Raw genomic sequence first — 71129 nt, forward strand, 5'->3', positions numbered from 1 at the left:
ACTTAACAACTCTGGCAAGAAAGAAAGGTCGTAAAATGAGGCAAAATTCACATAATACCTGTCTCGTTTATCTAAAACCACAAAATTGTGGTCGTAAGTCGAGGAGTATCTGTACTAGAAATGGGGACAATGCAGAAGGAGATTTATATGCTCAAGATTTATACACTCAAGATAGCTTACAATGGGAACAGCCCTTCCAGATGTAAATTGGTAAATGAATGAATCTGCAAAACAGGAAGATGAAAAAAAAACATCTATTATATAATTATTTGTATTTCACTTTTCAGGAAGAAAATCCACCTCAAGCAGCTTTCCAGCGATTTAAGTCCAAATAAGAATAAACACTATTTTGAAACACAAAATTACAGTTTGTAAGCTGCCTGGAGTCACGTATGTGCAAGCTGGGTGTTTAGATAAATTTGTTTATTAAAGAAATAAAGAAAAATATTCCAAGATCCTTCTTTGATGGGAGAGAGGGAAAGAAGGGAAGGGATGCCAAGGGCTAGAGGGTGTGTGCAATGCCTTCATATCCAAGAGGAAAGCGAGGAGGTTGAATAAACTATGAGCCATAAACCACGGCCAGATTCTTAGCCAAGTCTAACCTTTGCAGGAGAGGATGTGAAATGGGAAGGTCGATTAATATCTTTTTATTTATGCATAAGTAAAAGATAGGCCCCATGCAGCTAACAAGGATAGAACAACCTGAGATAGGGAAGAAATCACTTTATATACATAAATACATATTTTGGGTTTGGAATGTGTCTCTCAGTTGGCCAGCTTCATCTGTGTCGAGGGGTCTTGGGTGCTCTCTGAGCTTGGTGATATTCTTGCAGATGTTTCATGAGCCAACTAGGTTACATCATCAGTGCGAGAAGGGAGTTGGGGTTGTGGGGAGGAAGAAGAGGAGGAGGAGGAGAGGGACAAGAGGGACTGTGGGGTTCTTGATGCTCTCTGAGGTTGTTCATATTTTTGCAGATGTCTCATGAGCCAACTAGGTTACATCATCAGTACGAGAAGAGAGTGGGGGTTATGGGGAGGAGGGGGAGAGAAGGAGAGGGAGGGAGGGAGGAGAGGAACTTGTAGGGTTCTTGATGCTCTCTGAGTTTGGTCATATTCTTGTAGATGTTTCATGAGCCAACTAGGTTACATCATCAGAGATAGTGGGGAGTGGGGTTTGCTCTGAATTATGTATTATTATTATTTAATCTTTAGTGAGATTCACAGTCTTTGAGGCTGGTTAATAGCTCAGCAGCTCGAGTCCTAACCAAGGACCTAGGAACTGTTAAGGTATCGTCGGAGGATGTAAGCTGTTCCGAGTAAGGTGGTTTTTTGTAGAGTCAAAATGTTCAAGTCCGGCAAATTTAGAATTTCTACATAGCGGGGTAGCCCTTTGGGTATTGCTCCAAGGGCTCCAATTACAATCGGGACAACACACGATTTCTTTTTCCCACAGTCGCTCAACTTCAATTTGCAAGTCCCGGTACTTTGTGATTTTTTTCTTGCTGCTTATCTTCAATCCGTGCATCACCAGGTATTGCAATGTCAATGAACCATCCTCTTTTCTTTTCAACTATTGTTATGTCAGGTGTGTTGTGGACCAAGTGCCTGTCAGTCTGAATCCTAAAGTCCCACAAGATCTTGAGTTTCTCATTCTCTAAAACTTTCTCAACCTGATGTTCCCAGTGGTTTTTGCTGTACTCAAATCCAAACTTCTGGCACAATTTCCAGTTAATTTATGATTATTTTCCGGTACTTTGTGTTGTTGTTGTTGTTGTTGTTGTTGTTGTTGTTGATGATGATAATAATAATAATAATAATAGTAATAATAATAATAATAATAATAATAATAATAATAATAATAATAATTCAATTTATATGCCGCCTTTCTCCGGAGACTCAGGGCGGCTTACAGTGCATTTAAAAAAACCATCATAAAAACATTTAAACATTAAAACATTAAAACCCATCCACACCATTCATGGCTGGATCTCACAAGATCGCAACAGCGAGATCAACGGCCCCAGGCCTGACGGAAGTGCCAGGTCTTTACCGCTTTTCGGAAGGCCAATAGGGTGGGGATGGTCCAGACCTCAGGAGGTAACTGGTTCCAGAGAGCCAGTTTTTCTAATATATAATATAATATATTTTCTAATGGTTTGGCCTTTCAGTTATAGGGTCATAAAACATCTGCAAGAAAACAACCAATCTCAGAGACCATCAAGGACCCCCCAGTCCTCCTCCTCCCCCTCCCTTTCGTCTCCTGCCTTCCTCCTCCTCCTCAGACTCCGCTCCCTTCTAGTACTGATGATGTTCCCTAGTTGGGTCATGAAACGTTTGCAAGAAAACAGCCAAGCTCAGAGAGCACCAAGGATCCCTCAATTCAACCTTGAGCTATAAATATTCTCCTTTATTGATCTCTGCTGTCTATTTTTGGAATTTTTGCTGTCTTATTTTTGGAGCAGTTTTATTCCCTGAAGATTTGGAAGGCGGCATCTTGCGAAGGACTAAACTGTGCACCCACAGAGGAGAGAGAAGCATCCTTGGTGCGGTGTCCGAAAAAGGAGAATATTTATAGCTTAGGGTTGAACTATTGGGTCCTTGGTGTTCTCTGAGCTTTGTTGTTTCCTTGCAGAGTTTCATTGCTCAACTAGGTAATATCATCCATGTTAGAAGGAAAGGGGGGGGGTCGTGGAGGAGAAGGAGAAGGGGGGAAGAGGAGGATGAAGAGGAGGAGGAGAAGGAGGAAGAGGAGGAGGAGGATTGTGGCTTCCTCTGGGCTCACTGAGCTTGATTGTTTTTTTGCAAACATTTCATGACCTGATTAAGTCATAGGGAGTGGCGTTTGCAGAGAGGAGGAGGAGGAGGAGGAGGAGGACTGTTGGGTCCTTGGTGCTCACTGAGCTTGTAGCACGGATGATGTTATCTAGTGTAGTAGTGAAATGTCTGCAAGAAAATAATCAAGCTCAGAGAACATCTCCTCTTCCTCCCTGCAAACCCCACTCTAACTTTTTTTTTTAAAATTTGATTTATATGCCGCCCTTCTCCGGAGACTCAGGGCGTCTTACAATGTGCTAAGCAATAGCCTTCATCCTTTTGTATATTTTTATACAAAGTCAGCTTATTGCCCCCACAAACTGGGTCCTCATTTCACCTACCTTAGAAAGGATGGAAGGCTGAGTCAACCTTGAGCCTGGTGAGATTCGAACTTACAGTAATTGCAGACAGCTGGTGTTAATCACAATGCTATCAGTCTGCTGAGCCACCAGGCCCTCCCTCTTTCCCTCCCTCCCTCCCTTTTTTTTTCTTTCTCTTTCTTTCCCTCCCTCCCTCCCTCCCTCCCTTCTTTCTTTCCTTCTTTCTTTTTCCTCCCTCCCTCCCTTCTTTTTCTTTCTTTCTTTCTTTCTTTCTCTCTCTCTTTCTTTTTTTTTTAAAATTTGATTTATATGCCGCCCTTCTCCGGAGACTCGGGGCGGCTTACAATGTGCTAAGCAATAGCCTTCATCCTTTTGTATATTTATACAAAGTCAGCTTATTGCCCCCACAAACCGGGTCCTCAATTTACCTACCTTAGAAAGGATAGAAGGCTGAGTCAACCTTGAGCCTGGTGAGATTCGAACTTACAGTAATTGCAGGCAGCTGGTGTTAATCACAATGCTATCAGTCTGCTGAGCCACCAGGCCCTCCCTCTTTCCCTCCCTCCCTCCCTTCTTTTTCTTTCTTTCTTTCCTTCTTTCTTTTTCCTCCCTCCCTCCCTTTTTTTCTTTTTCTTTTCCTTTCTTTCCCTCCCTCCCTTTCTTTCCCTCCTTCCTTCCCTCCCTTCTTTCTCTTTCCTTCTTTCTTTTTCCTCCCTCGCTCCCTTCTTTTTCTTTCTTTCTTTTTTTTTAAATTTGATTTATATGCCGCCCTTCTCCGGAGACTCAGGGCGGCTTACAATGCGTTAAGCAATAGCCTTCATACTTTTGTATATTTATACAAAGTCAGCTTATTGCCCCCACAAACTGGGTCCTCAATTTACCTACCTTAGAAAGGATGGAAGGCTAAGTCAACCATGTTCATTGATGACGTTACCTAGTTGGGTCATGAAACGTCTGTAAGAAAACAACCAAGCTCAGAGAACACCAAGGACCTCAGAGTTCTCCTCCTCAAACCACACTCCCTTTTAGCACTGATGACGTTACCTAGTTGGGTCATGAAATGTCTGCAAGAAAACAACAAAGCTCAGAGAGAACCAAAAACCCCACAATCATCCTCCTCCCCCTCCCCCTCCCCAAACTTCTCCCCATTCTCCTCCACTCTGCAATCCACACTCCTTTCTAGCACTGATGATGTTATCTAGTTGGGTCATGAAATGTCTGCAAGAAAACCAAGGTCAGTGAGCACCAAGGACCCCGCAGTCCTTGTCCCACTTCGCTTCCCTCAACACTGTCAAACTAGTTACTAAGTCTGCATTACTATTAAACTTCTCATTGTTCCTATCACCCATCTCCTCCCACTTACAACCATATGACTGTAACTTTGTTGCTGGTATCCTTAAGATTTATATTGATATTGTTTCCTAATGTGATTTGATTGCTTATTTGTCCCCTACGACTATCATTAAGTGTTGTACCTTATGATTCTTGACGAACGTATCTTGTCTTTTATGTACACTGAGAGCTTATGCACCAAGACAAATTCTTTGTGTGTCCAATCACACTTGGCCAATAAATAATTCTATTCTATTCTATTCTATTCTATTCTTATTTGTACCCTATGACTATCATTAAGTGTTGTACCTTATGATTCTTGACGAACGTATCTTCTCTTTTTATGTACATTGAGAGCGTATGCACCAAAGACAACCAATCACACTTGGCCAATAAAAAAATTCTATTCTTCCCTTCCACCTTCTCTCTGCAAACCCCCCTCACTTCTAGCACTGGTGATGTTCCCTAGAAGGGTCATGAAACGCCTGCAAGAACTCTCCCCACCTCACAGAGCACCAGGGACCCCTCAGATACTAGAGATTAAGGCGGTCAACGGTCTAAATGTACTAACAACGCATCTACCTCTCCGATCCCAGCCCCACCACCCCATCTCAAATCCCCAAGCCGGAACCTCCACGCACGGCTTTGGTTTCGATTCGGAGGAGGCCGAGTGTGACACTCCCCCTCCCCCGTGGAAGTAGCCGAGAGCCGGAAGTGGCCTTCAAAGGCGGGCGGAAGCGGCGAGAGGCGCTTTTGCGGGGCGGCGAGGCGCGGCCGGAGCGCTTTGGCGGTTGCACCGGGCAAGATGGCGGACCGCGAAGAAGCGTTGAGGGAGTTCGTGGCCGTGACCGGAGCCGAGGAGGAGCGGGCGCGCTTTTTCCTGGAGTCGGCGGGCGGGGACCTGCAGGCAAGGCCGGCGGGAAAGGGGAAAAGAGCTCCCGGAGTCTCCGTAGCTTCCCTGGGGAAAGGGGGGAGGCCGGGATCCCGCCGTTCTCTCCCCCTCCCCGGGCTCGGAAAGGGGTGGGGGGGCCCTTCCCCCTGAGGGGGGGGCTTTTCTACCCAGCTGCCCCCCCTTTGTTCACCCCCAGCACCCCTCTTTGTCAAGGGGGGGCTGGAAGGGGGTCTTCCCCGGGTCTCTCCCTCTCCCCTCCCCATGGACAAAGCCCCCCTTATTCTGCATTGAAATGGGGTGGGGGGCTTCACTGGAAGGCCCCCCTTTTCCACCCCACTCCCCTCCCTGTCAAGGGGGGGCTGGAAGGGGGGTCTTCCCCTGGCTAGTCCCCCCCTCCCCTCTTGGACAAAGCCCCCCACCCTTATTCTGCATTGAAATGGGGTGGGGGGCTTCACTGGAAGCTCCTCCTTTTCTACTCAACTCCCCTCCCTGTCAAGGGGGGGCTGGAAGGAGGTCTTCCCCTGGCTAGTTCTCCCCCTCCCCTCTTGGACAAAGCCCCCCCTTATCCTGTATTGGAAAGGGGCTCGGAAAGGGGTGGGGGGGCCCTTCCCCCTGAGGGGGGGGCTTTTCTACCCAGCTGCCCCCCCTTTGTTCACCTCCAGCACCCCTCTTTGTCAAGGGGGGCCTGGAAGGGGGTCTTCCCCGGGTCTCTCCCTCTCCCCTCCCCATGGACAAAGCCCCCCTTATTCTGCATTGAAATGGGGTGGGGGGCTTCACTGGAAGGCCCCCCTTTTCCACCCCACTCCCCTCCCTGTCAAGGGGGGCTGGAAGGGGGGGTCTTCCCCTGCCTAGTCCCTCCCCCTTCCCTCTTGGACAAAGCCCCCCCCACCCTTATTCTGCATTGAAATGGGGTGGGGGGCTTCATTGGAAACCCCTCCTTTTCCACCCCCCCTCCCTGTCAAGGGGGTGCTGGAAGGGGGGTCTTCCCCTGGCTAGTTTCCCCCCTCCCCTCTTGAACAAAGCCCCCCCTTATCCTGTATTGGAAAGGGGCTCGGAAAGGGGTGGGGGACCCTTCCCCCTGAGAGGGGGGGGCTTTTCTACCCAGCTGCCTCCCCTTTTCCACCCCACTCCCCTATCAAGGGGGGCCTGGAAGGGGGTCTTCCCTGGGTCTCTCCCTCTCCCCTCCCCATGGACAAAGCCCCCCTTATTCTGCATTGAAATGGGGTGGGGGGCTTCACTGGAAGGCCCCCCTTTTCCACCCCACTCCCCTCCCTGTCAAGGGGGGGCTGGAAGGGAGGTCTTCCCCTGGCTAGTCCCCCCTTCCCTCTTGGACAAAGCTCCCCACCCTTATTCTGCATTGAAATGGGGTGGGGGGCTTCACTGGAAGACCCCCCTTTTCTACCCCACTCCCCTCCCTTTCAAAGGGGGGCTGGAAGGGTGGGGTCTTCCCCTGGCTAGTCCCCCCCTTCCCTCTTCGACAAAGCCCCCCGCCCTTATTCTGCATTGAAATGGGGTGGGGGCTTCACTGGAAACCCCCCTTTTCCATCCAACTCCCCTCCCTGACAAGTGGGGCCTGGAAGAAGATCTTCCCCTGCCTAGTCCCCCCCTTCCCTCGTGGACAAAGCCCCCCACCCTTATTCTGCATTGAGGGGAGGGGGCCTTCACTGGGAAGGGGCCCTCCCCTCTATTCTGGCAGGGGGAGGCGATGGGATGGGTAAGATTACTGAACGGGGGAGGTAGGAGGAAGTGGAAGAGTTTCCTCTCTGCCCTGTCTGTGTACAACTGTGGATGATGGGGTATGTAGTACAGATTAGGTGACTGGGAGGGGGCTTTCTTCTCCCTCCCTCCCTCCATTCCTCCCAAGTCAGCCTCCTTTGGTAACTTCATTGGCTAAGGAGCTGCCCAGGGTCTCCCCAAGACTCTGCAAGATGGGGGGCGGTGGGGGGGGGTTACAGGCAGTCCTCGTATTACGACCTACAATTGAGCCCCAAATGTCTGTTGCTAAACGGGACAGCTGTTCAATGTGTTTTTGCCCCGTTTCACGACCTTGTTAGCCACCGTCGTTAAGTGAGTCACTGTGGTTATTAAACTGGTAACACGGTTGTTAAATGAGAATCCGGTTTCCCCATTGACTTGGCTGAAGGTCTGAAGGTCGCAAAAGAAGATCATATGGCCCCCGGGACACAGCAACGGTCATAAGTATGAGTCAGTTGCCGGGCATCCAAATTTTCATTACATGACCAGGGGGATGCTGCAACGATGAAAAACGGTCATAAGTTAGTTTTTTCCAGTGCTGTTGTAACTTTGAATGGTCACTAAACGGTTGTGAGTTGAGTACCACCTGTATATAAATTGAACAATAAATACATTTAATAATAAATAAAGGGTTCAGGGAGGTGAGGAAAGGCCACACATGCTTGTGCTCTACTGTTTTGTTAGCCTGTTTTCCCAAAAATAAGACATCCTCTGATAATAAGCCCAATTGGGCTTTTGAGCGCATGCGCTAAAATAAGCCTCCCCCCCCGAAAATAAGCCTCCCCCTGAAAATATTTAAACGCAGAGCTGGAAATCAGGTAAAACGGCAAGAGGATCCCCATATTGCTCCATGCACCCCAAAATAATATCTCCCCGAAAATAAGGCCAAGCGCTTATTTCGGGGTTCAAAAAAATATAAGACAGGGTCTTATTTTCGGGGAAACATGGTACGATGTGGGTCGTCTTGATTCTAATAGTAGAGGTAGTCCTCAGCTTACGACCACAACCGAGGCCCAAATTTCTGTTGCTAAGTGAGACAATTAAGTGACTTTTGCCTTATTTTACAACCTTGCTTGCCACAGTTGTTGTGAATCACAGCAGTTGTTAAATGAGTAACACTGTCGTTAAGTTTATCCGGCTTCCCCATTGCTTGTCAAAAGGTTGCAAAAGGGGATCTCGTGACCCCAGGATATCGTCATATACATATGTCAGTTGCCAAGGGTCTGAATTGTGATTAGGTGATCGTGGGGATGTTGCAGTAGTTACATGAAAAATGGTCATAAGTCACATTTTCCAGTGCCGTTGCTACTGTATAGTCACTAAACGAACTATCATAAGTCGAGGACTACCTGTATAGGTTCGGTTCCAAAAATTACTTCAATTTTCTCCGCCCAAAAAGAGCAGATAGCCACCTCATTAGAAAGGGATGGCAAGTGGCACATCCCTGAGAAACAAGCAGGGTGGATAAAAATCAATGATTTTTTTAAAAAAATCAAAAAAATCAGATTTTTTTGATTTAAATCGGATTTTTTTTATTTTTATCGAATTTATTTTAATAAAAAACTTTTGGGGTAAAAATCTATCGTAAGATAGTTTTCTATTTAAGATACCTAAATAATTTAGTTTATTCAGCATGAAATGGAGCTTAGTTATGTAGCAGGAGGCTGTATATTCTGCAACACTGGGACTATCGGTGAGTCAACGGTGGGTCAAAGGAGTAGCAGAGATGACAGTTGCTCTTTAAAAATTATGATTTAAATCGAGCTGATTTAAATCAAGCCTTTTTACTAGTGATTTAAATCATGACTTAAATTGTGATTTAAATCAACTCGATTTAAATCAAATCCACCCTGGAAACAAGCAAGTCATCCTGGCAGGTTTGGCATTGGGAAGAATTTGAGATGGAGAGGGAATCTGGCATCGGTGGATTCCCTCCAGATGCAACCCTTTGGATCCTCATGGCATCATCTGCAAGGAGTTGTAATTTGGCAACAGGCCTTTCAGGAAGGACTGGTTTGATTTCTCTTTGCCCTCCTGCCAGGGAGGTGAAAATTGTTCCAATTACGTCCGTGCCCACGGTGAGGGAGTTTAGCCGGTGGCACGCCACGAAAATCCTCTGAAAAAATGGGACAATTGGTTGTGAATTTCCAATGCAGGTTGTCCTCGACTTACAACAGCTCATTTAGTGACTGTTGAAAGTTACAACGGCACTGCGAAAAGTGAACTTGGGACCGTTTTTCACGGTTACGACCTTCACAGCACCCCCATAATCATGTGATCAAAATTCAGACGATTGGCAATGGGTTCGTGTTTATGACCGTTGCTTGCGTCCCAAGGTCATGTGATCAACTTCTGACAAGCAAAGTCCAGGAGGGGAAGCCAGATTCACTTAACAACCGGGTTACTAATTTAAGAACCGGAGTGATTCACTTAACAACCGTGGCAAGAAAGGTCGTAAAATGGGGGGGGGGCAAAACTCAGTGAACAGATGTCTCACTTTAAGAACAGCGATTTGGGGCTCAGTTTTGGTCGTGAGTCGAGGACTACCTGTATTTGTACCAAGGTGATAGCTTGGAATATAATAAGTAAAATGATAAGAGTTTGCGATTTTCTTTTTTTTTAATGTATGTGTATTTGATGTTCCTTCCAGCAAACCTCTACCATTTGAGGCCTATCAGTGACTTATCCCTGACAGAGGCTCTGGTTCCTTTGCAGCGTTGGAAAAAGTGTCTTATGGCCGTTTTTCACACTTATGACCATTGCAAGTCCTCACGATCAGTAGATCAGTACTCAAACCCTTGGCAATCGGTTCATATTTATGAGGGAAATCCCTATTTCGGGCCTTCTGACAAGGAAAATCGTTATTTTCCATCTCTTTTCCCCTTTTCTTATTTTCCCACTGTTAAACCCAGCGTAATCATTTTGTATTTCAAAGTCCTGGACTTTTCTATTTTGCCCTGTATTTCCTGTTTCCCACCCCCCCACCCCTTTTTCTCTCTTTCTTTTCTTTCCACTGTTAATCCCAGTGTAATCATTTAAGTTTTTTATATTCTTTTTATTCCACCCTTCTTTCCTCCTTTGTCTCTTTCCACCCTTTCTGTTTTTTTTCATTGTTAATCCCAATGTAATCTCTAAAAGCCTCCTTTTTATTGTTACTATCCACATAATCATTTAATTTTCAATAATCAATCTCATTGTCTTTATCTTCTTCTTTATTTTCAGTCTCTCTATCTTGCTTCTCCGTCGTTATTTCCTCTGACAAGGAAAATTGATGGGGAAGCCAGATTCACTTAACAAACGTGTGAATATCTGAACAACAGCAGTGATTCGCTTAACGACTGTGGCGGAAAAAAAAAAGTGGTAAAATGGGGCCAGACTCACTTCCCATGTCTCACTTAGCAACAGAAATTTTGGGCTCAATTGTGGCCGTAAATCAAAGAATGCCTGTATTTGGCATAGAAAAAATAATTCAACATAAAGTGCCTCTACAGTGCCTCTTACGTTCTACGGTTACTTAGTTGACCCAGTTTTCCGATTTCACCCAACATGTGGGCTGGTTTATAGTTATACAACATGGCTAAACTCTAATTTGCTAAATTGTGGCTCGGTGTATTATGAAAAGGACTAGGGGTGACATGATAGCATTGTTCCAGTATCTGAGGGGCTGCCCCAAAGAAGAGGGGATTTACTCATTTTCCGAAGCCCCTGAAGGCAGGACAAGAAACAATGGCAGGAAACTAATCAAGGACAGAAGCAACCTGGAAATAAGGAGAAATTTCCTAACAGTGAGGACAATTAGCCAGTGGAACTGCTTGCAACCAGAGGTTTTGAATGCTCCAACATTGGAAGCTTTTTAAGAAGAGATTGGACAACCATTTGTCTGAAATGGTATAGGGTTTCCTGCCTGAGCAGGGGGTTGGACTAGAAGACCTCCAAGGTCCCTTTCAACTCGTGTTGTTCTGTTCTGTTCTGTTCTGTTCTGTTCTATTCCTGTTCTGTTCTATTCTATTCTATTCCTGTTCTGTTCTGTTCCTGTCCTGTCCTGTCCTGTCCTGTTCTATTCCTGTTCTATTCCTGTTCTGTTCTATTCCTATTCCTATTCCTTTCTATTCTGTTCTGTTCTGTTCTATTCTATTCTATTCTATTCCTGTTCTGTTCTGTTCTGTTCTATTCCTATTCCTATTCCTATTCCATTCCATTCCATTCCATTCCATTCCATTCCATTCCATTCCATTCTATTCTTTATTCTAATTCTAATTCTAATTCTAATTCTAATTCTATTCTATTCTATTCTATTCTATTCTATTCTATTCTATTCTATTCTATTCTATTCTATTCTATTCTATTCTTTATTCTAATTCTAATTCTAATCTATTCTATTCTACTCTACTCTACTCTCTATTTTCTACTCTCTATATCAGTGATGACTAACCTTTTCTGGGATAAGTGCCTAAAGTGCATGTGTACTTGTGCGCCCGAACTCTTTCCAAACTGAACAATTCAATACCTCTTTGGCGCTTGTGACCTTTTTGTTCCACAATAGAGCTTTTATTTTTGTTTTTAAATTCTCTCTCTCTCTCTCTCTCTCTCTCCCCGTCTATTGGGGGTGACCTCTATCCAAGTGAAAAACGACTTTTGTGCCAATGAAAACAGTCCCATGCAGCCAGGACTGCAGGAAAAGAGCAAAATTGTGGTCCTTCTGGAGAAATCCACGCAACGGTGCTGCTATTCCTTGAGAGTTCGTTTAGTGACCGTTCATAGTTATAGCGGCACTGGAAAAAAATGACCGAGGACCATTTTTTTTACACTCATGCCCATGGCAGCATCCCCATGGTCACGAGATCAAAATTCAGGTGATTGGCAATGGGTTCATATTTATGACGGTCACAGGTTACTGTCTATGGCAGGGGTCAGCAGCCCGTGGCTCTGGAGCCGCATGTGGCTCTTCCATCCCTCTGCTGTGGCTCCCTGTTGCTGGTCGGCTCCACAATTGATAGGGCTTTCGGTTAGGACAGGTAGAGGGAAAAGGATGCCGCACTAGGAGGAGACTCTATGGTGGGGAAACTGGACTTCCGGTCGGCGAAGGAAAAAGGACGCCGTGCTAGGAGGAGACTCTATGGTGGGGGAACCGGACTTCCGGTCGGCTCCAGAATCGAATGGGGGGGCTTCCGGTTAGGACCTTTGTGGCTCTTTGAGTGTTTAAGGTTGCCGACCCCTGGTCTATGGAGATTCTCAGTCATCCCATTCATGTGCCCTTCGTGATATGTGCTACTGTCCTTTGGAAGTGGCGGAGAGAGCCAGGATGGATTTGATTTAAATCGAGTTGATTTAAATCACAATTTAAATCATGATTTAAATCACTAGTAAAAAGGCTTGATTTAAATCAACTCGATTTAAATCATAATTTTTAAAGAGCAACTGTCATCTCTGCTACTCCTTTGACCTACTGTTGACTCACCGATAGTCCCAGCGTTGCAGAATATACGGCCTCCTGCTACATAACTAAGCTCCATTTCATGCGGAATCAACTAAATTATTTATGTATCTTAAATAGAAAACTATCTTACGATATTTTTACCCCAAAAGTTTTTTATTAAAATAAATTCAATAAAAATCAAAAAAATCCGATTTAAATCAAAAAAATCCCATTTAAATAAAAAAAATGATTTTTTTTATTTTTTTAAAAAAAATCATTGATTTTTATCTACCCTGGAGAGAGCTGAATTCAGTAGAGGTAGTTCTTGACTTACGGCTACAGTTGAGCCCGAGACATCCGTTGTTAAGTGAGACATTTTTTAAATGTGCTTTGCCCCATTTTGCAACCTTTCTAGCCGCCGTTGTTAAGTGAATCCCTGCAGTCGTTAAGCTGATCGCATGGTTGTTAAGTGAATCCGGCATCCCCCCATGGACTTTGCTTGTCAAAATAAACCCGAGCATGATTTTTCAGGATGCTTGTAATATAAGCCTTACTCCAAAAATAAGCCCCAGTTAAAGATTGTCGGTCACAGGGATGCATTTAGTACCAGATTTTCCCTAAAAATAACACCTAGCCAGAAAATAAGCCCCTGATGCATCTTTTGGAGCAAAAGTTAATATAAGACCTGGTTTTATTTACGTGGAAACACGGGTATAAAACAGTTGCCAAAGATCCGAATTTTGATCATGTGACCACGGGGATGCTACAAAGGTAAGTGTGAAAAAATTGTCATAAGTCACTTTTTTCAATGCCGTCACTAAACAAATGGTTGTAAGTCGAAGAGTACCTATAGTATATATTAGCCCCGTGATGGCGAACCTTATAGCCATATCGGTTGGCACATGAGCTCAGTTCCGGCGTGTATGTGCGTGCCGGCCACCTGATTTTCGGGCCTTCTGGGCCCACCAGAAGTAGGGAAACAGGCTCTTTCCTGCCTCTGGAGGGCCTCGGGTGGGGGGGTGGTAGTGGGGAAAGGCCTGTTTTTTGCTGTCTCCAGGCTCTAGAGCCTTTCTAGGAGTCTGGGGAGGGCAAACTTTTTTTTTTCTTTTTTTTAATTTGATTTATATGCCGCCCTTCTCCGGAGACTCAGGGCGGCTTACAATGTGCTAAGCAATAGCCTTCATACTTTTGTATATTTATACAAAGTCAGCTTATTGCTTCCACAAACTGGGTCCTCAATTTACCTACCTTAGAAAGGATGGAAGGCTGAGTCAACCTTGAGCCTTGGCGAGATTCGATCTTACTTTAATTGCAGACAGCTGGTGTTAAATTACAAAGCTCTGTCTGTTGAGCTATCCAGGCACCCCCGGCGGCCCTCTGGAGGCTGAAAATGGCCCTTTTGCCAACTTCCTGTCCCAGAAAGACTCTGGAGCTTGGGGACAGCAAAAAACGGGCCTTCCAGTCCCACCAGAAGTTGGCAAACGGGCTGTTTCCGCCCTCCGGGGTGGGTGGGAAAGGCCATTTTCGTCCTCCCCAGACTCCTATAAAGGCTCTGGAGCCTGGTGGGAGAGAAAAACAGGCCTACCGGGCTATTGTGTGCCAGGAGCGAAGGGAGAGGGGTTCGCGCACGCATGCGCGGGAGCTGGGCGCAGAGAATTATGGGTGTGGGCACACGCACCCATGCCCCTTCTGCCCAGCTCCTGGCACGCGTTGGCAAAAAGGTTAGCCATCACTGGACAAGCCATTTCTATAACAGGAAACCTATCTCATTGGTAAAACCCAAAATCAAAGTTTCGTTATTTTTCCACCTCAAGCAGAAAGTCCGGAAGCGGTTTCCAAGGAGAAACAAAAGTAATTCTGATATTTCCTCCCCCCCGTCTTTTAATCAAAGCAGTCAATTTAGCCATCTCTGTGAGCTCCCATCAACTTTCGCAGCCATTCGTCCATTGAAGGAGTCCAAAGTGTTGGCTTGTGCCTGCGGCACAATTAATGGCTATTGTCATCCTTGCTGTCTCTCAATGATTTGCGTCTCTGCGGAAAGTTTTCCCAGGCCACAATGCAGGCAGAAGCACCACCAAAATTTTTATCTGGACCTAGTTTTTCCAAGGAACTTTCCTGTCCTGATGTTAATAGGGAATAATACAGGCAGTCCTTGACTTATGTCCAGAATTGAGGCCGAAATTTTCATTGCTAAGCAACACAGTTGTTAAGCGAATTTTGCCCTCTCCCAAAGGTGCTTTTCCAGGAGACAACTGCCCTTTTGGGACAACCATGACCTGGATGACTGAGAATCTCTATGATGTGATCTAGGCTTCCTGAGTCATTAAAACACACGAGTAGTCCCAAAAAAACCTCTTTTATTGCAACAGCTGTGAATTACGTTCATTCACAGCTGAGTCCCAATTAGTTGCAAAAAGTCCTTCGGGAGAAGTCCTTTGGGATAATCACCAACCTTTATCTCCCTTGACACGCTGCCAAAGACCTACTTGGCAAAGCCACACCGAGTGCTGAATCAAACAGAGATGCCGACTGGGAACAGAATTAACAGCGTTGCTTTCCTGCAAAGGGTCCATGTGCCTTTGCTCTTCTTTTTCCCAGATGTGCCAGTATACCTACTCAATTGAAAAAAACTTTGAAAAATGCTTGCTTCAGAGTTTTTAATTGGAGAGGGGTTGTTTCTGGAACGCTGACAGGAACTCCTTGCCTCCAGAAGTCGTGGGTGCTCCAAAACTGGAAGTTTTTAAGAAAAGACTGGACAGCTATTTGTCGGAAACGATCTAGGGTCTCCTGCTTAAAGCAAGGGGCTGGACTAGAAGACCTCATGAAGAATGGCTGCGGGATTTGGGCTTGGCTAGTCCAGAGTGGATAAAAATCAATGATTTTTTTTAAAAAAATCGGATTTTTTAATTTAAATCGGATTTTTTTGATTAAAATCGGATTTTTTTGATTTTTATCGAATTTATTTTAATAAACCTTTGGGATAAAAATCTATCGTAAGATAGTTTTCTATTTAAGATACATAAATCATTTAGTTTATTCAGCATGAAATGGAGCTTAGTTATGTAGCAGGAGGCTGTATATTCTGCAACACTGGGACTATCGGTGAGTCAACAGTGGGTCAAAGGAGTAGCAGAGATGACAGTTGCTCTTTAAAAATTGTGATTTAAATCAAGTTGATTTAAATCAAGCCTTTTTACTAGTGATTTAAATCATGATTTAAATTGTGATTTAAATCAACTCGATTTAAATCAAATCCACCCTGGGCTAGTCTAAAGAAAAAGAAGAATTAGGGGTGACATGATAGCAGTCATCCAGTATTTGAGGGGCTGCCCCAAAGAAGAGGGGGTCAAATTATTCTCCAAAGCAACCGAAGGCAGGACAAGAAACAATGGATGGAAACTAATCAAGGAGAGAAGCAACCTGGAATTGAGGAGAAACTTCCTAACAGGGAGGACAATTAACCAGTGGAACTGCTTGCCACCAGAAATCATGACTGCTCCATCACTGGAGGATTTTAAGAAGAGACTACACAGTCACTTAACTGAAATGGTATAGGTCCGTGATGGCAAACCTATGGCACACCTGCCACAAGTGGCACGCGTAGCCATATCAGTGGGCATGCGAGCTCAGCTCTGGTGCGCATGTGTGCGCCGGCCAGCTAATTTTCGGGTCTTCTGGGCCCACCAGAAGTAGGGAAGCAGGCTATTTCCTGCTTCCGGAGGGCCTGGGGGTGGGTGGGAAAGGCCCATTTTTCTTTCTTACCTGGCTCCAGAGCCTCTCTAGGAGTCTGGGGAGGGCGAAAACAGCCTTCCCCAACCCCCAAGAGATTCTCCGGAGTCCAAAAACGGCCAGTTTGACAACTTCCGGTCCCACTGGAAGTTGTCAAACAGGCCGTTTTCGGCCTCTGGAGGGGTGGGGAAGGCTGTTTTCACCCTCCCCAGACGCCCGAGAGAGGCCCTGGAGGCTGGGGACAGCAAAAAAACGGCCTTCCGGTCCCTCCGGAAGTTGTTAAACCGGCTGTTTTCACCCTCCGGAGGACCTCCCGGGGGGGGGAGGCCGTTTTTGCCCTCCCCAGACTCCTAGAGAGGCCCTGGAGCCAGGTGAAAAAAAACGGGCCTACCGGGCCATCGCATGGAAGTGGGCGGGGGTCGCATGTGGGCGGGGCGCATAGAATTAATGGTGTGGGAACACGCGTGAGCGACCCCCCCCGCCACTCCCTCTCCTGGCACGCGATGGCAAGAAGGTTAGCCATCACTGGTATAGGTTCTCCTGTTTGAGCAGAGGGCTGGACTAGAAGACCTCCAAGGTCCCTTCTAACCTTATTATTCTGTTAACGTGCTGTCGGATGGTGTCATTTCTTAATGTGTGATGCTGTTCCTTTTTTTTTCAGATTGCCCTGGCTAGTTTCTACGAAGATGGCGGTGACGAAGACATCATGACCCTCCCACAACCAACCTCTAGCTCCGTTACCAGAGGCACGGCAGCCAGGTGATGTAACCTACCTGCTTTTCAGAGAATTAATGCTAGAAAAACAATTTCTAACGAATTGCTGGCCCCCACGGAGAGGGCTCGCAACTTGGGCGTCCTCCTGGATTCACGGCTGTCTTTAGAAGAGCATTTGACGGCCGTGACTGGGAGGATTTTTCATCAGGTCCGCCTGATCCGCCAGTTGCGTCCCTTTCTGGATCGGGACTCGTTAAGCACGGTCACTCATGCCCTCGTCACCTCCCGCCTGGACTATTGTAATGCTCTCTACATGGGGCTCCCCTTGAGGAGCACCCGGAGGCTCCAACTGGCGCAGAGTGCGGCCGCGCGGGTGGTAATGGGAGCGACGTGGCGCTCCCATGTGACACCCCTCCTGCGCGAGCTGCACTGGCTCCCGGTGGTCTTCCGGGTGTGCTTCAAGGTTTTGGTTATCACCTTTAGAGCGCTCCATGGCTCAGGACCTGGTTACCTACGGGACCGCCTGCTACCACCAATAGCCTCCCACTGGCCGGTACGCTCCCATAAAGAGGGGCTCCTCCGGGTGCCATCGGCCAAACAATGTCAACTGTTGGCCCCTAGGGGGAGAGCCTTCTCTGTGGGGGCACCGACGATCTGGAACGAGCTCCCCCCGGAGATACGGAGGATCCTGGATCTGCGCACCTTCCGTCGCGCGCTCAAGACTCTCTTATTTCATCAAGCTGGCCTGGCCTAAATCCTCTCCCCTTTTTAAATGTAAATTTTAATTTGTTTTAAATTATGGGGTATTTTAAATTTGTTTAGCCAAATTATTTAATTTGTTTTTAATTTATTTTAAATTTTTGTATTTATGTGTTTTATTTTGTGGCTGTTCACCGCTCTGAGTCCTTCGGGAGAAGGGCGGTATAGAAATTTAATAAAATAAAAAAAATAATAAAAAAATAAAATTGGATTTGGGTCTTGGAGAGCAGAGCAGAGCAGAATCTACCAGGGAAGTCTACTGTTCATAGCAATGGAATTCCCTAAACAAGGGGCTTCCGGGAAAATGGCGCTTGGTGAGGATGTGATTGTACGAGTAGCCCTTGACTTACGAGCGCAACCGAACCCAAAATTTGCATTGCTGAGCGAGACAGCAGTTAAATGAATTTTTTGTCCCATTTTACAATCTTTCTTAAGCCTCAGTTCTTATTTTTTTATTTATTCAATTTATATACCGCCCTTCTCCTGTTGGACTCAGGGCGGTGCACAGCCAAGGATAAAAAACATACCAATACAAAATTTAAAATCAATTAAAAGAATTATACAGCTTTGGCCCACAATTTAAAACAATCCAATTAAAACCCAATTTACACTTAAAAAGCTAAAAAGAGCTTAAAAGGGGGGGGGGGTGTTTCACGCCAGCCCTGCTTGATGGAAAAGAAAAGTTTTTAGGGCACGGCGAAAAACCCGGAGATCCAATATCCTTCGTATCTCCGGGGGCAAATCGTTCCAGAGGGCAGGAGCTCCCACAGAGAAGGCTCTCCCCTTTGGAGTCGCCAGCTGACATTGTCTGGCCAACGGCACCCTGAGGAGGCCCTCTCTGTGGGGGTGTACTGGTCGGTGGGAGGCTATTGGTGGCAGAAGGCGGTCCTGCAAATACCCAGGTCCTATGCCATGGAGCACTTTAAAGGTGGTGACCAACACCTTGAAGCGCATCCGGAAGACCACCGGAAGCCAATGCAGCTCACGCAGGAGAGGTGTCACATGGGAGCGCCCCCTCGCTCCCATAATCCCCCACGCGGCCGCATTCTGCACCAGTTGGAGCCTCCGGGTGCTCCTCAAGGGGAGCCCCATGTAGAGAGCATTGCAATAGTCCAGGCGGGAAGTGACGACTGCCTGAGTGACCGTGCGTAGGGAGTCCCAATCCAGAAAGGGACGCAACTGGCGAATCAGGCGGACCTGATGAGAAGCCCCCCTGGCCATGGCTTAAGTGAGTAACACGGTTGTTAAGTGAATGTGGCTTCCAGGATTGATTTTGCTTGTCGGAAGGTCACAAAAAGGGATTCTGAGACCCTGGGACACTGCAACCGTCATAAATACGAGTCATTTGCCAAGCATTTGAATTTTGATCACATGGCCACAGGGATGCTGCAACGGTCATAAGTGTGAAAAACGGTCATAAGTCACTTTTCCCCCCAGTGCCATCCTTATTTGCAGGGGGTTCACTTTTGCAACCTGTATAAATTCATGCTCGGCTGCATCAGTGCAATGAGGAAGGATAGCCAAGCCAGCATCCTGGCTGGTGAATTCTGGGATTTGAACTCCACGCATCTCAAACCATGCTGGCTGGGGAATTCTGGGATTTGGGAATCCACCTGTGTTAAAGCCTGCTGGCTGGGGAATTCTGGGAGTTGAAGTCCACCCATCTTAAATAAATACATAATTTTATTTCTATACCACCCTTCTCCTGAAGGACTCAGGGCGGTGTACAGCCTATTAAAAGCACAAAGACAGACATCATAATGTCGGTCTATAAATTTGATAATAAATAATAAATAAAAAATAAAAATGATTAAATAATTTCGGCTCAGATTTAAAAGTCCCAAAATTTAAAACACCCAATTTAAAATTATTATGTTGATAGCCCGGCCTGGCGGAACAGCGGGTCTTGAGGACACAGCGAAATACACGGGAGGTCGGAGATCTTGCGCATTTCTGGGGGCAGATCATTCCACAGGGCAGGGGCTCCCACAGAGAAGGCCCTCCCCCTGGGTGTTGCCAGCCGACATAATTTGGCTGATGGCATCCTGAGGAGACCCGCTCTGTGGGAGCGAACTGGTCGGTGGGAGGCTATTGGTGGCAGAAGACGGTCTCGAAGGTACCCGGGTCCTATGCCATGGAGCGCTTTAAAGGTGGTAACCAACACCTTGAATCGCACCCGGAAGACCACTGGGAGCCAGTGCAGCTCGCGCAGGAGGGGTGTCACGTGGGCACAACGGATTGCGTCCATAACCACCCGCGCGGCCGCATTCTGGACCAGTTGGAGCCTCTGAGTGCTCTTCAAGGGGAGCCCCACGTAGAGAACATTGCAATAGTCCAGCCGGGAGGTGACAAGGGCGTGAGTGACTGTGCGCAAGGCATCCCGGGTCTGCTGGCTGGGGAATTCTAGGAATTGAAGCCAACATTCTTAAAGTTTGAAAAACCTTAATCCCATGGTGGTGAACCAATGGCACGCCTGCCACAGGTGACACACAGTGCCCTCTCAGTGGGCACGCCAGCTGTCGCCCCAGCCCAGCTCCACCGGGCATGTGTGCGTGCCTCCTGCCAGCCAGCTGGTCTTTGGGTCTGTGCTGCGCATGCATGGAGGGTAGGGGGCATGTGGGGGGGGGGTGCACACGTGCATGCACGGGGGCAGAACACATGCGCAAGGGGGCACTTGCATTTTGGGGGTTCGTGCATGCATGCTTCCCCGCACCCTGGTTTGGGCCTGGAAAACCTCCTGTACCAATCTAGAAGCCAAAACGGGGTAAGGGGGTGCAGTGTGAGCCCCCCCATGCCCCATTTTGGGCCTGGAAACCCTCCTACACCAACCTGGAAGCCAAAAAGGGACATGGGGGGCTCCTCATGAGCAGGGGGGATGGGGCGCATGCACGGAGAACATGTGCACATGCGCAAGGGCGGGGCGTATACACGAGGGGGCAGTCACATTGCATTTTGGGGGTTTAGGCACGTGTGCATGCATTCACGCCCGGGTGCGCACGCTTTGGGGCGCTCGGCACCAAAAAGGTTAACCATCGCTGCTTTAATCTAACGGACTGGGCCAAACCTGAATGCAGAAGGTGTCATCCATGGATTTAGAGATAGAATAGAATAGAATAACAGAGTTGGAAGGGACCTTGGAGGTCTTCTAGTCTAACCCCCTTTCCAGGCAGGAAACCCTACGCCACTTCAGACAAATGGTTATTCAACATCTTAAAAATTTCCAGTGTTGGAGCATTCACAACTTCTGCAGGCAATTTGATCCACGGATTAATTGTTCTCACTGTCAGGAAATTTCTCCTTAGTTCTAGGTTGCTTCTCTCCTTCATGAGTTTTCACCCATTGCTTCTCGTCCTGCCTTCAGGTGCTTTGGAGAATAGCTTGACTCCCTCTTCTTTGGGGCAGCCCCTGAGATATTGGAAGACTGCTATCATGTCACCCCTAGTCCATCTTTCCATTAAACTAGACACACCCAATTTCAGCAACCGTTCTTAATATGTTTTAGCCTCCAGTCCCCTAATCCTCTTTGTTGCTCTTCTCTGCACTCTTTCTAGAATCTAGGTGAAAATAGTAATGTTCAATTGGATCTGGAATGCAGTTGGCGGTCCATTTTCCCTGTAACCCAGTGTAACCCCTTTGGTGGCTGTTGCAAATCCGCTTCCTGGTTTACAATTGCAGCTTAAGTATTGCGCCGGGACCTTTTTCCTTTTCATCCTGGTCATCCGGACCCTGAAAGATTCCGAGGAGGGAAACCACATCGGAGAACACAGCAAACTCATTTGATATTTGCTTTTTCTTCCTCCAGCGACCACAGGGTGACGTCGTTCCGTGACCTCGTTCACGCTCAGGAGGAGGAGGAGGAGGAGGAAGAAGGACAAAGGTTGGTCACTGGTCAGATGGAAGGAGGAACTGGGAAAGTCTGTGTGGGTCGTAAGTCGAGGACTACGTGTAAAAACAATCCAGGGACAGACAAAGAGACAGATGTGGCACCGGCCTCTAAAATACCCAGGTCTGCCATAACTGGAAAATGCTCCAAAAAAGACACTGGGTCATATCAGATAAAAAATAATCTTCTTTTAATCCCATGATTCAAATAATACTCTCATTACCTCCTCTTGCTATCTCGGCTATTTCTTTTTTAATTTTAGCGTATGCATTGTTTTACTGTTTTAATCTTTTATAATATCGTTTTATTGGATTGTTAGCCAGCCAGAATTGCATGCCAGTGCGATGGTTGGTGAATAAATTTAATAAATAAAATAGCTGAAAAATCAGGTGGGGACATACGACGATTATTTTAGTTAGCTTCTGTGCCTTCCCAACCCTATTTCATAGTTGAAGTGAGCTGAAGTGAGTACAGATAACTCCTTGACGTATGACCACAATTGACCCCAAAATTTATGTTGCTAAGTGTGACAGTTGTTAAGTGAGTTTAATCCATTTTACAGTCTTTTGGGCCACACTTGTTTTAAATGAATCCCTGCCATTGTTAAGTGAGTAAAATGGTGGTTAAGTGAATCTGGCTTCCCCATCGACTTTGCTTGTCAAGATCGCAAAAGGGGATCATGTGACTCCAGGACACTGCGATTGTCATAAATACGAGACAATTGCCAAGGGCCTGAATTTTTGATCACATGACTCTGGGAATGCTACAGCGGTCGTTAAGTGTGGAAAACGGTCATAAGTCCCTTTATCCAGTGGTGGTGTAACTCCGAACGGTCACTAGATGAACTGTTATGATTAATTACTTTTATTTACTGTAGAGGTCTTCAAACTTGGCAGCTTTAAGACTTGTGGACTTCAACTCCCAGAATTCTCCAGCTGGCTGGAGAATTCTGGGAGTTGAAGTCCACAAGTCTTAAAGCTGCCAAGTTTGAAGACCTCTGATTTACTGATTAGCCCTTGGGCCATATCTTAGCATGAACTGTTGTAAGTCGAGGACTGTCGGTAAATTTGCTTCATTTCTAACATTCTCATAAGTTTGCTCGTTCGTTTTCGATTTCTGAAGCCGTGCATCTCAGCAAACAACGCTGAGTGGCTCGGAATTCGAACAATTAAAATTTAAAAAAAAACATTTCAAAAACAAGAAAAGCAGCGAAAGCTCATTAAGACGTTTGCCATCAGCCGTTGGGTTTGCTGTGCTTCTGAAGTTGGCCACGGATGAGGACTTTCCTTCAAGGGACGCTCAAGTCTTACTCTCTTTCGCTCAGGTTTTATGCCGGTGGGTCAGAACGAAGCGGGCAGCAGATCGTTGGCCCCCCGAGAAAGAAAAATTCGAACGAGCTGGTGGAAGATCTGTTCCGGGGGGCTAAAGAACACGGGGCTGTGGCTGTCGACAGGACAGCTAAGAGCCCCGGGGAAGGCAGCCGGCCAAAGGTGAGAATTAGCCTTTCGGTAGAGGTCTAATCCATACTTTTGAGGGGGCTTGGGTGGGTGGGCCGATTTGCTTTCAACTGGCCTTAAGGGTACCCTCAAACAGACCTGTGCTTGGCACAGAAGGCGGGGGGGTGGGGGGAGAGTTTGAGGTCCTCAGTGCTTTCTGAGCTGGGTTGTTTTCTTGAAGACGTTTCATGACCCAACTAGGGAACGTCATCAGTGCTAGAGGGGAGTGGGGTTTATTTTATTTTATTTTATTTTATTTTGAATTTGTATACTGCCCTTCTCCCTGAGGACTCAGGGCGGTGAACAGCCAAGTAAAAATTATGGAGAAGGAGGAAGCGGGGAGAGGAGGACTATGGGGTCCTTGGTGATCTCTGAGCTGGGTTGTTTTCTTGAAGACGTTTCATGACCCAACTAGGGATCGTCATCAGTGCTAGAGGGGAGTGGGGTTTATGGAGAAGGAGGAAGCGGGGAGAGGAGGACTATGGGGTCTTTGGTGATCTCTGAGCTTGGTGGTTTTCTTGTAGACATTTCATAACCCAACTAGGGAACATCAGTGTTAGAAAGGAGTGGGCCTTGCAGGGAGGAGGGGGATGACTAGGGGGGTCCTTGGTGCTTTCCGAGCTTGATTCTTTTCTTGCAGACATTTCATGATCCAAGTAGGTAACATCCTCAGTGCTAGAAGAGAGGGGGGTTTGTTTTCTGCCTATATACGGTGGTGCTGCTGTGATTTTTTTTCCCCCCTGGTAATTCCTTGATTCGGATATTGTTTTCTGCTTGATTGTTTGTCTGGTGTTAATCCATGCTTATCTGGGTTTTCTCTTTCTGCGGAAACCTTGGATGTTCTCTGAGCTTGGTTGTTTCCTTGCAGACATTTTGTGACCTAACTAGGTAACGTCATCCGCGCTAGAAGGGAAGTGGGGTTTGCAGAGAGGAAGAGAAGAAGGAGAAGTAGGGAGGAGGAGGAAGAGGAGGAGGAGGAAGACTATGCTGTGATTGGTGATCTCTGACCGGGGTGGTTTTCTTGAAAACATTTCTTTACCCAGCTGCGTAATATCATCAGTGCTAGAAGTGGGTGGCGTTGTGGAGGAGAAGAGAGGAGGAGGAGAACTGTTGGTGCTCTCTGAGCTTGGTTGCTTCCTTGCAGATGTTTGATGACCCAACTAGGTAACATCATCAGTGTTAGAAGGGAGTCGGATTCTGGAAGGGGGTGGGGAGAGGAGAAGCAGGAGAAGAAGAAGGAGGAAGAGGAGGAGGAAGACTGGGGTGTCCTGAGCTTGGCTGTTTCCTTGCACATATTTCATGACCCAACTAGTGGGCGTGGCATGGCTATCAGAGGAATTCTGGGAGTTGGAGTCCACAAATCTTAAAGCCAACACATTTGGAGACCTCTGAGTTAGAGGAATAGGAAGCATTGGTCCCCTCCCCTTTTTAGTTTTTAGTTTTTAAATTGTCAAAGGGGTTTTAGTTTCAATGTTTTAAATTTTTGGGCCACACTTATTTAATTCTTTTAATAATTTTAAATTTTGTATCGATGTGTTTTAGTCTGGCTGTATACCGCCCTGAGTCCACTTGGAGAAGGGCGGGATATAAACTGAATAAAATAAAATAAAAATAATAAATTGGTCGCTGTAGTGTATTTCATCTATATTCTGTCTTCTGTGGATGCTGTTGGGATTTTTTTTAAAAAAACTCAAATCAAGACACTTCTAAGAAAGGTTTACAAAAATCCCTGGTATTTTGGAATTCGTGTTACTCAGTGCTTAATTCGGAGACCTGAAAGAACATTACTTTGTCCTATGTAAAAAAATAGAAATAAAAAATCAGATAGGATGGAGGAACTTGAAAGGAAAGCTGATAATTTTAAAATTGGTTTTAAATTGATTGGGGTTTTAATTTGTCTGGGCCAAAACTATTTAATTTGATTTTAATTCCACTTTTAAATTTTGTATGTATGTATTTTATTGTTTGGCTGTGCACTGCCCTGAGTCCTTCGGGAGTAGGGCGGTATAGAAATCAAATAAAATAAATAAATAAATGAAAATAATAGCTTTAAACAGCAACCGAGCTTCATGGAGAAGAACTGGGCTAGCCCCCCCCCTGCCCTCTCTCCCACCCACCCCCAAATCTGGCTGGTGACTACTTCTTTTTTTAAAATAGTTTTTATTGAATTTTTAAGTTTTAAAAAACAAAGTAAAGAAAAATACAACGAAAAACGAAAACCACATTAAAAACACGTAACAAACATAACATTGTTTATCGTTTTAATTAATGGGGCCAAATCTATATATATATTTTTAACTGTATTTTAATATTTGTATTTGATGTTTTTATTTGGCTGTTCACCGCCGTGAGTCCTCAGGGAGAAGGGCGGTATACAAATTCAAAATAAAATAAAATAAAAATAAAATTACATCATATATTATTTTACAGCTTACTGTATCGACACGGATGTATATTCTCTATTCTTATTCAATCGTCCATCTACGTCCTTATATTTACATTAGTATCTACTTACAAAACCATCATTATCCGGTTAACACTATCCAGTGATTTACACTTCCTAGTTTTAACCCAATTAAATTAACATTCCGAATTATTATTTTGATCTCTTTTTTTCTAGCCAATCGTATCGTTTGTTCCACACTCTACAATATTCCGACGCTTCCCTCCCCTTAATTCCCAGCTTCAACTTATCCATTTCTGCACATTGTAGAATTGTTCGAATTACTGTTTCCTCTCCTGGTACTTTATTTTCTGGCTGGTGACTTCTTGTTCATTCCTCTTCCTGCCCCCCCCGCCCCCCCCGCCCCCCCCGGCAGCCCTTTGCAGGAGGCGGGTATCGCTTGGGAGCTGCACCCGAGGAAGAGTCCGCTTACGTCGCGGGAGAATTGAGGCAGAACGCTGCCCAAGATGTGAGTATTTCAGGCCTTGAACTGAAATCCGGGACAATCGGAGGTTAGAGCTCTGAGGGTCCCAAACTTATCGTATGAAATCAAATGTTTATCACGGGCCAAGAGTTCCAGCGGAGTCCCCAAACTTAGAAGTCGCTGGCAGGCTGTGGAATTTTTGATTTCTCCCAGGTAAGGCGGGGTTAGGAAGCGGTCAGTCACTGTTCAGGCCTGGGGAAAGTTTTTGGGATTTTGGAAAATTAGGAAGGTCTGGATCGGTAGAAGAAGGTTGCAGATATTCAGTTGAACAAGGAGGTCCCTTCCTTCCTTCCTTCCTTCCTTCCTTCCTTCCTTCCTTCCTTCCTTCCTTCCTTCCTTCCTTCTTTCCTTTCTTTCCTTTCTTTCTTTTTCTTTCTCTCTCTCTCTCTCTCACTCTTTCCGTCCCTCCCTCCTTCCCTCCCTCCCTCCCTTCCTCTCTCTCTCTCTCTCCCCCCTCTTCCTACCTCCCTCCGTCACGTAGAGTGACTTGGGTGGCCGTATAAATGTTCTCAATCAATCAATCAGTTAGAATGCAGTATTGCAGGCTAATTCTACCAACTGCCAGGAGTTCGATCCTGACTGGCTCAAGGCTGACTCAGCCTTTCGTCCTTCTGAAGTCAGTAAAATGAGGACCCAGATTGTTGGGGGCCAGAGGCTGACTCTGTAAACCACTTAGAGAGGGCTGTAAAAGCACTATGAAGCGGTATATAAGACTTATATACTATTATGCTATTCCTTCCTTCCTTCCTTCCTTCCTTCCTTCCTTCCTTCCTTCCTTCCTTTCTCCCCACCCCTCCCCTCCCCCTTCGTTCCTCCCTCCCTCCCCTCCCTCCCTCCTTCCTTCCTTCCTCCCCACCCCTCCCCTTCCTTCCTTCCTTCCCTCCCTCCTTCCTTCCTCCCTCCCTCCCTCCTTCCTTCCTTCCTTCCTCCCCACCCCTCCCCTTCCTTCCTTCCTTCCTCCCTTCCCTCCCTCCTTCCTTCCTTCCTTCCTTCCTCCCTCTCTTCCTTCCTTCCTTCCTTCCTCCCTCCCTCCTGCTCCCTCCCCCTTCCTTCCTTCCTTCCTCCCTCCCCTCCCCTCCCTCCCTCCTTCCTTCCTTCCTTCCTTCCTTCCTTCCTTCCTTCCTTCCTTCCTTCCTTCCTTCCTTGTTGTGGTGGCGCAGTGGCTAGAATGCAGTATTGCAGGGTAATTCTGCCAACTGCCAGGAGTTCTATTCCTACCTCAAGGCTGACTCAGCCTTCCGTCCTTCCGAGGTCCATAAAATGAGGACCCATCTTGTTGGGGGCAAGACAGCCGCTCAGAGAGAGCTGTAAAAGGCACTGTGAGGCGGTATATACGTCCAAGCGCTGTTGCTAACCCATCGATCTTGCCTTTCGTAGGTCCACGTAGTCCTGAAGCTGTGGAAAAGCGGATTTAGCTTAGACAGTGGCGAGCTGAGGAGCTACCAGGATCCCTCCAACTCTCAGTTCCTGGAGTCCATCCGTCGGGGGTAATACTTCTTGTCCTGGGGAAGATTCAGACCCACAGCTGGCACTCACCAGCTGCTCAGGTCTGACCTTCCTAGGGCTCCATTTGTCCTGAAAATAGGAACGGGGCAAGTCCCAGGCCGCGTCTTCCTTCGTTCGGGAAAAGGCGGTGAGTAGACCTCCTCCTGAGAGCGGCTTTCCTTCCTTCCTTCCTTTCCTTCCTTCTTAGAGAAGTGCCCGCCGAGCTCCGTCGGTTGGCACGTGGCGGGCAGGTCAACCTGGATCTAGAGGATCACCGCGATGAGGATTTCATGAAGGCCAGGGGGACCTTCAGGGCTTTCACCGGAGAAGGCCAGAAGCTAGGCAGGTAAGTAAGCGGGATATTTCTGTATTTATTTATTAGGTTTTGCCATAAAAATATCCCGATAAAAGAAATGGGAAACAGTAATACAGTAAACAATTCTTACTTTTAAGATTCGGAGGTTTATTTCGTGAGCAGTTTGGAACATGAGCAGCCATCATAACACAATTTATATCAATATCCCATTGCAATGAAGTCCACTGACATAGAATTAGAATAGAACGGAACGGAACAGAACAGAATTCTTTATTGGCCAAATGTGATTGGACATACAAGGAATTCATCTTTGGTGCATAAGCTCTCAGTGTACATAAAAGAAAAGATACATTCATTAAGAATCATAAGGTACAACACTTAAGGATAGTCATAGGGTACAAATAAGAATAGAACAGAATAGAGTAGAGTAGAGTAGAGTAGACTAGAATAGACTTGACTAGAATAGAATAGAATAGAATAGAATAGAATTCTTTATTGGCCAAGTGTGATTGGACACACAAGGAATTTGTCTTTGGTGCATACGCTCTCAGTGTACATAAAAAGAGAAGATACGTTCGTCAAGAATCATAAGGTACAACACTTAATGATAGTCATAGGGGTCAAATAAGCAATCAGGAAACAATATCAACATAAATCGTAAGGATCCAAGCAACAAAATTACATTCATACAGTCCTAAGTGGGAGGAGATGGGTGGTGGGAACGATGAGAAGATTAATAGTAATGCAGACTTAGTGAATAGTTTGACAGTGTTGAGGGAATGTCGTAAACTGCTTTATGATAATACGTCATTAAAAACGTTTTATAACGTTGGCTAGATTTCAATCCCACGGGTTTTGGGGACGCCTTCTGTAAGTTAGTCCATTCGTGGCACCTCGGTTTAAAAGGTTTGCCCAGTTCAAAGCTGCAGGGATCAGAGCCCCCGTAGTATACAGGTAGTCATTGAATTACAACAATTCGCTTAGTAGCACTAGCAATAGCACTTAGACTTATATACCGCTTCACAGTGCTTTGCAGCCCTCTCTAAGCAGTTTACAGAGCCAGCCACTTGCCCCCAACAATCTGGGTCCCGGAATCGCTTAGTGACGGTTCCAAGGTCAAAGTTAACTAATGGCAGTGAAAAAAGTGACGTATGACCGCTTTTCGTACTCACGCCCGTTGCAGGGTCATTTGATCGAAATTCAGGCACTTGGCAAGTAGTTCATATTTACGACGATGATGGCATTGTCCCTGGGGGGGGAGGTGTCATGTGATCACCTTTTGCATGTTTGGTTTAGTGGTTAAGGTAACCAGGAGGCAGTGAGTTCTAGTTAGTCCCACCTTAGGCATGAAAGCCAGCTGGGTGACTTGGGGCCAATCCCCAGGAGTCTGGGAATTCTAGTCCCGCCTTAGGCATGAAAGCCAACTGGGTGACTTTGGGCCAATCCCCAGGAGTCTGGGAGTTCTAGTCCCGCCTTAGGCATGAAAGCCAGCTGGGTGACTTTGGGCTAATCACCAGGAGTCTGGGAGTTCTAGTCCCACCTTAGGCATGAAAGCCGACTGGGTGGCTTGGGTCCAATCCCCAGGAGACTGGGAGTTCTAGTCCCGCTTTAGGCATGAAAGCCAACTGGGTGACTTAGGGCCAATCCCCAGGAGTCTGGGAGTTCTAGTCGCACCTTAGGCATGAAAGCCGACTGGGTGACTTTGGACTGCCTCTCAGCCCAACCCACCTCACAGGGATTTTGTGGTGGGGAAAATAGGAGGAGGAAGGTCTGTTGGACATGGTCGCCACCTCGAGTTATTTGTAAAAATAATAAAAAGGAAAGAAATACAAAGAAATAGTTAATTTGTCCTCGCAGTCCATCAATGGAGCTTTAATTCATCGGGGGCCGTTCGGTGACATCCTAGCCCAGCCAGAGAGCTTGGCAGTTTCCCACGGACCTTTTCTGCAAAGGACTCAAAACGTTTTTTTGCAAATCCGACTTACCCTTAGGCTCCTCTTGTCTCTGCTTTGGCCCTAGCACTGTCCCCCAAGTGATGGGCACCAGCTCGCCCTCCCAGCAGGCGGAAAACGAGGCCAAAGCCCGTTCCCTGATCACCATCGACGAGACGGAGCCCACCACCAACATCCAGATCCGGCTTGCAGACGGTGGGCGTCTCGTACAGAAATTCAACCACAGTCACAGGTAAAAAGGGGGGTGGGGGAGAAGGAGGATGTGAGGAAGGGGTGGGCAAAGGAGGAATGGTTGGACCAGCCAAAGCCAGAAGTTGATGTTGGATATGAACTTCGGGAGGTTTTAACAGTTTGTTTAGCCATGACACTTTGGTTGACTTTGGGCCAATCACCAGGAGACGGGGAGTTCTAGTCCCACTTTAGGCATGAAAGCCAACCGGGTGACTTTGGGCCAATCCCCAGGAGATGGTGAGTTCTAGTTCTGCCTTAGGCATGAAAGCCAACTGGGTGACTTTGGGCTAACCACCAGGAGATGGTGAGTTCTAGTCCCACATTAGGCATGAAAGCCAACTGGGTGACTTTAAGCTGATCACTAGGAGACAGTGAATTCTAGTTCTGCCTTAGGCATGAAAGCCAACTGAGTGTGACTTTGGGCTAATCCCCAGGAGACTGTGAGTTCTAGTTCTGTTTTAGGCATGAAAGCCAACTAGGTGACTTTGGCCAATCACCAGGAGATGGTGAGTTCTAGTCCCGCCTTAGGCAGGAAAGCCAACTGGGTGATTTTGGGCCAATCCCCAGGAGACTGTGAGTTCTAGTCCCACATTAGGCATGAAAGCCAACTGGGTGACTTTGAGCTAATCACTAGGAGACAGTGAATTCTAGTTCTGCCTTAGGCATGAAAGCCAACTGAGTGTGACTTTGGGCCAATCCCCAGGAGACAGTGAGTTCTAGTCCTGCCTTAGGCATGAAAGCCAACTGGGTGACTTTGAACCAGCCGCCTTCTCTCACCCAACCTACCTCACAGGGTTGTCGTCATAGGAACAAAACCAGGAAGGACTATTAGGCACGTCTGCCGCCTTATTTGTAAAAGAGAATAAAAGGGAGCTACTCATAAACATTCCGAAAAGCCACCCAACCATAGTGCCCCCTTTTCTCCGGACAGGATCCGCGACATCCGGCTGTTCATCGTGGACGCCCGGCCGGCTATGGCCGCCACGGGCTTCGTCCTCATGACCACTTTCCCTAACAAGGAGCTCTCGGACGAGGACCAGACTCTGAAGGACGCCAACCTCCTGAACGCCGTCATCGTCCAGCGGTTCGTATAAGGGATAGACCGCCCTCCCGCCCGCCGGTCCACATCGCGCCTCGCTCTCGCTCTCTTTGCGGCGCTCGCCGGCCTCGCCGCACAAGGTGGCCACCAGGCGATCACAGCCAGTTTCCCCGGCTCTGCGGATTGGCCTGTCGGGCGTTGCGTTTCCCGTATATTCGGGTTTTCTTTTCTTTTAATTTCTATTTTTTTTTCTTTCTCCTGTGCTCATCCATGGACTTTTACGAAAGAAACGAAGTACCAAACCGAGAGTGGGTTGTAGGTTTTTTTTTTTTTGTTTTTGTTTTGTTTTGGTTTCCCGGTGTGCCTGCCGGAGCCTGTGCCGGATAACGGAGGCAGCAGCCTTTTTTTTGGGAAGTGGGAGCGCGAATGGGAGGTCCCGGAGTCTGTCCTGGGTCCTGTTTTGGGAGTGGGCGGCTCCCCCCCCTCATTCTTCCTTCTCTTTCGGTGTATTAAATAAAGTGAACCCCAAAAAGGGACCTCTTTTATTTTTATTTTTATTTTTTTTTTCTTCCTATCGTCAACCAACTCCTGTTTTTTCAATCTGGTCAACTTTTTAAGACGTGTGGATTTCCAACTCCCGGAATTCTGGGAGTTGAAAATCCATCCCTCTTCAAAGTTGACCAGATTGAAAAACATTGCTTTATAGGAGATTGTCAAATTCTCCCCTTCTTAAACAGGCTAATTTCTCCCTCCCTCCCTCCCTCCCTCCTTCCTTGCCACCCTCTTTTTTTTTTTAAACCCTCCTTCACCCCAAAAGTTTTGGGGCACGAGACAACGATGCCAGGTATGGCTTCGTGGTTGAAATTTTGCATGTCAGCTCAACATGCAAAGGAATCATTTTTATTAATTGTCCAGCGGGGCCTTTGACCTTCGGGTTCATTTTTTTGTGAGGGGGTTCTAAGGAAGTTCACAGAGTGGGGGGGGGGGACTAGAGCGGGCTGTCCATCTATCTGTCTGTCTAACTGGAACCTGCCTGTTTTGAGAATTGGACGCCGTCCCCCAACTGCCTTTTTGGTTAGTCCTCTGCTGTCTTCAAAAAAATCCCCAGAAAGCAATTCCCCCCCTCCCAATAGTTTTCCTTGTTTGCAGTTTTTCCCCCTCAGTCTGGTCTCCCCCATAGCCCCTCTGTCCTGTGGGTCACGTTGGGGAGGAAAATCATCCGTTCTTGCTTTCAAACCAGGGATATCTCACGCAGCCAGGTTTTTTTTCCCCCCTTACTGTATCTCAAAAGATATCGCTGGATGGTTCAGAAAAGGATGTTATTGGTTCCCCCCACCCCAATTTTGTCTCAGCTAACGGAGTCCGCACCGCCTGTCCATGGCGAATTCTGTAAATTATTGTAATGTGTGCATTAAAAAAAACGAAAGAAAACAAAACTGACTATAGGAGAAGAGTGTCTGCCCCCTTTTTCTAACCCGAAACGGAGCCACGGGGCATCGGAGCCGGTTTGGGCAGAGAGGGAGGAGAAAATTTTGGGGGGGGGGAGAGATGGGGAACCTTTTCCAAAACTTGGCTTGGTGTGAGATAACAATAGCGCTGGGAAAATAAATTTTACGCTTTTCAGAAGGATGGTTTGGGTTGGTTGGAATAATTCAAGTGGAAATGTCCCAAGGAATTGATAGGCTGAAACATTCCTTAATTGGGGGTTGGTTTTTTGCTTTTTTTTTTTTTTTGCCTGAAGGCACGTTAATCCATTTCATGAATCCATTTTCTATATTGTCCCAATCAGACTGTAGTCCTTGACTTGCAACCACTCATTTAGTGACCAAAGTTAACGACGGCACTGGAAAAAAAGTGACTTACGACCAGTTTTTGGTCTCACAACTCTTGTAGCATCCGCAGGGTCACGTGATCAAAATTCGGATGCTCGGCAGCGAATGTCAGCCTTCCGAGTAACGCCCCCATCGAAAGCAGAACTCCGAGGCTAGTAGATTCCCCCAAAGAATAAATGATGTTTATTGGATACATCATATCGGCACAGCTAGTGAAAACCAACTCTAAAGTTTCCCGCGGTTTTAGCCTAGTTAAAAGAGCAGAAGTTTCCCCTCCTCAAATGTCACAGGTCATGTCCAATAAAGTGGTTTGGCGATTCCTTGGCTCACTTCCTCCTTCTTCTCCCAACTGCCACCTGTTGGGATGACCTTGGTTCCCACAAGAAAGTTTTTTTGTTTTGTCTATTAGTGAGCAATCTACCCCCCCTCCGTTCCCAGTGTTTGTGGAAACTATGTGGCTGCAGAAAATGGCTTCAGCCAGGTTCGCTTCAGAGTTGACAGCGAATTTATGACGGTGGCAGTATTCTGGGGTCATGTGATCCTCTTTTTACGACCTTCCGACGAACAAAGTCAATGCAGAAGACAGGTTCACTTAACGACTGTGCCCTAACTTAACCACTGAAGCGACTCGCTTAACAACTGTGGCAAGAACGAGGCGAGACTCACCGAAGAATAGTCTCGCTTAGCAACAGAGCAGAAATTGCGGGCTCGGCTGTGGTCGCAAGTCAAGGACTCCCTGTATAGAGTTTTCTCAATCTCGACAACTTTATGATGGGTGGGCTTCAACTCTCAGAATTCTTCAGGCACTTTGCGATTGGTCAGAGTTCCAACGGACTATTGTGACCTAAGCTTCCTGAGTTATTAAAACACATGAGTAGTCCCCAAAACCTCTTTTATTGCAACAGCTGTGAATTACGTTCATTCACAGCTGAGTCCCAATTAGTTGCAAAAAGTCCTTCCAGAGAAGTCCTTCGGGATAATCGCCAAACTTTATCTCCCTTGACACACTGCCAAAGACCTACTTGGCAAAGCCACACGGAGTCCAGAATGAAACAGAGATGCTGACTGGGAACAGAATTAACAATGTTGCTTTCCTGCAAGGAGCCCATGTGCCTTTGCTCCTCTTTTTAAGCCTTACGGGTGGAGCCAATCATCTCCAGGCCTTACTTCTGAGTCGTCCTTTTTGCTTCAACTGTTTGTGCCTTCTGGCAGCTCTCCACATGCACACACTAGGAACAGGCTCCTCCTGTTCCTCTGCTTCTCTGCTGTCTGACTCTGGAGGCTCCGGAGTCTGCTCATCACTCCCAGATGGCCCTAGCCCCATCTCTGCCTCCGACGCAGAGCCCTCGTCCGGCCTTCCCCAGACTCCAGGACCTCCATGTTCCTCCCCAGCCTCCTCACTGTCCGACTCCACTGCCAGCTCCGCAGGCTGCTGGTGGACCACAACACGGACCTCTCCGACGGTACGTAGGACCCAGTTCCCATGTTCGATGGCCACGTGGATGGCTGGGGAATTCTGGGAGTTGAAGTCCACCCCTCTTCAAGTGGCCAGGGTTGCTGCAGCAGAGCAAGATGCTGGATAGGTACCAGCATGGTGATGTCCACCCAGCTTTGCTGAGTGCGTAATCCATCCAGCCAACGTCTAATCCAGCAGGATTCCTGTAAACTGGAGTTGTGGGAATCATGGGGAACAAGCTAGATTTAAATTTGGATTTAATGGCTCCTGACTGCGGCAACTCCATCATGGAAAAAAGCCAGTTGTTTTTAAAGACTAAAAAATGTTTGTTGATGGCCTTTTTTCTCTTTGCAAAGGGATTAACCACAGGTAAGCTTCTTTTTAAGGTGCCACCGGCATTTTGCCTAGGAGGTGGTCAGTCTGTTTCGGATTTCAGCTAGAATATGGAAAAGTGACGCTAAGTTTGGATCAAAGAAAACCGTGTGTGTTTTCACATCTTTTTAAGCCAAATTAAAGAGGCCAGTCCTTGATTTAGCACAGAGGTCTCCAAATTGGACAACTTTAAGATTTGTGGGAGTTGAAGTCCACAAGTCTTTAAATTCTGGGAATTAAAGTCCACGAGCCTTTAAATTCTGGGAATTAAAGTCCACGAGCCTTTAAATTCTGGGAATTAAAGTCCACGAGCCTTTAAATTCTGGGAATTAAAGTCCACGAGTCTTTAAATTCTGGGAATTAAAGTCCACGAGCCTTTAAATTCTGGGAATTAAAGTCCACGAGCCTTTAAATTCTGGGAATTAAAGTCCACAAGCCTTCAAATTCTGGGAATTAAAGTCCACAAGCTTTCAAATTCTGGGAATTAAAGTCCACAAGCTTTCAAATTCTGGGAATTAAAGTCCACAAGCTTTCAAATTCTGGGAATTAAAAGTCCACAAGCCTTCACACCTTCTCAGCCTGGATGGCTGGGGAATTCTGGGAGTTGAAGTCCACAAATCTTCAAATTCTGGGAGTTGAAGTCCACAAGTCTTAAAGTCACCAAGTTTGGAGACCTCTGATCGGGCGGAATTTGACCTGGTTGAGAATATGCCTCTGGGTCAAAGAGGGATTTGCTATCGTTGTTCATTAAGGTGGTTTTGGGATGGTTTCCTGAATTCAGCACCCAAAGAGCTCCCCTTGTGGGTTCTGCACGCTTCACCTGGCACCCACAACGCCAGCCTCTTAATAGCCACTCCGCAACGGTTCAGTTAATCGGTCGCTGGGGCGCTCCCAATGCCGCATTCCTGAGTTAGGAGTTCCTTTGCCAGTTCCTCTGCAGGCGTGCAGCGTGCCTGGGGGCACCTGGCTGCTAAAACTCCACGGCGCCTGGTTTGCACCTTTGAAAGCAACACAATGGGAGGAGATATGACCCCCGAAGGAATCCCGACCTGCGTTCCTGCAAAATAATGTGGTTCCTCACATTATACGCTCACCTGTACTATACAAAAATACAGGTAAGTCCTCGAATTATGGCCACAATCGAGACCAGCATTTCCACTGCTAAGCAAGGCGGTTTGTTAAGCGAGTCACACCCAATTTTGCGATCTTTTTATTATCCACTGCTTAGCAAAACACCGCCGTCGTTAACCCAGGTCATTAAGTGAATCTGGCTTTCCTGTTGACTTTGCTGGTTGGAAGGTCGCAAAAGGGAATCTCGTGACCCCGGGGACATTGCAACCGTTATAAGTACATGCCAGTTGCCAAGCATCTAAAATTTTGACCACATGATCATAGGGATGCTGCAACGGTCGTAAAGTGTGAAAGACGGCCATAAGTCACTTTTTTCAGTGCTGCTTGAAGTCACTAAATGAGAAGTCACTAAATGAACGGTTTTAAATCGAGGCCGACATGTAAAAAAGCTAAGCACCAGCCTCCACTTCAAAGGCAGGTAGTCCTCAGCTTAACAATGATGATTGAACCGAAAATGTCTGTTGTTAAGTGAAACATTTGTTAAGTGAGTTTTTCCGTCTTTTACAACCTTCGCACCGTTAAGTGAATCACTGCAGTTGCTAAGTGCAGTGCAGTGATTCACAACCTTGTTAATCACTGCGAACAAGGTTGTTAAGTGAATCGGGCTTTGCTAGTCACGAGGTCACAAAAGGGGGGGTCACATGACCGCAGGACACTGTGACGGTCATAAATACGAACCGGTTGCCGAGCGGCTGAGTTTTGATCACCTTTGTGACCATGTTACAAAGGATGCAACTGAAAAAACGCTCCTGAGCCACATTTTTCCAGTGCCGTCATAACTTTGAACAGTCCCTAAACGAAACTGTCGTAAGTCGAGGACTTCCTGTACATTCCTCTTCTTCCAGGGAACCCAGAAAGGGATTTTTTAAAAAGGTTTTTTTAAAAAATGCAGCAGATTCTTTGGAAACGCCTGGCGAAAGACGGCGTCTGTGGAAGCCCAGAATAACAAGAGCTGGAAGGAATCTTCTAGTCATTGTGCAAATCGCACAATTTAACACCGTTTTATCTCAGGTACGGAGGGGCTGCGATATGGTGTGCCTTGTGTGATTTACACTGTTTGTGCAATGATGTTCTGACCTCTCCGAGGTTGTGGTGACTTCAGCTAGGTTGCTTCAAGTGGAGGAGGAACGTATGGGAGAAACCCAGAAAATGAGTTTATTTAATTTATATTCCCCCTGTGTTATATTTATATTTATAACCAACATGAGGTGGCAAACTTATTCAATTACCCCTGCCTTCTACTATTTTCCCAACAACAACCCTGTGAGGTAAGTTGGGCTGAGAGAGTCTCCCAACTGGCTTTCATCCGTAAGACGGGACTAGAATTCACTGTTTCCTAGTGATTGGTTCAAAGTCTCCAACCGGCTTTCATGCCTAAAGTGGGACTAGAACTCACTGTTTCCTAGTGATTGGCCCAAAGTCTCCAACTGGCTTTCATGCCTAAAGCGGGACTAGAACTCCCGGTCTCCTAGTGATTGGCCCAAAGTCACCCAGCCAGCTTTCGTGCTAGGGCGGGACTAGAACTCCCGGTCTCCTAGTGATTGGCCCAAAGTCACCCAGCCAGCTTTCGTGCTAGGGCGGGACTAGAACTCCCGGTCTCCTAGTGATTGGCCCAAAGTCTCCAACTGGCTTTCATGCCTAAGGTGGGACTAGAACTCCCGGTCTCCTGGTGATTGGCCCAAAGTCACCCAGTCACCTTTCATGCCTAAGGCAGGACTAGAACTCGCCATCTCCTAGTGATTGGTCCAAAGTCTCCAACCAGCTTTCATGCCTAAAGTGGGACTAGAACTCGCCATCTCCTAGTGATTGGCCCAAAGTCTCCAACCGGCTTTCATGCCTAAGGCGGGACTAGAACTCCCGGTCTCCTAGTGATTGGCCCAAAGTCACCCAGCCAGCTTTCGTGCTAGGGCGGGACTAGAACTCCCGGTCTCCTGGTGATTGGCCCAAAGTCACCCAGCCGGCTTTCGTGCTAGGGCGGGACTAGAACTCCCGGTCTCCTGGTGATTGGCCCAAAGTCACCCAGCCGGCTTTCGTGCCTAAGGTGGGACTAGAACTCCCGGTCTCCTGGTGATTGGCCCAAAGACACCCAGCCAGCTTTCGTGCTAGGGCGGGACTAGAACTCACCATCTCCTATTCTGTAACTTGGTGTCCTAACCAGTAGATCAAACTGGTTCTAGTTAGGTTATCTAGTTGGGTCATGAACTGTTTGTAAGGAAACAAACATCAGGAACCGCACAGAAGTATATAAAATGGTTATCCTTCCCGAAAGCTATATTTGCTCCCCACCCTCCCCTCAATGCATTACTGGTTTGTAGCATCACATGATCAAAATTTGGGTGCTTGGGAACTGGCATGTACTTTTGACTGTTGCATTGTCCCGGGAGGTGGGGGGGGGGAATGTCACGTGATCAGTATTTGCAGCCTTCAGACAAGCAGGGTCAACGGAGGAAGCCAGATTCGCTTAAAACGACGGCGTTATTCACTTCGCCGTAGCGTTTCGCTTAACAACGGTGGCAAAAAAAAAAAAGAGGTCGCAAACGGGGCAAAGCTCCCTTCACCGTCTCGCTTAGCAACCGAAAGCTTTTAGGCACCATTGTGGTCGTAAGTCGAGGACTACCTATAGTCTTTGACAACAGACCTCGGGCACAAATGCCACTTTGAGCTGCTGTATCGAAGGGAGAGAAATCTTTAAAAACGCCAATTGTCTTGTTTTCCTAATGCGTGAAAAGGAAAAAAAAAAGAAAAAAAGACTCGTCGGTTCAGGATTTTCTGTACTTCGTCCCATCATTTATTTATTTATTCCCCCAGGAGTGGGGTGGGAATGGAGATTTTGCAGTATCCTTCCCCCAGGAGTGGGGAGGGAATGGGGATTTTATTGATTGATTGATTGATTGATTGATTGATTGGTTCGATTTATATGCCGCCCTTCTCCGGAGACTCAGGGCGGCTTACAATGCGTTATGCAATAGCCTTCATACTTTTGTATATACCTGCTTAGTAGGGCTTTCGCCCCCCCCCCAAGCGGTGTTCTTTTTTTTAATACAAAGTCAGCTTATTGCCCCCACAATCCGGGTCCTCATTTTACCTACCTCGGAAGGATGGAAGGCTGAGTCAACCTTGAGCCTGGTGAGATTCGAACTTGCAGTAATTGCAGGCATCTGGTGCTACTTAACAGTGCTTTAGTCCGCTGCGCCACCAAGGCTCTTCTGCTGCAGCAGCATTTTCGGCTATAAACATTTAATTTTTTTCCCCTCCTCTTCACAAAAGTGGAGTGGGTGGCATCGTTCCTAATTTCCCCCCCTGCACCATCTTAAGCAGAAGCCCACTTTGGCGTTCCTAACCAGGATCGAACCCCATCTGGCTGTCAGCACGTGAGGAGGAGGAAGACGGGGGTGGGGGCGGGGGTTTGCCATCTCGGCAGCCCAGCTTAGAGTCCTGTTCCACCCCCCCTCCACCCCCCCAAGCTGCCATCTTCCTTTTGCCAACAGCCCATCTGCCCATTCCAGCGTGCCGCTCGTCTTCACCGCTCGTCTTTCAAGACCGAGGAAAAAATTGTCGGCTTTACCAACCCTTCGGCTCTTGGTGGTTTCGGTAATCTTTTTGAGTGGCAGATGTCTTTCTCTCGCTCTTTTTGCCTTTCCAGATAAAATAGAATAGTTAACAGAGTTGGAAGGGACCTTGGAGGTCTTCTAGTCCAACCCCCTGTTCGAGCAAGAAACCTTATACCATTTCAGACAAATGGTTGTCCAATCTCTTCTTAAAAACGTCCAGTGTTGGAGCATTCATAGCTTCTGGTGGCAAGCAGTTCCACTGGTTAATTTTTCTAACTGTCAGGAAATTTCTCCTTAGTTCTAAATTGCTTCTCTCCTTGATTAGTTTCCACCCGTTGCTTCTTCTCTTGCCTTCAAGGTGCTTTGGAGAATAGGTTGACCCCCAACTCTTCTTCGTGGCAGCCCCTCCTCCAATATTGGAAGACTGCTATCATGTCATCCCTGGTCACCAGGAAACCGGGAGTTCTAGTTCCTCTTTAAGGCATGATAATTGATCCTCTGGGTGACCTTGGGCCAATCCCTCCCTCTTAGCGCAGGATGGTTGTGGGGTAAAACAGGAGTAGTATTGGATATGTGCGCTGGCTTGAATTATTTGTAAAAATAATAAAAGGCGGGGCTATAAATAAAATAAGGAAACAGATATCATCGGTGCCAGAAGGGAATGGGGTGTTGAGGAGTGTAGGAGGAGGAAAAGAGGAGGAGGAGATGGAGGGGACTGTGGGGTCCTTGGTGCTCTCTGAGCTTGGTGGTTTTCTTACAGACGTTTTATGACCCTACTGGGTAACATCATCAGTGCTAGAAGGGAGTGGGGTTTAGGAGGAGGAGGACGACTGTGGAGTCCTTGGTTGTGGTCCGCCAGCGGCCTGCGCGGATTGTTGCTGAATCCGACGACGAGGAGGCTGGTGTGTCGCGCCAGCATCCTGTGCAGCCGGCGCTCAAGTCGGACAGCGAGGAGGCTGGAGAAGATGTGGTGCCAGAGGCAGGGCCTTCAGAACCTCCAGAGGCTCCTTCAAGTGGAGAGGATGAAGTGGAGGAGCCTCTTCTCGATGCACGAGCACGCAGAGCTGCCAAAAGGCAGGAGTGGTTACTCAGGAGGAGGTCTCCTCGAGAGTAAGGCTTGGGGCTAATTGGCCACTCCCTTAGCCTATTTTAAGTTTGCACACAGCTTGTAAAAAGCTGCAGGAAACAACGTCCGTTCGTTCGCTGATCATTTGAGTTTGGATTTTCTCTGGCAACCTGGCTTCTGGGCCTTCTGCCAACTCTAGTAAGACTCTTATCTTATCTGTGGAATTTCTGGCAGGTTGTTAAGGACGTTTTATTAACAGCCTGCATTTGCAAAAGGCTGTTGTTTTGAAGTAAACTGAGTTTTGTTCGGAGTTTGTGTGTGTGCTACATTCTTTGGGATCCGTAGCTGGGGCAGAACATTGGTGCTCTCTGAGCTTGGCGGTTTTCTTGCAGACATTTCATCACCATACTAGGGAACGCCATCAATGCACTTTTTTTTTTTTTAGTACGTGGTAATTTCGGTCTTTAAGCAACCGGTCCTGTATTCCTGGCGGGCGGAAAGCAGCATCCTTACACCGCGGATCAATTCGAAACCCGACAGATCGGTTGCCAAGCGCAATTCTTCACGAGCAGAAGCCGAAAACCTCGCCCGGTGGCACTTCTTTTCAAAGCTCCAGGCAATTGTGGGCACTCGACGATGTCGGGCATCACAGGTTCTAGTGCCACTTGTGTAGGTGTGTGTGTGTGTTTGTGTGTATTCCTCTCTCACCTGCCTTGGAAAAGACCCAGAAAATCAACCGGGGCTGCTGTTCCCATCTGAACGATTACGTGCCTTTGTAAAGAACAGTTTGTATTCTCCGCTCCTTTCCCAGGACAATTCAAGGCCAAAATCCCGCAGCAAAAAGTGTGGGCTGCGTACAATGTGTGGCTTTCTGGCAACACTGCCTGCTTTTATTTCCAGTTTCCCAGGAAAGAAAAAAAAAGGGGGTGTCTTTGGATGGCCGGAGATAAATAATAATAATAATAAAATAAAACGGTGCTTGGTTCCTTCTGTGCCACGAACCTCACAATGGACGTAATTGACATTCAAAGTACTGTGTGTAACTTATTAGGCTGCTGCTCGGCGTGGGCTTGAAGTAGAGAGAGGGTCACGCTGGGTTTTTTAATGTTTTGCAGCTTCAAAGGTATTTATCGGCTTCTGTTTCTTCCTGCCGGGAGCTCTGGGATTGTGCGATTCCCGCTGACGAGGGGGAAAAAAATAATAATAGAGGTTTTAATTTTATTCTCTGCCTACGTGCTGCTTTTTTTCCCTACGCCGAGGAGGAGGTGTATCTATAGATCTTTTAGTATAAGGGTTTTTTTTTTTTTTTCTCAATCTTGGCCACATGAAGAATGGGGGGACTTCAATTCCCAGAATTCCTGGCTGGGGAATTCTGGGAGTTGAAGTCCACCCCCTCTTCAAGTTTCAAGGTTAAGCTCTCCTTTAAAGTGATCTGCATTGGGGAGGAAAAAAAAAAACTCATTGCAGGTTAAAATTTCCTTCAATGACTTCAGAAGTCCCTATTTTTACGAACGGGGGTTTCCTCGACTTAACGACGGTTTGTTTAGCGTTCAAAAGGTACAACGGCATTTGTCAGAAATGGTGTGTAGGATCTCCTGCTCGGTGGGGTGGGGGGGTGGGGTTGGACTAGATGACCTCCAAGGTCCCTTCCAACCCTGTTCTGTTCTCTGATATAGTCATTGAAAAAAAAGAGGGATTTATGGATTTATGGTCATTGTTCATCATGTACACAATGAAATTGGTTTACGTAGCGACGTAAATTATGGCGTTTAATTGAGATCGTAAAATCGAGGCGTTCCTGTAACTTTCTTGGCAGCCACAACTGGGCATCGTCACCTCACGCACTGCCCAATCTTAGCCAGCTCCTCCTTTGTGGCCTCCATCAAAATATTAACCAGGTTAGTTTAAAAAAAATAAATAAAAATAAATGCCAGCCTAATGGTAGCATCTCCCTGAGCTTCAAAATTGGAAGGAAATGGGATTTCTTTTTCTAGTGCTGATTTATCAAGGATTGGTTGATCCCAGAGTTACCCAGGGTTGCCCTGCTGACGAGATGGACAGCATAAATACATATGGCAGTGGTGGGTTTCAAAAATTTTTACTACCAGTTCTGTGGGCGTGGCATGGCTTGGTGGCCCCAGAGTGGGGTGGAAATGGGGATTTTGCAGTATCCTTCCCCTGGAGTGGGGAGGGACTGGGGATTTTGCAGTATCCTTCCCCTGGAGTGGGGTGGGAATGGAGATTTTGCAGTATCCTTCCCCTGGAGTGGGGATGGAAGGGGGATTTTGCAGTATCCTTCCCCTGGAGTGGGGTGGGAATGGAGATTTTGCAGTATCCTTCCCCTGGAGTGGGGATGGAATGGGGATTTTGCAGTATCCTTCCCCTGGAGTGGGGATGGAATGGGGATTTTGCAATATCCTTCCCCTGGAGTGGGGAGGGACTGGGGATTTTGCAGTATCCTTCCCCTGGAGTGGGGTGGGAATGGAGATTTTGCAGTATCCTTCCCCTGGAGTGGGGTGGGAATGGGGATTTTGCAGTATCCTTCCCCTGGAGTGGGGTGGGAATGGAGATTTTGCAGTTTGCTTCCCCTGGAGTGGGGAGGGACTGGGGATTTTGCAGTATCCTTCCCCTGGAGTGGGGTGGGAATGGAGATTTTGCAGTATCCTTCCCCTGGAGTGGGGATGGAATGGGAATTTTGCAGTATCCTTCCCCTGCCACGCCCACCAAGCCACGCCCACCAAACCGGTAGTAAAAAAAAATTGGATTTCACCACTGGGCTGGACATACTGGTTTTACAGGCAGGCAGAGGGGCCTCCTCCCATCTTGCATTATTATTTATCGCCCGGCACATTCATGTTTTCATTTTTTTTTTTTAAAAAAATCATCTTGCAACTGAAGAGGTTCCTTGGTGCTCTCTGAGCCTTGCCTGTTTTCTGGCAGTCATTTCATTAACCAAATTAGGTAATGTTCACACCGGTGCTGGAGCACTGATGACGTTACCTAGTTTGGTCATGAAATGTTTGCCAGGAAATAAGGGCAAGCTCAGAGAGCACCAAGGACCCCACAGTCGTCCTCCTCCTCTTCCTCTCCGCAAACCCCACTCCCTTCTAGCACTAATGACGATTTTAATTTGGTTTTAATGGGGTTTTAAAATTGGTTTTAAAATGAGAGTTTTAAATTCGGCCTATGATTTAATTATTTTAATCTGCTTTGAAATTCAATTTTGTACATTGTTTTTATTATGGCTGTTCACCGCCCTGAGTCCTTCGGGAGAAGGGCGGTATATAAATAAAATAAAATAAAATAAATAAAATAAATAAATAATGACAGTTCCCTAGTTGGATCATGAAATGTCTGCAAGAAAACCACCCAGCTCAGAAATCACCAAGGACGCAACAGTACCCCTCTCATCCTCCTCCTCTTGCTCCTCCATGCCTTCTCCTCCTCCTCCATTCTGCAAACCCCATTCCCTTCCAGCACTGATGATGTTCCCTAGTTGGGTCATGAAACGTCTGCAAGAAAACCACCAAGTTTCAGAGAGCTCCAAGGACCCCAAAGTCGTTCTCCTACTTTCTTGCAAACCTTCATCTCTTCTACTCCACAGTCCTCCTCCTCCTCCCCATCCTCCCTTTCTCTTCCTCCACTCCACAAACCCCACTCCCTTCTACTATAGCACTGATGAAGTTGCCTAGTTGGGTCATCAAACGTCTGCAAGAAAACCACCCAGATCAGAAATCGCCAAGGACCCAACAGAGCCTTGGTGGTGCAGTGGACTAAGTGCTGTTATGTAGCACTTAGCTGCCAGCTGCCTGCAATTAGTGCGAGTTCAAATCTCACCAGGCTCAAGGTTGACTCAGCCTTCCAGCCTTCCGAGGTAGGTAAAATGAGGACCCGGATTGTGGGGGGTAATAAACTGACTTTGTAAAAACACCGCTTATGGGGGGCCAAAAGCCCTAATAAGCAGGTATATACAAAAGAATGAAGGCTATTGCGATAAGTGCATTGTAAGCCACCCTGAGTCTTCGGAGGAGGGCGGCATATAAATTGAACGAATAAATAAATAAATAAACAGTCCCACTCTCCTCCTCTTGCTCCTTTATGCCTTCTCCTCCTCCCCCGTTCTGCAAACACCACTCCCTTCCAGCCATTGATGACGTTCCCTAGTTGGGTCATGAAACGTCTGCAAGAAAACAACCCAGCTCAGAAATCACCAAGGACCCCACAGTTGTCCTCCCCCTCCTCAAATCCTATTCCCATGATGGCGGATCTATGGCACGCGTGCCACAGGTGGCACATGGAGCCATATCGGTGGGCACGCCGGCTGATTTTCGGGCCCACCGGAAGTCGGGAATTGGGTAGTTTCCGGCGTCTGGAGGGTCTCCAGGAGGGTGGGGAAGGCCGTTTTTGCCCTCCCCAGGCTCCTAGAAAGCCTCTGGAACCTGGGGAGGGCGAAAAACGGACCTACCATGCCATCACGTGCCAAAAGTGGGGGGAGCGCAGGTGGGGGGTTGTGTGCGCATGCATGGGGAGGCAGGGTGAATTATGGGTGTGGGCACACGCGTGCGTGACCCCCACACACACTCCCCCCCGGCTTTTGGCATGCCACGGCAAAAAGGTTAGCCATCACTGCCCTATTCTCTTGTAGCACTGATGATATTAGCTAGTTGGGTCATGAAACGTCTGCAAGAAAATCCACCCAGCTCAGAGATCACCGAGGACCCCACAGTTGCAACCTCGAGCTATACATATACATATATATATTTATATGTATACATATATATATGTATGTATATATATATATACATACGTATATATATGTATATATACATATACATACATACATATATTTAACATCTTTCAACATAGGAAAAAACCCTGATTGCAAAAATATCACACATTTATACCTATGAATTAAAATATATATATATATATTTCCCTCTGTACTGGCAATCTTGCAATTCTGCAAGCAACCAGGTTGCCCCCCCCTCCCCTCAAAAAAAAAAAAAAAAAAAAGAGCGCCCCAACCACGCGGGGGCGCTGAGCGCCTCTTCGCGTCTGTCCTCCCTAGCGGCCGCTGTGGGTACTGCAGCCGGGAAAGCGTTCTACGAGGAGGCCCGGGGGGGGAGGGGGAGGGTGAAGGCATCATTTCGGCCTCTCCCGCGGTCGAAGCACAGAGTCTGCCGGCTTCGAAGCCCCTCCCGCGCCGGACGCGGACGATGGGACACAGAATCCCCACCCGCCCCTTTCCCCATAACCCGGCGGAAGAACAACGCCGACAAGGCCTTATTATCATTATTATTAATACTACTATGAGGCGGCCAAAATGGCGGCGGCACCGCCTTCCTTGGCTCCGCCCCCCCCCTCTCTCTAAGCTCGCTCGCGCAAGGCCTGCTGGGACGCGGGAGGGGGGTGGTGGAAAAAGGGACCCTTTGCGCAGGCGCGGCTCCTCCCCCTCCCCAATCCCCCTCGACTCCTGTTCGTGCCGCTCGCCGGCCGCGCCTCAGCCTCGCCTCGTCCTCGCGGTGCGGATTTTCGACGCCGGGACGCGAGATGGGCGTCCGCATGGAGACCATCGCCCCCGGGGACGGTGAGGGAGACGGGGAGGGCCCGGGGTCTCCCCTTTCCCCCCCCACTCCTCCCCCTCCTCCTCCTCCCCCTCCCCCCCGGGTGGGTGTGGGTGTGGGGGGGGTCGTGGGTTATGTGGGGAGGGGGCTCCCCTCCCCCCTTTTGACAGGACTTTCTTCTCTCTCTCCCCCTCCCCCCCCCCCGCAGGGAGGACCTTCCCGAAGCGCGGCCAGACCTGCGTGGTGCACTACACGGGTGAGTGGGGGGGGAGGGGAGGGGGGAGGGGGTCTTTCCAAAGGGAGGGGTGGGGGAGGCTTGGAAGGCGCCCCCTCCCCATCCTTCAGGGGCTTCCTTCAAGGGCAGCCGACTTCCCCCTCCCCAGCCCTTGGTGTCTTGGATGATGGGGTGTTTTTTTGGGGGGGGGAGGGGTCCCTCTTCCCATCATCCCCAGCCGGTGGCCCTGAAAAGCCTAGGAAGGGGGGGCAGCTGTCGGGTGGGGGGTCTCCTGCTTCGAGAGTTGCCCCCCACCCCCACATTCCTCCCTCCCTCCTTTCCCCAGCATATACTCTGAGAAAGACACAATCTTCCCCCCCCCCAATATTACACCCACATTCTCCTGGCATGCGGACGGACACACACACACACACACACACAGAGAGAGAAAGACACAATTTTGCCCCCCCCCAACATTACAAACACACACTCCTGGCATCTTCCATTTCTTCTCCCCCTCTTGCTCCCTCTTGCTCTCTCTCTCACTCATACACACACATACACTCATACACACACATACACTCACACATAGAGAAAGACACAATCTTGCCCCCCCCAACATTACACACACACACACTCCTGGCACGCGCCCACACACACACACACACACACATGCATGCTCACGCACACACAGAGAGAAATACACAATCTTGCCCCCCCCAACATTACACACACACACACACACACACACACACACACCTGGCATCTTCCATTTCCTCCCCCCCTTCCTCTCCCTCTTTCTCTCTTTCTCTCTCTCTCTGTCTCACACACACACCCTTTCCTGGCACACACACACACACACAAACACAAATACACAATCTTGCCCCCCCCCATATTACACAGGCACACAGTCCTGGCATCTTCCATTTCCTCCCCCCCTTCCTCTCCCTCTTTCTCTCTCTTTCTCTCACACACACCCACACCCTTTCCTGGCACACACACACACACACAAATACACAATCTTGCCCCCCAATATTACACACGCGCACAGTCCTGGCATCTTCCATTTCCTCTCCCTCCCTCCCTCACACTCTCACATACAGAGAAATATACAATCTTGCCCTCCAACATTACACACCCCTGTTGGCATCTTCCATTTTCTCCCCTCCCTCCCTCTCTCTCACACACACACACATACACACACACACACACTTTTGACATCTTCCCCCCCTTCCCCCAAAACATCACATGGCATCATGACACATAAACACAACCTCTTGGCATTTTGTCCCGTCCCCCCCAAATACTTTGGGCTTCTTAGCCTCCCCAACACCGCATATATATATGTATGTATGTATGTATATGTATATGTATATGTATATGTATATGTGTATATATATATATATATATATATATATATATATATATATATATATATATATATATATATATATATATATATTGCTGTGTTGGGGAGGCTAAGAAGCCATCACACTGTGTGTGTGACGATGCCAAGTGTGTGTGTGTGTGTGTGTGTATACATACATACATACACACTCTTGGCATTGTCACACACGCTCCTGACATTTTGTCCCCCTCCCCCATTCTTTTGGCATCTTGCCTCCCCCAACAACACACACATGCAAACACTCCTGGTATTTTGTTCTGTCCCCTTCTCCCCCCCCCAAAAAACACTTGGTTTCTTGGCCCCCAACAACCCTCACGTACACACTCCTGGCACCTTCACATCCATACACTCTTCTGGCATTTTGTTCCCCTTCCATGCTCCTGGCATCTCACCCCCCCCCCCGCCCCCCAACACACACATACTGCTGGTATTTCCCACCCACCCCCAACCTCTGGCATCTTGCCCCAACACACGCACACACACACACACACACCCTTGGCACCTGCACTCTTCTGATCAGAGTGGCACTCCTGGACCTTGGCCATGCTGGCAGCCCTTTCGGCGCCTGGGTGCCCCTGCTCTGCCTTTCTTCCATGCCCCACGGCTGCCTTTGGCTGGCACGGGAGGAACTCTCCCCTCCCTGACATGCAGACCCCAACCCTGAGCCTTCCACCCTTCCTTAATCATGAATTTTCCCTTCCTGCCACTCATGGGCACAGTGCACCTCCCTCCCTTGTGACTCTCTTAATGGCGCTTCCCTGTCCTGCCTGTCCTGTTTTCTCGTACCCTGTTCCGTGTTGTGTGGATTTGTGTTTTCCATTGGCAGTCTTGCTCCTTCAGTGCTGTTGGGGGGGGGGGGGTGACTGGAATGTGCCCTCTGAGGGGGAAAAAAAAATCCACATTCCTGATCCAAAACATGCTTTTAAAAGCTGCTTGATTGGTACTTCAATCTTGTCCTGAGAAAAACCCTTGCCTTTTTCTTAGTGAGCAAAGTTGTGGTGGTTTGCATTTCCCTCCCCCCCCATGCTTTTGTATACCCCTTTCCTCAATTTTATTTTTATTTGCATCCCACCTTGATAAATGCAAAATGCAGCTTCTTAACTGATAGCCCATGTTGCTTAGTAATTCATTCCTGCAAGTGTTTTTTTTAAGCGCTGCTTCAGTAAGCGCTGCTTCTGCTTGTTATAATACCTCATCTGTAAGTTGCGTGATCCATTTTCGCGAGGTGAGCAATTCGGGAGGAATTGCACCCTCGGAAATGGTTGTGCCCAGCAATCGGTGGATTCGTTTATGTGCAAGATATTATTCTGATCTGGTGGTCTTTAGTCGTCTTGCTTGTAGAAAACCCCTTTTGCAAAGGATCTCTCTTCTTTGAATCTTTATTTTTGCTCCTTTAATTTATTTTTATTTATTAAACCTACATGCTGCCCATCTTCGCTGTCCAGAGTGAGTAAAAAAATGTTGGTTAAAAGGCACCCATTGCTATAGCAACCTTGAAACCGAGATGGTTAGGAAGCGATCATCTTGATATAAAAAATTAGACACTTATTAAGGCTTGGACTTCATTCTGGGAAGCTTTTTATCTGTAAAATAAACAATAGAAGAGGGATTTTTCCATTGCCTTGTTTATCTGCCTGTTTTCTTCGGGTGATCTGTCTGATTTCCATGGAGGCTTTGAATGTGCCGAAAAGCACATTTTTCCATGTTACTTTCTTTGGCAGGTAATTTCACTTGGTTGTTTTCAAAGCTGGGTGGGACTGACAGTTCATAGATCAAGTGAAGACTTCTTGCTGACTTCATAGTCTTCATCGCCGTAGGAATTTCCTTAGGAATAGAATAGAGGTGGAAGGGACCTTGGAGGTCTTCTAGTCCAACCCCTTGCTTGAGTAGGAGACCCTACAGACAAATGGTTGTCCAATCTCTTCTGCAAAAGCTTCAGTGTTGGAACATTCACAACTTCTGGTGGCAAGTTGTTCCACGGGTTAATTGTTCTCACTGTTAGGAAATTTCTCCTTAGTTCTAAGTTGCTTCTCTCCTTGATGAGTTTCCACCCGTTGCTTCTTGTCCTGCCCTCAGGTGCCTTGGAGAATAGCTTGACTCCCTCTTCTTTGGGGCAGCCCCTCAAATACTGGAAGACTGCTATCATGTCACCCCTGGTTCTTTTTATTAAACTAGACATACCCATTTTCTCCAACCATTCTTCATATGTTTGAGCCTCCAGTCCCCTAAAGATTGAAGGATCCAACCTCCCTCCAAGGGTTGAAGTTTAATTGGACCTTCAGGATACCTTTTGATGGGGGGAGGGGGGATTCATTTAGCATTGCTTCTTCATCTTCGTGAAGAAGATGACGCCATCTCACATATCGGAAGACTGCGTGCATGATCCATAAGGAGTCAGAAGTTGGGGGATTTTGGGGGCAGCCCGAAATTCCAAGCCATAAAACACCGATTTGGATATTCTCTTGGGGTTTTCTTGCGTTTTTTTTGTGGTGCAAGAACTCCCACGGCTTCATTGGTTGACTGAGTCTGGATGGAATCTAGAAAGGAACGTCGCGTATACCAATATCCCAAATCTCAGGTGGGCAACTGTGGCCCTTTGACAACCTGTGGACTTCAACTCCCAGAATTCCTGAGACAGCCAAGCCGGCTGGGGAATTCTGGGAGTTGAAGTCCACAGATCATAAAGGGGCCATATTTGCCCACCTCTGTCCCAAATGGTTATCAATGGCCTAGAACAGGGGTCTCCACCCTTGGCAGCTTTAAGCCTGGCGGACTTCAATTCCCAGAATTCCCCAGCTTTGCTGGCTGGGGAATTCTGGGAGTTGAAGTCCGCCAGGCTTAAAGCTGCCAAGGTTGGAGACCCCTGTTCTAGAAGACCTAAAAACCTTACGATTTTGTGGTTGTGATTTGAAGGTTGGATAGGGAGTCTTGAGCTTCTGACTTTGTGATGGTTGTAGGGTGCCCAACAAATCAAACCTGACATTTCTTGGCAGTGAGAATAATTAACCAGCGGAACAGCCTGCCTCCAGAAGTTGTGAATGCTCCAACACTGGAAATTTTTGAGATTGGACAGCCATTTGTCTAAAATGGTGTAGGGTCTCCTGCCTGAGCAGGGGGTCGGACTAGAAGACCTCCAAGGTCCCTTCCAACTCCCCTGTTATTCTATTCTAATTTTTTAATTTGATTTATATGCCGCCCTTCTCCGGAGACTCAGGGCGGCTTACAATGCGTTAAGCAATAGCCTTCATACTTTTGTATATTTTATACAAAGTCAGCTTATTGCCCCCACAAACTGGGTCCTCATTTCACCTACCTTAGAAAGGATGGAAGGCTGAGTCAACCTTGAGCCTGGTGAGATTCAAACTTACAGTAATTGCAGACAGTTGTTTTAATAACAGGGTGCGTAGACCACTGTACTCCCAAGGCTAATTTTGAACCTCCTGCAGGCAGAAAATATTTTCTTCCATTCTCAAGACAGCCTTCTGGACTTGGGACGATTAGGGAAACATCAGCCGGGCTCAAAGATTGAAAATAACTCTTGCTCAACCTTTAAACCTCTTTTTAATATCTGTGGAATTCTGGGAGTTGAAGTCCACAGGTCTTAAAAGGGGCCGAGGTTGAAAAACACTGCTTGTAAAGACACTGCAGAGGAAGAGCGTGTCAATACAGGTAGTCTTCAACTTACGGCCGCAATGGAGCCCGACATTTCTCTTGTTAAGCAGGACAGTTGTTAAGTGAACTTTGTTCCATTTTACGACCTTCCTTCCCACGGTTGTTAAGTAAATCACTGCAGTTGTTAAGATAGCAACATGGTTGTTAAGTGAATCTTCCCCACTTGACTGCTCAGACGGTCGCAAAAGGGATCATGTGACCCCCGGGACGCTTCAACCGTCATAAGTACATGCCAGTTGCCAAGCGTCTGAATTTTCGATCACGTGACCATGGAGATGCTACAAAGGCCATAAGCATGGAAAACGGTCCCAAATCACTTTATTTCAGTACCGTTGTAACTAGAACGGTCACTATGTGAACCGTTGTAAGTCGAGGACTATCTGTAGTGCTCTTTATCTCTCTCTCTTTTTTTAAAAAAGTCAGGTGCGATGGCCTATCTGGACTTTTTTCTTTGTTATTTTTTTTTTTTTTTTAAAAATTCTGATGCAATAGTTTTAATTGCGTGTTTAATTCTGTGACTGTGCTTAGAGCCCGTATGGAGAGCTGCAGCAAAATGGAGAGAGCCAGCTCTTGCCTTGCTGGTTCTCCACCCACGAGAACCTAGCTGGAAAGCAGCAGGCTGGAAAAAAAAAAAAAAGAAAAGCAACAAGGAACAGCAGAGACAGCTTGAATAGAATATAATAACCGAGTTGGAAGGGAGCTTGGAGGTCTTCTAGTCCAACCCCCTGCTTAGGCAGGAAACCCTACACCACTTCAGACAAATGGTTATCCAACCTCTTCTTAAAAACTTCCACTGTTGGAGCATTCACAACATCTGGAGGCAAGTTGTTCCATTGATTAATTGTTCTCACTGTCGGAAAATTTCTCCTTAGTTCTAATTTGCTTCTCTCCTTCAATAGTATCCACCCATTGCTTCTTGTCCTGCCCTCAGGGGCTTTGGAGAACAGCTTGACTCCCTCTTCTTTGGGGCAGCCCCTGAGATATTGGAAGACTGCTATCATGTCTCCCCTAGTCCTTCTTTTCATTAAACTAGACACACCCAGTTCCTGCAACCGTTCTTCATATGTTTTAGCCTCCAGTCCCCTAATCCTCTTGGTTGCTCTTCTCTGCACTCTTTCCAGAGTCTCCACATCTTTTTTTACATTGTGGCGACCAAAACTGAATGCAGGATTCCAAGTGAGGCCTTACCAAAGCATTATAAAGTGATATGAATGAAGAATGAAGGCTATTGCTTAGCACATTGTAAGCCGCCCTGAGTCTCTGGAGAAGGGAGGCATATAAATCAAATTTTAAAAAAAAAATATTAACACTTCATGTGATCTTGATTCTATCCTTGGTCGGGATTTGAATTTTTTTTTTTTTTAATTTGATTTATATGCCGCCCTTCTCCGGAGACTCAGGGCGGCTTACAATGCGTTAATCAATAGCCTTCATCCTTTTGTATATTTATACAAAGTCAGCTTATTGCCCCCACAAACTGGGTCCTCAATTTACCTACCTTAGAAAGGATGGAAGGCTGAATCAACCTTGACCCTTGGAGAGATTCGAACCCTGCAGTAATTGCAGGCAGCTGGTCTTAATAAGCTTAATAACAGGGTGCCTTAAACCCCTGTACTACCAAGGCTCCAAATTTTCTTGGAGGTGTGAAGCTAATTCAGGAAGGAGAAGAACCCAGGGATGGAATCCAGGCCAGGTTGTCTGAAGGTGGTCAGATGATCACCGGAGGGCATCTGGTTGAGGGACGTTGAACCTAGTTAGCTTGGTCCGGTCTATCCTCACAAACTAAGGAAGAACTTGAAGATGGCCCAGGTGAGAGGGCCTCAGGACAGTTGACCCTACCATAACTTGGTCCATTCTGCCCCACGTCCCTAGTTCTGTAGGAATGCCAGATGCAGGGAAGTTGCCATAAATCAGGGGTCCCTTGATCGCTTTAAGTCTGGTGGATTTCAACTCCCAGAATTCCCCAGCCAGCCATGCTTAAAGTGACCAAGGTTGGAGACCCCCCTGCCAGGGGTGGGTTCTAAATTTTTTTACTACCGGTTCTGTGGGCGTGGTTTATTTTGTGGGTGTGGCTTGGAGGTCATGTGACTAGGTGGGCGTGGCTAGCTGGTCAGAGTCATTTCTGGAAGGTCCTCGCACTTACGACCCGACTCATTTGTTTGCTTTTAACCCTGATCAGCTGTAGGGCGGCCCTTTGAAGCCCCGCGGCAAGAGTTTAAACAGTTTTTTTCCCTCTAGCCATCAGCTGGGACTCAGGAGGCAGCAATAGATTGGGGGTGGGACCACATAAAAGGTAAGAATAACGTGGAAGGGCGGGGGAGGGGAGAACTGGTTCGGTGACGTCATATCGTCACCGCTACCGGCTCGACCGAACCGGGAGGAACCCACCACTGCCCCCTGCTATAGATGGGGAAAAAAACCCATCAGGGAAAATGCTGAGAGGATACTTCTGGTTCTTCCTCCACTGGGTATTGTAACTTGATGCTGCCAAATTTTATTTATTAAAATTTGTTTGCTATCCATCTCGCCATAAGGCAACTCTGGGGAGCTTACAGGGTTAAAAAGCTATACAAATATATCTCTATCTCTCTCTTTTTTCTCTCTCTATCATCAGAATGCAGTACTTTAGGCTAACTCACACCAGGCTAACTATATCCAATTTACATCATCTATCTCTCTACTATCTATATCCATCTATCAATCATCTCTACTCTTTCATCTATCTGTCTGTCAGTGTCTGCCTGCCTATATCTCTATCATCTATCTGTCTGTATCTCTGTCTATTATCTATCATCCATCCATCTCTCTCTGTCTCTGTCTTCCTGTATCTATCTATCTATCTGTCTGTCTGTCTATCATCTATCATCCATCCATCTCTGTCTCTGTCTTCATCTATCTATCTCTATCTATCTATCATTTATCATCCATCCATCTCTCTCTGTCTCTGTCTTCCTCTATCTATCTATCTATCTATCTATCTATCTATCTATCTATCTATCTATATCTGTATCTCTGTATCTATCATCCATCCATCCTCCCTCTGTCTTCTATCTACAATTAAAATATAAATCATGGTTAAAAGTAAAAAGATGGGGACGGAGGGGACATGATAGGCAGTGGGGGGAGATGGGATCTGCTTTTGGCCCAGCCCGCGCCCCCCCCTTCCAGTGGGAAATTCCACCATTGGGGTCCCAAGCCATCTGGCAAAGCCAGGTTTTCAGGAAGGGTGGAAGGCAGATTTCCCTCCCCAGGGTGGGTGGGTGGGCAAGATGTTCAAAAGGGCAGGGTCCATGGCAAATTGGGGTACATTGATGCTTTTTTGATGGCGGGGGGGGCACCTGAATGTCCCCTAAGGCATGGCCTTCAGCCCCGCCCTTGCCTGTCCATGAATCGGAAACACACCGGTTTCTTCTCCCTCCACCCCGAGAACAGGGACTCAGACCCCCTCATCTGCCCCCCACAAAACAGTGGTTCTCCCCAGCTCCTCTTTGCTTCTCTCCACCCCCCTACTCGCCTGCTCCCGCCTCCCTCCCCCCCACCGGCCTCTCCATCTGCTTGGCTTTCCTTCCCTGCTGCCACTGGGTGGGGAAAGGAAATGAGCAGGCTGCTTCTGGGCTGACAGGAAGGACAGAGGGGAGGGGGGCTGGCAGAGGATCAAGTCTGGGGAGGGGGAGAGAGCGAGAGAAAAGATGGTCAGATGCTGCCTTCTCCGGTTAGTGACCTTTGACCTCTTAGTTTTGCTTCTGCCCCCCTCCCTCCCCTCCCAAACAGCTCGGCTCGGGTATTTCACGTGGGGCGGTAAGAGAATTGCCTTCGAAGGTTGGCCTGAGTAAACGGGTGACGAAAGGGGAGGAAATTTGGGGGGGGGGAAATGGCAGAGAGCCAGCTTGGTATAGTGGCTAAGGTGCCAGGTTAGAAACCTGGGAGGCTGGGAGTTCTAGTCACACCTCTTAGGTATGAAAGGCAGTTGGGCCAATCACCAGGGGACAGTGAGTTCTAGTCCCGCCTTGGGCGTGAAAGCCAGCTGAGTGACTTTGGGCCAATCACCAGGAGATGGAGAGTTCTAGTTCCGCCTTAGGCGTGAAAGCCGTCTAGGTGACTTTGGGCCAATCACCAGGAGATAGAGAGTTCTAGTCCTGCCTTAGACACGAAAGGCAGTTGGGTGACTTTGGGCCAATCCCCAGGAGACAGGGAGTTGTAGTCCCGCCTTAGACACGGAGGGCACTTGGGTGACTGACCCAATCCCCAGGAGACGGGGAGTTCTAGTCCCACCTTAGACACGAAAGGCAGTTGGGTGACTTTGGGCCAATCCCCAGGAGATGGAGAGTTCTAGTTCTGCCTTAGGCGTGAAAGCCGACTGGGTGACTTTGGGCCAATCACCAGGAGATAGAGAGTTCTAGTCCCGCCTTAGACACGAAAGGCAGTTGGGTGACTTTGGGCCAATCCCCAGGAGACTGGGAGTTGTAGTCCCGCCTTAGACACGAAAGGCAGTTGGGTGACTTTGGGCCAATCCCCAGGAGACGGGGAGTTCTAGTCCCGCCTTAGACACGAAGGGCACTTGGGTGACTTTGGGCCAATCCCCAGGAGACGGGGAGTTCTAGTCCCGCCTTAGACACGAAGGGCACTTGGGTGACTTTGGGCCAATCCCCAGGAGACGGGGAGTTCTAGTCCCGCCTTAGACACGAAAGACAGTTGGGTGACTTTGGCCCAATCCCCAGGAGACGGGGAGGGACTTACGGGGGGAGGGAAGAAAGGTGAGGAGAAGGATTGTGGGGTCCTTGGTGCTCTCTGAGCTCGGGATCATCAGTGCTAGAAGGGTGTGAGGTTTGGGAGGAGGATTAGGATTATGGGGGTCTCTCGCGCTCTCTGAGTTCAGTTGTTTTCTAGCAGACGTTTCATTACCCAACTAGGCAACATCATCAGTTCTGGGAAAAGGGAGTGTGGAGTAATGGAGGTGGAGAAGAAAAAGAGGAGAGGAGGCGAAGGGGAGGAGGAGGAGGGTCTTTGCTGTTCTCTGTTTTCTTGGAGACGTTTCATGACCCGACGAGGGAACATCATCAGTGCTAGAAGGAAGGGGCGTTTTGCTCTCTGTTTATATACTTTGTGGCTTTCTGGAAGGCCAAAAGGTTGGGGGCTTGCTGGAACCCAGAGGGAATCCAGAGGCCGGAAACTGGCTGTTTCCGGCCTCTGGAGGACCTCTTGGGGGGGGGAGGCCATTTTTGCCCTCCCCAAGTTCCTAGAAAGACTCTGGAGCCTGGGGAGGGTAAAAATGGGCCTTCTGGTCCCACTGGAAGTTGGAAAATGGGCTGTTTCCTGGCTCTGGAGGGCCTTGGCGGGGGGTGGAGCCTGGGGAGGGCAAAAAATGGGCCTACCAGGCGCACCGGGTCATCACGTGCCAAAAGCAGGGGTTGCGCGGGGGGGTCACGAGTGCATACGCGGGGTGCATTGAATTATGGATGTGGGCACGCGTGCACGACACACACATACCCGCCTTCCCCCTGTTTTTGGCACACGACAGCAAAAAGTTTAGCTATGTCTGGTGTAGTCTCTTTCAAATACATGTTGTACGTCATAGTTATAATCATTATTTTCATAGTTGTACCATAACCAAAGTCTATACATTTACCACTCTATATGTTTTAATCTATTATATATATATATATATATATAATATAATATTATATTATATTATATTATATTATATTATATTATATTATATTATATTATATTATATTATATTATATTATATTTTATATATTATATATATATATTCTTATATATATATATCTCTATTTTGTTAATCTTTCGATATTAGGTTACTAATCTCTTGCACCATTTGTACAATAAATCCCATGTTAAACAATGCTCCGATTCCTCCCCATTCCTGCTATGTTTTAGTCTCCTGGTCCCCCTAATCCCCAGTTGATCATCATTCTGGATCCTGGTTCTTTCCATTGGGTTCGCAAGGGTTGTGTGTAGGTTTCTTCGCCTTCCCTCTGCCTCTCCTCCCCGTGCCCAGCGGTGAGAGTGGTTCTCCGGTGCCAACGTGGGCGCGAGAGATTTGGATGACGAAGAACAGGCTGACTAATTCTTTTTACCAGCGCTTTTAAAAAGAGAGTTGGAAGCAGAACGTTGATCAACGGCAGCAATTCGGGTTTTTAATTTTTTGTTGTGGTTCAAGAGGCATGGCAATTAAGTCCCGTTCGTCTCCTAAATCTTTAAAAGCAGCTTTTTTTTTTTTTTTGTGGGGCATAAAGCATTAAGTGGGTTTCTGGAGAACAGGCAAAAGAACGCCTTCCTCATAATATCTCCAACCTTGGCAACTTTAAGCCTGGCAGACTTCAACTTCATACGACTAATCCCAGACCTCCATACTTTCCGCCGAGCCCTGAAGACTTTTCTATTTCAGCAAGCCCTAGCTGGCTTAAAATTTTTAACTGGTTAATTTTATGGGTAAGGGGTTTTAAATTGGGGAAGCCAAATTGATTTAATTATGTTTTAAATTATTTTAATTTTCATTATTGTATGTATTTTAATCTTGGCTGTTCACCGCTCTGAGTCCTTCAGGAGAAGGGCGGTATAAAAATTTAATAAATAATAATAATAACTCTGTCAATTGCAGAAACCTTTTGGGAAAAGTGTATTTTCTAAAACTAGCTAATGCCACTTTTTTTTTTTATGCAGTAGTACCGTAAAATTATATATCAATGGAAATAGTTTAATCAAAGATGTAATGCAATAACTTTTATGAAGGATTTGTTATTAGAATAGCAATGACACTTTAAAGAAGGAAAGTGAAACAGGTAGAAAAAAGCGAGATATACAAACATTATTTATTGATTTATTTATTGATTTATTGATTTATTGAATTTCTATACCGCCCTTCTCCCGAAGGACTCAGGGCGGTGAACAGATGTCAGTTAATAGAATAGAATAGAATTCTTTATTGGCCAAGTGTGATTGGACACACAAGGAATTTGTCTTTGGTGCATACGCTCTCGGTGTACATAAAAGAAAAGACACATTCGTCAAGAATCCTAAGGTACAACACTTAATGATAGTCATAGGGGACAAATTAGCAATCAAATCATATTAGGAAACAGTCAGTATAAATCTTAAGGATACCAGCAACAAGGATACAGTCATACAGTCATAAGTGGGAGGAGATGAGTGTTAGGAACGATGAGAAGATTAATAGTAATGCAGACTTAGTAACCAGTTACAAAATAAAAAAAATATTCCCATGTTAGTTAATACTTAATTGGGTAACTTTTAGCATGAATGATGGCCTTACAATGTCTTCCCATGGAGTGAACCAAGTCTTTGAGTTCTGCAGCTGTTCTAATGTGAAACCAAGATTGAATGGTGGCTTCTATTAACTGGGTTTTATTGCTGGGTCACTTCTGACTAACCAGTTTCTTGAGTCAGCTTCGTAGATTTTCCATTGGGTTAAGGTCTGGGCTATTCCCAGGCCATTCCAGTAGTGGAATAGGATTATCTTGAAATTCCAAATAAAAAAAAAAGTGGTTATTAGCCATCAAACCTCAAAAAAACACTTTCCCCAAAAGGTTTCCACAATTTTGGCCACTACTGTAGGTAGGTGCAAGGATTTTGAGGAAATCTTGGAACACTCTGAGAAAAATAGTAGATACAGGCCAAATTCAGGTATTTTTGGCTGTTTTGTGACTCAGTGGCTGGAAGATAGGGAATCGTCACCAAATGTAGGACAAGGGCAAGATTTCTGCTTCCCCCCCCTAAAGAATCTTAATAGATAGTCCTCAACTTACAACAGTTCATTTAGTGACCATCCGAAGTTACAATGGTACTCGTAAGTGGCTTACAACCATTTTTCACGCTTATGATCGTTGCGGCTTCCCTGTGGTCATGTGATCAAAATTCAGAAACTTGGCCTGTGCGTCAGAAAGTGTCCTGGGGATCATGTGACCCCCCTTCTGACCAGCAAAGTCAACGGGGAAATCCAGATTCACTTAAAAAATCCCGTGTTACTCACTTAACAACTGAAGCGATTCGCTTAGCGACGGCAGCAAGAAAGGTCGTAAAATGGGGGCAAAACCCACTTAACGACTGTCTCGCTTTGCAGCATAAAATTTTGGGCTCCGTTGTGGTTATAAGGACGACCTGCACGGATTTATTATTCTTTATTTTTTTTTGCCTTATGTCTAAATACGTGAAAACAATTGAGCGTTGTTTAGTAAGAAGAACACGGCCTAAAATTGGTGCTCGGTCCAATCGGCTGATAAATTATTCCGCCCGAAATTAGGCGAGGATTTGTCCCAATCCTTCCCTTAGATTTGCTGGTGTGGAAGCTGGGAGACCCCTGGTTTTTGGATGAGCACCCCTTCCTCTGCGAATCCTGAATTGCTTTTGAGTGCCAGGCCTCCCATAAACAAACCTAACCTTATTTTTTGATGAAATTAATGGGTGAAGAGGAGGAGAACTAACTGGTTGGGTTGGGTTGGGTTGGGTTGAGTTCTTCAGCCCTGACCAGTGGGGGGGGGGATTGGCAACTGTGTGTCCCAGGGACCCTGACCCTGGCAAGGAAGATTTCCACAGGCATAGGGTGAGGCCTTATCTCTGTGCTGATGACTTCCAGCTGAATGACTCTCTAACAAGGTCAAATGGGAGGAAAAAAACATTTTTGGAGAGAATATTTGTAGCTCAAGGTTGAACTTGTGGGGTCCTTGGGGCTCTCCGGAGCTTAGCAGCATCAGTGCTAGAAGGGAGTGGGGTTTGCAGATTGGGGGAGGGAGGAGGAAAGGAGGAGGAAGAGAGGGAAAGGAGGAGTGGAGAAGAGGAGGAAGAGAGGAAAGGAGGAGGGGAGGAGAAGAGAGGAAGGGAGAAGAAGAAGAGGGGAAGGGAGGAGGAGAACTGGGGGTCCTTGGTGCTTAACAGCCTCAGTGCTAGAAGGGAGGGGGGTTTGCAGATTGGGGGAGGGAGGAGAAGAGAAAAGGAGATGGAAGAGGAAAGGAAGAGTGGAGGAGAAGAGAGGAAGGGAGAAGAAGAAGAGTGGGAGGGAGGAGGAGAACTGTGGGGTCCTTGGTACTTAGCAGCATCAGTGCTAGAAGGGAGTGGGGTTTGCAGATTGGGGGAGGGAGGAGAAGAGAAAAGGAGGAGGAAGAGAGGGAAAGGAGCAGTGGAGGAGAAGAGGAAGAGAGGAAAGGAGGAGGGGAGGAGAAGAGAGGAAGGGAGAAGAAGAGTGGAAGGGAGGAGGAGAACTGGGGTTCTTGGTACTTAGCAGCATCAGTGCTAGAAGGGAGTGGGGTTTGCAGATTGGGGAAGGAGGAGGAGAGGAAAGGAGGAGGAAGAGGAAAGGAGTGGAGGAGAGGAGGGAAAGGGAGGAGAAGGAGAACAATTGGGGGTTCCTTTGTGTTCTCTGAACATGGTTGTTTTCATGAAGACGTTTCATAACCCAACTAGGTAATATCTTCAGTGTTAGAAGGGAGTGGAGTTTGCAGATTGTAGAAGAAGTGGAGAAGAGGGGAGGAGAAGAGGAAGGGAGGAGAAGAAGAGGAGGGGGGAAAGAGAGGAGGAGGAGGAGGAGAACAACTGTGGGGTCCTTTGTGTTCTCTGAACTTGGTGGTTTTCTTCCAGACATTTCATTACCCAACTAGGTAACATCATCAGGACTAGAAAGGAGTGGGTTTGCTCTCTCTTTATATACCGTGACTTGCCCTGTTAGTGTTGATGGGATAGTAACAGAGCAACAATTAGAAAAAACAACCTACCACCAAGATAAACTCAGAGCGCCAAGAACCCCAGTCTCCTCCTCCTCCTCCTCCCACTCCCTTCTAGCACTGATGATGTTACCTATTTAGGTAATGAAATGTCTGCAAGAAAACAACCAAGATCAGAGAGCCCAAGGTTCCCACAGTTCTCCTCCTCCTCCTTCTCCTCTAAACTCCCTGCCTTCTAGCACTAATGATGTTATCTAGTTTGGTAATGAAAGGTCTGCAAGCAAACAGCTAAACTCAGAGAGCGCCAAGAATCCCACGGTCATCGTCTTCCTCCTCCCTCCTCCTCCTCCTCAATTCCCACTCCCTTCTAGCACTAATGATATTACTTAGTTTGGTAATGAAAGCAACTGATGGAAACTCATCAAGGAGAAAAGCAACCTAGAACTAAGGAGAAATTTCCTAAAAGGGAGAACAATTAACCAGTGGAACAAAGTTGTAAATCTTTTCTTTTTATGTATCTTTTCCTTTTATGTACAGTGAGAGCGTATGCACCAAGACAAATTCCTTGTGTGTCCAATCACACTTGGCCAATAAAGAATTCTTATTCTATTCTATTCTATTCTATTCTATTCTATTCTATTCTATTCTATTCTATTCTATTCTATTCTATTCTATTCTATTCTATTATTCTATTCTATTCTATTCATTCCAATATTCTATTCTATTCTAAATGCTCCAACACTGGAAGTTTTTAAGAAGAGATTGGACAACCATTTGTCTGAAATGGTTTAGGGTTTCGTGCCTGAGCAGGGGGTTGGACTAGAAGACCTCCAAGGTCCCTTCCCGACTCTTGTTATTCTGTTATTCATTCCTGGTGGCACACGGCCTTCGGAGGAGGCTCTGGTGGGCATCCGGCCAAGCAGGGCAGAGTGAATGAGCAATGCCCGCCTGCCCGCCTCCTAATTCTTCATTCAACTTCCAACTTATACGCACATGCACACAACTGTTTCCCCCGGGATACGGATCCCATTTGTGGGTCCGTTTACAACTCGTCCTGCCTTTTGTGCGATCGGATTGTTCTCGAAGTGTTCGCCCAACAGCCACCGAGTCACGGAAGGCCGTTTGACAAGATAAAATCCCATCCGTGTTGGGTGCCGGAAGGGTGCCAGCGACCGAGATTGAAGTAATTCCTGCCCCTGTGCATTAATTAAACAGGCCTCAGATTTAGCTGTCAGAAGACCGACTCAAATTTGGAGCAGCCTAAAAATGAAATAGATGCTGTATGAGGCTGATATATACCGCCCTCCCATCTCTGGATACGGTTTTTTTTTTTTGGTGATGTTGGTTTTTTTTGTTTGTTTTTTTACAGCCTTGTTTGCAACAAAGCCAGCCTTTTTGCAGAGGCGGTTGGCAGAATAGGATTTGGGAATAGAGATTTACTTAAAATGTGAGCCAGCCGCGTGCCGCAGCTGCCCCCCAAAAAAGCCTAAGTCCTAGGCTGCATTAACAGAGGGAGAGAATCAAGATCATGGGAAGTGTTAATACCACTTTATAAGGCCTTGGTAAGACCATAATTGGAATACGGCATCCAGTTTCGGTCTCGATATAAAACAAAAGGATGCTGAGACTCTAGAAAGAGTGCAGAGAAGAGCAACAAAGATGATGAGAGGCTAAAACATACGAAGAACGGTTGCAGGGACTGGGCATGTCTAGTTTAATGAAGAGGAGGACTAGGGGAGACATGATAGCAGTCTTCTGATATCTCAGGGGCTGCCCCAAAGAAGAGGGAGTCCAGCTATTCTCCAAAGCACCAGAAGGCTGGACAAGAAGCAACGGGTGGAAACTAACCAAGGAGAGAAGCAACCTGGAACTAAGGAGAAAATTCCTGACAGTGAGGACAATTAACCAGTGGAACTGCTTGCCACCAGAAGTTGTGGATGCTCCAACACTGGAAGTTTTTAAGAAGAGATTGGAAAGCCATTTGTCTGACATCGTATGTGTCTCCTGCTCAAGTGGATGACCTCCAAGGTCCCATCCAACCTTATTGTTCTATGAATGGATTTCCTTTCTGCATTACAGACCCCTCGCATCCTGGACATAAACTGTTTCAACTCCTACCCTCAAAATGAGGCTATAGAGCATTGCACACCAGAACAACTAGACACAAGGACAGTTTTTCCCCCGAACACCATCACTCTGCTAAACAACTAATTCCCTCAACACTGTCAAACTATTCATTAAGTCTGCATTACTATTAATCTTCCCATCATTCCCATCACCCATCTCCTCCCACTTATCACTGTATGACTCTTGCTGGTATCCTTACGATTTATATTGATATTGTTTCCTGATTACTTATTTGTCCCCTATGATGATCATTAAGTGTTGTACCTTATGATTCTCGATGAATGTATCTTTTCTTTTATGTACACTGAGAGCATATGCTCCAAGACAAATTACTTGTGTGTCCAATCACACTTGGCCAATAAAACATTCTATTCTATTCTATTCTATTTCCAATTCTATTCTATTCTATTTCCTATTCTATTCTATTCTATTCTATTCTATTCTATTCTATTCTATTCTATTCTATTCTATTCTATTCTATTCTATTCTATTCTATTCCATTCCATTCCATTCCATTCCATTCTATTCCATTCCACATTTTCTATTCTATTCTATTCTATTCTATTCTATTCTATTCTATTCTATTCTATTCCATTCCATTCCATTCCATTCCATTCCATTCCATTCCATTCCATTCCATTCCGAGACTCTTTGACAAACATTTGGGGTCAGCCGATTCCCTTTTGCAACCTGTTTTCTGACAAGCAGACTCCATGGGGGAAGCCATTCCATTCCACATATTCTATTCTATTCTATTCTATTCTATTCTATTCTATTCTATTCTATTCTATTCTATTCTATTCTATTCTATTCTATTCCATTCCATTCCATTCCATTCCATTCCATTCCATTCTTCCATTCCATTCCATTCCACATTTTCTATTCTATTCCATTCCATTCCATTCCATTCTATTCCATTCCATATTTTCTATTCTATTCTATTCCATTCCATTCCACATTTTCTATTCTATTCTATTCCATTCTATTCTATTCTATTCCATTCCATTCCATTCTTCCATTCCATTCCACATTTTCTATTCCATTCCATTCCATTCCATTTTATTCCATTCCATATTTTCTATTCTATTCTATTCCATTCCATTCCACATTTTCTATTCTATTCTATTCTATTCTATTCTATTCTATTCTATTCTATTCTATTCTATTCTATTCTATTCTATTCTATTCTATTCTATTCTATTCTATTCTATTCCATTCCATTCCATTCCATTCCGAGACTCTTTGACAAACATTTGGGGGTCAGCCGATTCCCTTTTGCAACCTGTTTTCTGACAAGCAGACTCCATGGGGGAAGCCATTCCATTCCACATTTTCTATTCTATTCTATTCTATTCTATTCTATTCTATTCTATTCTATTCTATTCTATTCCATTCCATTCCATTCCATTCCATTCCATTCCATTCCATTCCATTCCATTCTTCCATTCCATTCCACATTTTCTATTCTATTCCATTCCATTCCATTCCATTCTATTCCATTCCATATTTTCTATTCTATTCTATTCCATTCCATTCCACATTTTCTATTCTATTCCATTCTATTCCATTCTATTCCATTCTATTCTATTCTATTCTATTCTATTCTATTCTATTCTATTCTATTCTATTCTATTCTATTCTATTCCATTCCATTCCATTCCATTCCATTCCATTCCATTCCACATTTTCTATTCTATTCCATTCCATTCCATTCCACATTTTCTATTCTATTCTATTCTATTCTATTCTATTCTATTCTATTCTATTCTATTCTATTCCATTCCATTCCATTCCATTCCATTCCATTCCATTCCATTCCATTCCATTCCATTCCATTCCGAGACTCTTTGACAAACATTTGGGGGTCAGCCGATTCCCTTTTGCAACCTGTTTTCTGACAAGCAGACTCCATGGGGGAAGCCATTCCATTCCACATTTTCTATTCTATTGTATTCTATTCTATTCTATTCTATTCTATTCTATTCTATTCTATTCTATTCTATTCTATTCTATTCTATTCTATTCTATTCTATATTCTATTCTATTCCATTCCATTCCATTCCATTCCATTCCATTCTTCCATTCCATTCCACATTTTCTATTCCATTCCATTCCATTCCATTCTATTCCATTCCATATTTTCTATTCTATTCTATTCTATTCCATTCCATTCCACATTTTCTATTCTATTCTATTCTATTCTATTCTATTCTATTCTATTCTATTCTATTCTATTCCATTCCATTCCATTCCATTCCCTTCCCTTCCCTTCCCTTCCATTCCATTCCATTCCATTCTTCCATTCCATTCCACATTTTCTATTCTATTCCATTCCATTCCATTCCATTCCATTCTATTCCATTCCATATTTTCTATTCTATTCTATTCCATTCCATTCCACATTTTCTATTCTATTCTATTCTATTCTATTCTATTCTATTCTATTCTATTCTATTCCATTCCATTCCATTCCATTCCATTCCATTCCATTCCGAGACTCTTTGACAAACATTTGGGGGTCAGCCGATTCCCTTTTGCAACCTGTTTTCTGACAAGCAGACTCCATGGGGGAAGCCAGATTCACTTAACAACCGTGTTACTAACTTAACAACATAAAAACCTGCTTGCCGTCTTGCTTAGCAACGGAAATTTTGGGCTCAGCTGTGGCTGTACGTCAAGGATTACCTGTATTTAGAATTTCACTTTAACGTCGTAAATCACCCAGAGTCTCCTCACGGCAAGGTGGGTGACCAACAGATTTAACAAATTTAATAATTTAATAGGCATGTGTCTGACACAAAGGGTTTCTCGTTTGGCCAAACCATGCAAAATATCCTGCTGGAAATAAAATTCCTCTTCTTCCTACCTTTTGTTCCATGTATCTGAAAACTAGGGACAATAATTAATTTAAAATTAATAAAACTAGGATTAATTTAGACACGGGGCCTTTCCAGAAATGATTTGCAGGCAAGAATCAGGACTTCCCAAGACATCCCTGCGGACTTGCTGACCTGAAATAGAACGTAGAACATAAAATACAGGTGGTCCTCCACTTACGACCACAACGGAGTCCAGAATTTATGTTGCTTAAAGCGACACGTTTGTGAAGAGAGTTTTGTCCTATTTTTACGACTTTTCTCGCCGCGTTTGTTAAGTGGACCACTTGCAGGTATTAAATTCGGTAACCTGGTTGCTAAGCGAATCCGGCTTCCCCATTGACTTCGCTTGCCCGAAGGTCACAAAAGGGGATCGCGTGACGTGACACCCCCCCTTCCCCTCTGGGACACTGCGGCGGTTGTAAATACGAATCAGTTGCCGAGCTTCTGAATTTTAATCACGTGACCACCGGGGATGCTGCAACGGTCATAAGTGTGAAACATGATTCTAAGAGCCTTGGTAGTACAGTGGTCTAAAGCACCCTGTTATTATCATTCAGCTGCCTGCAATTACTGCAGGTTCGAATCTAACCAGGCTCAAGGTTGACTCAGCCTTCCATCCTTTCTAAGGTAGGTAAAATGAGGACCCAGTTTGTGGGGGCAATAAGCTGACTTTGTATAAATATACAAAAGTATGAAGGCTATTGCTTAGCGCATTGTAAGCCGCCCTGAGTCTCCGGAGAAGGGCGGCATATAAATCAAATTTAAAATCAATTTAAAATCAATCACTTTTTTCCAGTGCCGCTGTAACTTTGAATGGTCACCCAGCAAGAAATGTATTTAATAGAAAATCAATAAAAGAAAAAAAAAAAAAGAAAATGCTGCGGGAAGAAACGTCTCAGCCAAAAAAAAAAAAAGAGGAAATTGTGGGTCTGATTTTTTTTAACACAAAGTGTGCAGGATAACACAAGGGTGGGCTAGGGTGCTGAGCATGGATTGCTGTTATTCTCCTCGCAAGTCGCTCAGCTGCACCAGGTGCAAAAATAGATTAGCAAAACAGACAAATAAGATATATCCTTACGGATGGAGAATTATGACCGTTTTTCACACTTACGACCCCTGCAGCATCTCTGGAGTCACGTGGTCACGATTCGGACACTTGGCAACCAGGGTGGATAAAAATAGATGATTTAAATTTTTTTTAAAAAAATCAGATTTTTTTTTATTTAAATCACATTTTTTTAGATTTTTTAAAATCAAATTTACTTTAATAAAATGCTTTTGGAGTAAAAATCTATCTAAAGAGAGGGTTTCTATTTAAGATACAGCATGAAATGGAGCTTAGTTATGTAGCATGAGGCTGTAATATTCTGCAATATTTACATTTTTGGTAAACTCATTCAATGAATCCAAGCTCTGCAAGCTAAACAGGAAACCTTCATTTTGTTTGCAAATAATAATATTAAAAGATTCTCGGCAAGGCTGAGTCCTTAACGTTTAAAGAGCACCTGTCATTTCAGATCCATCCTGGCAGCGCCTGTTAGCGGGCATCCACTCACCTGCTGCCCGCCACGTCCCTCACCTTGTGGTGTCCCTGCCGCATCGCCAGCCAACCCGTTAAAGTGGCTGGGACTGTCGGTGAGTCCACGGTGGGTCAGAGGAGGAGCCGCTGCGGGACAGAAATGACAGTTCCTCTTTAAAAATTATGATTTAAATCGAGTTGATTTCAGTCAAGCCTTTTTACTAAGTGATTTAAATTGACTTGATTTAAATCAAATCCACCCGGTTGGCAACTGGTACATATTCACAACAATTGCAAAGTCCCTCGGTGCTGGGATTACTATTCGCCACCTTCCCAGTCGTCTTCCAACAGCAACAATCAACTCAAGGAGAAAGACTGGATTCGTCTTAACGACCGCATGATTCGCTTAGCAACGGCAATGACTGGCTTGGCAACGGCAGCAAATAAAAACGACATGACTCACTTAGCAGCCACCTTGCTTAGCAATAGAAATTCTGGTCTCAGTTGTGGTCATAAGGCGAGGACTTGAAGGGCTGTGTGTCGAGGACTTGCATGAAAGTTTGCTGGAGCTGGCTGTCTTCACACTGTCTTCTGGTCTGTATGGCTGAATTTTGCTTGGGGAAAATCCTCCATTGGTGTTCCAGAACAATTAACCAGTGGAACTACTTGCCTCTTGAAGTCGACGGTTTGGAGGTCTTTAAGAGATTGGGCCGCTATTTGTCTGACTTGGTATAGGGTTTCCTGTTTGAGCAGAGGGTTGGACTAGGAGACTTCTTAAGGTCCCTTCTCAACTCTGTCATTCTGTTTTGTTATCCTTTTAATGAACCACTTTATTGCTTATGCCTATTTTACAAGGATATTCCCAGACTGCCACTTTGCACCCGGGCCAGACTAGATAAAGATTCAATGGCATTCAAAGGGAGTTGGAATTTACCCTCTTGTGCCTATGTAAGGATTCCAGGCTAATTCCTCGCTTCACTCCTTCCCCCTCCCATCTCGGCCACTTTCCTCCTTGAGCAGGAGGTTGGACTAGAAGACCTCCGAGGTCCCTTCCAACTGTTCTGTTATCCTGTCTCTCCGACACTACAGCTTGAATGTCCTTGTCCTAAACCCAAGTCCTGGTCTTCCCCACCGTCTCTGAATTCTACCCCAGCTCCTCTCCTTCGTGCAGCTCCTGTCTGCTTCCTCTCGCTGCTCGAAAGAAGACAAAAAAAGCTTTATTTTGCTCCTCCCCACAGGCATGCTGGAAGACGGGAAGAAGTTTGACTCGTCTCGCGACCGGGGCAAGCCGTTCAAGTTCGTGATGGGCAAACAGGAAGTCATCCGCGGCTGGGAAGAAGGGGTCGCCCAGGTAGGCTGGTAGTGTTGGAGGCCAGGGGAAACGGCTGATCTTGCTGTCCATCTGTCCATCCGTCCATCCGTCAGGGGTGAAATGCTACCGGTTTGAACCAGTTCTCCCGAACTGGTAGTAAAAAATGCTACCAGTTCAGGCGAATCGGTAGTAAAAAAAACGCTACTGGTTCGGGCGAACCGGTATTTCCAATAATCAGCTGTGCCGCGTGATCCTGCTTTCTGGCGAATCTAAATCGCGCAGCACAGCTGTTCCCTCCCCCTCGCTGTACAATGTACCTTTGCAGACTCAGAAAAGGCTTCTTCATCCTCCTTTTTCAGCGCTGCGCGGTAGCGTCTGCAGTGCGGCTGTGAATGAAGCGCACGTTTGGCACGCACCGCGCACCTGCAACAAATTGGTAGCGCAGCGAACTGGTAGCAGACTTCAGAGCTTTTCACCCCTGCCATCTATCCATTCCAGTTTGGAGGCAGGAAACAATCGGGATCCAGGGTGGTGTGTTTCTCAACCTTGAGAGAGGACGTGTGGACTTCAACTCCCAGAATTCCCCAGCCAGCATGGAGAGGGCTTGGAAGGGGTAGCTGATTCGCCAGGGCGTGGTGCCCCCGGGGTTGCCACAAACGGAGAAGCGGCTGGCAAGAGGCCAGTCTCCCCATCTCTTCATTTTGGTTTGAACAAAAGCGTGTTTCAGTCAGTGGCATCAAGGATTCTGTGGGCTCCTGAATGCTCTCTGAGCTGGGTTCTTTCTTGGGGACATTTCATGACCCACCTAGGTAACGTCGTCAGTGCTAGAAGGCGATCAAAAGCAGGGTGGATTTGATTTAAATCGAGTTGATTTAAATCACAATTTAAATCATGATTTAAATCACTAGTAAAAAGGCTTGATTTAAATCAACTTGATTTAAATCATAATTTTTAAAGAGCAACTGTCATCTCTGCTACTCCTTTGACCCACTGTTGACTCACCGATAGTCCCAGTGTTGCAGAATATACAGCCTCATGATACATAACTAAGCTCCATTTCATGCTGAATAAACTAAATTATTTATGTATCTTAAATAGAAAACTACCTTACGATAGATTTTTACCCCAAAAGTTTTTTATTAAAATAAATTCGATAAAAATCAAAAGAATCCAATTTAAATAAAAAAAATCTGATTTTTTTTTTGATTTTTTTAAAAAAATCATTGATTTTTATCCACCCTGATCAAAAGCCTAATGAAGGAATCATGGAGAACACTCCCACCTACACTGACAGGGCAAGCGCCACTTGTATATATTTATTAGTCCAATTTATATGCCGCCTTTCTCCATAGACTCAGGGCGGCTTATAATGCATTATAGCAATTGCCTGCATACTTTTATGTATATACCTGCTTAGTAGGGCTTTCGGTCTCCCCAAGCGGTGTTCTTTTTTATACAAAGTCAGCTTATTGCCCCCACAATCCGGGTCCTCATTTTACCTACCTCGGAAGGATGGAAGGCTGAGTCAACTTTGAGCCTGGTGAGATTTGAACTCTCACTAATTGCAGGCAGCTGGCAGCTAAGTGATAGCACTTAACAGCACTTAGTCTGCTGCACCATCGAGGCTCCTCAGACAGCAATATAAACAGGCAGCAAACCCCCTCTCCCTTCTAGCACTGATGATGTTACCCAGGCGGGTCATGAAACGTCTCCCAAGAAAACCAATAGGCTGACATAAACTGGCTGCAGAGGGAATTCTGGGAGTTGAAGTCACACATCCACAGGGTCCCGAGGTTGAGAATCCTGAGTTACTCTCATCCTCCCACCAACATGATCTCTTCATGCTTGGACTCTTCGGTCTTTGCTTGAACCCAGAGCGGTGTTCTGTCCCCCTTCCTCACACAGGCAAGCGTAATACCAAGCACGCCTGCCAATATTTTATTAGGTAAACAGATTAGAATTCCTGGCAGACCAAGGTTTTGGCAGCAAACTGCCGAATGCCTGCCAAGACCGTTTTCACTCCCGTAAAGCAGAAGAGGACTTATCTTCAGTCCGTTCCAGGAGCAACAAGTTATCCACGAGACAAGAGTTTAGTCAACGTTCAGTCCAAAATATATCTAAGTCGAATTTCAGAGATCACGATGTGACTTTCAGGGTTTAACTTTGTCCGTCACAAAGCCTGAAGAGCAACACCACCCACTTTTATTCCTGGTGGGGTGTGGCTCCGTGACTCAGCTCAATCTCTGGCCCTCCCACGCCTCTTCCGTTGCT

General features: G+C 46.3%; 2 protein-coding genes across 2 annotated transcripts in view; both read left to right on the plus strand.

The window, feature by feature from the left end:
- The first annotated feature begins 4874 nt into the window (after positions 1 to 4874).
- On the plus strand, positions 4875 to 32496 carry NSFL1C (NSFL1 cofactor). Its single transcript, XM_087888974.1, has 9 exons — positions 4875 to 5373; positions 16920 to 17017; positions 21534 to 21608; positions 22939 to 23104; positions 25930 to 26022; positions 27415 to 27524; positions 27731 to 27868; positions 29858 to 30022; positions 30953 to 32496. The coding sequence occupies exons 1-9, from the start codon at positions 5272 to 5274 to the stop codon at positions 31113 to 31115; spliced, it is 1110 nt and encodes a 369-aa protein (XP_087745100.1). The 5' UTR covers positions 4875 to 5271; the 3' UTR covers positions 31116 to 32496.
- A 13371-nt stretch (positions 32497 to 45867) lies between these two features.
- FKBP1A (FKBP prolyl isomerase 1A) overlaps positions 45868 to 71129 on the plus strand; it is a 29043-nt gene continuing 3781 nt past the window's right edge. The window contains exons 1-3 of the mRNA XM_034407844.3: positions 45868 to 46055; positions 46241 to 46288; positions 68785 to 68897. Of these exons, the coding sequence (XP_034263735.2) occupies positions 46019 to 46055; positions 46241 to 46288; positions 68785 to 68897 (198 nt within the window). The 5' untranslated portion in view covers positions 45868 to 46018. The remainder of the gene's footprint in view (positions 46056 to 46240; positions 46289 to 68784; positions 68898 to 71129) is intronic.

This window comes from Pantherophis guttatus, chromosome 3 (genome assembly GCF_059756535.1).
Source record: "Pantherophis guttatus breed Tessera chromosome 3, ASM5975653v1, whole genome shotgun sequence".
In the NCBI taxonomy this organism is placed as follows: domain Eukaryota; kingdom Metazoa; phylum Chordata; class Lepidosauria; order Squamata; family Colubridae; genus Pantherophis; species Pantherophis guttatus.

Excerpts from the sequence above, each read along its gene's own strand:
- NSFL1C (XM_087888974.1), top strand. The coding sequence starts at position 5,272 with ATGGCGGACCGCGAAGAAGCGTTGAGGGAGTTCGTGGCCGTGACCGGA. Across the intron at positions 5,374-16,919 it reads CGGCGGGCGGGGACCTGCAG|ATTGCCCTGGCTAGTTTCTA; the intron begins GCAAGGCCGGCG and ends TTTTTTTTTCAG. Across the intron at positions 23,105-25,929 it reads GGGAAGGCAGCCGGCCAAAG|CCCTTTGCAGGAGGCGGGTA; the intron begins GTGAGAATTAGC and ends CCCCCCCGGCAG.